Source organism: Oncorhynchus nerka, linkage group LG6 (assembly GCF_034236695.1).
Source record: "Oncorhynchus nerka isolate Pitt River linkage group LG6, Oner_Uvic_2.0, whole genome shotgun sequence".
Taxonomy (NCBI): domain Eukaryota; kingdom Metazoa; phylum Chordata; class Actinopteri; order Salmoniformes; family Salmonidae; genus Oncorhynchus; species Oncorhynchus nerka.
This window is the reverse complement of record NC_088401.1, coordinates 44,210,112-44,282,200: the sequence shown is the minus strand read 5'-3', so window position 1 is coordinate 44,282,200 and position 72,089 is coordinate 44,210,112. Positions and strand designations below refer to the sequence as shown.

General features: G+C 42.3%; 1 protein-coding gene and 2 pseudogenes across 1 annotated transcript; all 3 read left to right on the top strand.

Moving 5' to 3' along the window:
* Nucleotides 1-49,978: 49,978 nt before the first annotated feature.
* On the top strand, nucleotides 49,979-52,883 carry LOC135572063 (mucin-2-like; annotated as a pseudogene).
* A 2,026-nt stretch (nucleotides 52,884-54,909) lies between these two features.
* LOC135572062 (immunoglobulin superfamily member 10-like) lies at nucleotides 54,910-60,753 on the top strand (annotated as a pseudogene).
* A 1,127-nt stretch (nucleotides 60,754-61,880) lies between these two features.
* Nucleotides 61,881-65,512, top strand: LOC115131127 (ras-related protein Rab-33A-like). Its single transcript, XM_029662729.2, has 2 exons — nucleotides 61,881-62,331; nucleotides 63,167-65,512. The coding sequence occupies exons 1-2, from the start codon at nucleotides 62,062-62,064 to the stop codon at nucleotides 63,614-63,616; spliced, it is 720 nt and encodes a 239-aa protein (XP_029518589.2). The 5' UTR covers nucleotides 61,881-62,061; the 3' UTR covers nucleotides 63,617-65,512.
* Nucleotides 65,513-72,089: the final 6,577 nt, after the last annotated feature.

Genomic DNA, 72,089 nt, shown 5'->3' with positions numbered 1-72,089 from the left:
AATATTTAGGGCCTTCCTCTGACACCGCCTGTTATAGAGGTCCTGGATGGCGAGCCATGTCCCCTTGGGTAAAGAAACCTTTACTATTCAACAGAGAAGTTCACCTTGCTTCTAGTCCTTGGGAAACTATGCATTATTTAGCTGATGGCCCAGAAAATCTGAAGTGTCATTACATACTGCTGGGAATAACTATTGGATATCAGAGCGACAGCAATTGGAATTGTTAGATTACTTGTTAGATATTAGTGCACTGATTTGATTTGACCATGATTACTCAAAGTATTTTTCCATTATATACTGGTGTTGGAACCAGAACCACAATGATGATTCCAATGCAGTATCATGATAAAGATAACGCATCAAACTTACTGAGGCAACGTACATGTTCTTGAAGGATTTCTTGTATTCATTGATATTTTGTTCACAGATGAAGATCCTAACTATGTGTGTTAAAAACGGTCTTGCTATTTTTCATTTTCCAGTGAAACTGAAGTCTTCTATTTGTGATGAAACCAACCAATGTGACTGATACAACTGGCACAGTAGTAGTCGAGGATGTATTTGCCAATCTTCTGTTCATTAACCTTTCTGGGGCAGGCGGAACCCCTCGACAACTGAAAAGGCAGCGTGCGAAATTCAAAAATATTTTTTAGAAATATGTAACTTTCACACATTAACAAGTCCAATACAGCAAATGTAAACATCTTGTTAATCTACCCATCGTGTCCGGTTTAAAAAATGCTTTACAGCGAAAGAACCACATATGATTATGTTAGGTCAGAGCCAAGTCGAAAATACACAGCCATTTTTCCAGCCAAAGATAGGAGTCACAAAAAGCAGAAATATAGATCAAATTAATCACTAACCTTTGATGATCTGCATCAGATGACACTCATAGGACTTTATGTTACACAATACATGTATGTTTTGTTCGATAATGGGCATATTTGTATCCAAAAATCTCAGTTTACATTGGCGCCTTACGTGCAGTAATGTTTTGATTCCAAAACATTTGGTGATTTTGCAGAACTACTCATAATAAACATTGATAAAGGATACTAGTGTTATTCACAGAATTAAAGATAGACTTCTCCTTCATGCAACCGCTGTGTCCAATTTCAAAAAAACTTTACGGAAAAAGATCTGAGAACGGCGCTCAGAACACAAAACAGCCAGAGGAATATCCGGCATTTTGGAGTCAACAAAGTTAGAAACAACACAATAAATAATCACATACCTTTGATGATCTTCATCAGAAGGCACGCACAGGAATCCGAGGTCGTCAATAAATGACTGATTTGTTCCATAAAGTTTGTAATTTATGTCCAAATAGCCACTTGTTGTTAGCCTGTTCAGCCCAGTAATCCATCTTCATGAGGAGCAGGCACTTCATCCAGATGAAAACTCGAAAAGTTCCGTTACAGTCCTTTAGAAACATGTCAAACAATGTATGGAATCAATCTTTAGGATGTTTTTAACATAAAACATCAATAATGTTCCAACCGGAGAATAGCACTGGAGTTAACTCTGTCGGGAGCGCATGTCATGAGACGCTGTTAAACGTATGAGTTGCTGTTAAAGTAGCCTATCTTTATACTATCTTTATACAGATATACAGTATTTATTTACTGTTGTGTTGTTTGAGAGGTGCCCTTTGCCTAGTTCTCACCCATCTTGACGGATACAATTTCACTGTCTAGTCGCGAGAATAACAGTGACAGTTCAGCCAACACTCTGAAAAGAAGAGTAAATGTTGATGAGAGTCTTTTGGCTAAATACATTTGTTCACTCAGTGTTGCCAACTATTTTCATGGAAAGTAGCTATCAGCTGCTTGATTTGTTGCTGGAAATCTAATTAGAATTTCTATTCAGATGATAAAAGACATTCTTGATGCAAAACTGGGGGGTCCAGAAGCGATAAAGGAATATGAAGACACTGGAACAATTTCATCGGCCAGTAAATGATAGAAGTTGAGGGGTATGTTTTAATTTTTTTATTATTACAAGATGTTATTGTGCTTGGTATGTACCAAATACAATTCAACATGATTTTTCAATTTGCCTTGACTGTATATATAAACTCTCTTGGTAAGTTGAATACAGACAAGGTAACTTATAAAATCATGTTAGATTGTATTTTGAGTATAATATTCCTTTAAACCTGCCATAGATATGTTTTTCAAGAGTCTCTCTCGTCGTCAGACAAAAGAGAGGTACGTAATTGAGAATCATATCAATGTTCCAGTCATTGAGAGATCCTGGATACAAGAAAGGCTATGTAAGTTACTGAACTACTCTAACAAACACACAGAAAGTAATCAAATGCAAATGTTTTTACTTCAAAGCATTACTTGGCATTAATTTATTCATAAAGCAACAGGATTATTATTCAACAAACAGAAGCTCCAACCTACTGAATACAACAAATGCATTGTGCAGAAAATGTCTAAATTGCAGTTTGTAGATGAAACCACAACCTTTACTGTTGTTTCAAAGTACAGGGATGAGTACTTGTCTAATGCTATGGAACCATTACATTGCCGCTACTGGTAGGGTGGCTGAACACTAATATTCCTGGCCTACAAGCAAAGAAAATTTACACCCCCAACAAAGCCACATGAGACAAGTTCAGAGACCCAGACAAGTCATCATCAGGGAAGTTCAACCATTAGAAGGGATGTGACTCAACCTTTACAACCATCTTGTCAGAAGGTGAGTGTAGCTGGTGCATGAAGTCAGGCACAGGAGAGCAAAATGAGTGAGCAACATACTTTACTCAAAAATAAAGGCACAAGGTAACAAATACACTTGACCAAATACAAACGGTAAATATTACGCATGGGTGAAAACCGCACCCGTCGAAAAACCGGCCATCATGAACCGAAATTAACAATGGAACGATCACGCACAAAAACATGGGCGAAACAGAGGGTTAAATACAGGAACATGTAATTGGGGAATGAAAACCAGGTGTGTAGAAAAGAAAGACAAAAACAATGGAAAATGAAAGGTGTATCAGCGATGGCTAGAAGACCGGTGACGTTGACCGCTGAACGCCACCTGAACAAGGAGAGGGACCGAATTCGGAGGAAGTCGTTACATCTAGAAGAGGACAGTTGCCAAGAAGTCGTATCACTTATGAACCATACCAGTGACAGATCGACTATACTGCTGAAGATGCAAAAAATCATTTCAGTACAGGCAGTGCCTCCTCTGCAATCTGGACACATCAAATCAAAATCAAATTTTATTTGTCACATACACATGGTTAGCAGATGTTAATGCGAGTGTAGCGAAATGTATTCCCTCTGCTTTTGGAAGCAAAAGGACTGCTGATATCTTATTGAATTATAAACACCAATTGCTTGTAACATGGTAATGGTCTACTTAAAATATTAATTGCACAGAAATGATAAGGATGCACAATGTTTTTCAGATACTTCAAGATGCTCTTTGGCCCAGAAACGGTAGATAAACTGCTTAACCAGGTGGAATAAAGAAAAAACAATGCATTAACAATCCATAAATGTTTCATTCTTGTGCAATTCATATCTATAGGCTACATTGAGGTTTTCTTATAATTATTTTATATATATATATATATTTTTTAACCTTTGTTTAACAAAGCAAGTCAAGAACAAATGTGTATTTAAAATGACGGCCTACCGAAAGGCAAAAGGCCTCCTGGGTGATGGGGGCTGGGATTAAAAACAAAATGTAAAATATGTAACATAAATATAGGACACAAAACACATCACAACAGACAACACAACACTACATAAAGAGAGACCTTAGACAACAACATAGCAAGGCAGCAACACATGACAACACAGCATGGTAGCAACACAACATGACAACAAAATGGTAGCAACACAACATGATAGCAGCACAAAACATGTTATAAACATTATTGGGCACAGACAAAAGCACAGGGCAAGACGGTAGAGACAATAATATATCATGCAAAGCAGCCACAACTGTCAGTAAGAGTGTCCATGATTTAGGCTTTGAATGAAGAGATTGATATAAAACATGACCAGTTTGAATGTTTTCTGCAGCTCGTTCCAGTCACTAGCTGCAGCGAACTGAAAAGAGCAGCGATGTGTGTGCTTTGGGGACCTTTAACAGAATGTGACTGGCAGAACGGGTGTTGTATGTGGAGGATGAGGGCTGCAGTAGATATCTCAGATAGGGGGGAGTGAGGCCTAAGAGGGTTTTATAAATAACCATCAACCAGTGGGTCTTGCGATGGGTATACAGAGATTACCAGTTTACAGAGGAGTATAGTGTGCAGTGATGTGACCTATATAAAGAGCATTGGTGGCAAATCTGATGGCCGAATGGTAAAGAACATCTAGCCGCTCGAGAGCCCCCTTACCTGCCGATCTATAAATGATGTTTCCGTAATCTGGCATGGGTAGGATGGTCATCTGAATCAGGGTTAGTTTGGGAGCTGGGGTGAAAGAGGAGTGATTACAATAGAGGAAACCAAGTCTAGATGTAACATTAGCCTGCAGCTTTGATATGTGCTGAGAGAAGGACAGTGTACCATCTAGCCGTACACCTCAAGCTCTAAACCCTCAGAGGTAGTAATCACACCTGTGGGGAGAGGGGCATTCTTCTTATCAAACCACATGATCTTTGTTTTGGAAGTGTTCAGTACAAGGTTAAGGGTATAGAAAGCTTGTTGAACACTAAGAAAGCTTTGTTATAGAGCCTTTAACCAGTTGCTCCTACCCTCTACTTTTTTGAACATTTTGTTAAAAATCGTGCAACATTTCATCGCCCTGCTACTCATGCCAGGAATATAGTACGTTCATATGGTTAGAATGTGTGGATAGGAAACCCTCGGACGTTTTTAAAACTGGTTAAATCACGACTGTGGCTATAACATAACGTGCGTTACATCGGAAAGCGCAGGAAAACCTGATCACAGAAAATGGAAATAAATATCCTTCCGCCACTTCCAGCAATTGTTCACAGTGAGCCGAATTAGATAAGACCGAGCATTCAACTCCCACAGCATCCCCATGTTGTCTAGAGTCTTGTGAATTGAATCATCTTTGATTCTTGGTTGAACCGAAACAGGGGCACCACTTACCTCCAGTCTCCGCCCAGATCATTCTGGAAGAGCTCTCTCGTGAAATTTTTTCCAAGACGACAGCTAATGATTTTTACATCGCCTACGGATGATTTTTATCGCTTATTAACGTTTACTAATACCTAAAGTAGCATTACAAACGTATTTCAAGTGTTTTGTGAAAGTTTATCGTCTACTTTTTGAATTTTAAAAATGACGTTACGTTGTGAAATCGCTGTTTTTTTCGTTTATCACACAGTCTACATATAACGATATCTTGGCTTTATATGGCCCGATTTAATCGAAATAAAGACCCAATAGTGTTTATGGGACATCTAGGAGTGCCAACAAAGAAGATGGTGAAAGGTAATGACTGTTTTCTATTTTATTGTGCGGTTTGTGTAACGCCGAAATGCTAATTATTTTGTTTACGTCCCCTGCTGTGCTTTTGTGTTGTAGTGTATTGGTGCATGCTATCAGATAATAGCTTCTCATGCTGTCGCCGAAAAGCATTTTAAAAATCTGACTTGTTGCCTGGATTCACAACGAGTGTAGCTTTAATTCGATACCCTGCATGTGTATTTTAATGAACTTTTGAGTTTTAACTAATACTATTAGCATTTAGCGTAGCACATTTGCATTTCCAGAGCTCTAGTTGGGACGCAAGCGTCCCGAGTAGAGGGAAGAGGTTAACACAAAATCTGTGGAGGGGCCAGCTGAGTATAAGAATGTATCATCTGCATATAAATGGATGAGAGAGCTTCCTACTGCCTGAGCTATGTTGTTGATGTAAATTGAGAAGAGCATGGGGCCTAGGATCGAGCCTTGGGGTACTCCCTTGGTGACAGGCAGTGGCTGAGACAGCAGATTTTCTCACTTTATACACTGCAGTCTATGAGAGAGGAAGTTAGCAAACCAGGCCAAAGACCCCTCAGAGACACCCATACTTGTTAGCCGGCCCAAAAGAATGGAATAGTCTACCACATCAAAATCTTTGACCAAGTCAATAAAAATAGCAGCATAACATTGCTTAGCATCAAGGGCAATGGTGACATCATTGAGGATCTTTAAGGTTTTAGTGACACATCCATAACCTGAGCGGAAATCAGATTCCATACCAGAGAGAATACTGTAGACATCAAGAAAGCCAGTCAGTTGATTACTGACATGTTTTTACAACACTTCTGATAAACAGAGCGAAGTAGAAATAGGCCTATAACAGTTAGGATCATCTTGATCTCCCCCTTTAAATAAAGGACGAACCGTGGTTGCCTTCCGAGCAATCGGAACCTCCCCAGAAAGGAGAGACAGGTTAAAAAGGTTGGAGATAGGCTTGACGATGATATTGGCAGAAACCTTAAAGAAGAAAGGGTCTAAACCATCTAACCCAGATGTTTTTTGGGGGTCAAGTTTCAGGAGCTCCTTTAGCACCTCGGACTCAGTGACTGCCTGCAGGAAAAAACTTTGTAGTGGGACAGGGGAAATAGAGGGAGAAGCATCGGGGATAGTCACATTAGAAGGGGTGGGAGATTAGGAAATGTTGGACGGGCAAGGAGGCATGGCTGAGTCAAATAGGAATCCTGACTTAATGAAGTGGTGATTAAAGAGCTCAGCCATGTGCTTCTTGTCAGTAACAACCACATCGTCAACATTAAGGGGCAGCTGTGAGGAGGAGTGTTTATTCTCAAAGTCTTTAACCATTTTCCATAACTTCTTAGGGTTAGACCCACAGAGAGAGAACTGCTCCTTAAAGTAACTAACTTTGGCCTTCCGGATAGCCTGAGTGCACTTATTTCTCATTTGCCTGAACGAGAGCCAGTCAGCCTGAGTATGCGTGTGCAGAACCTTTCGCCAAATGCAATTCTTGAGGTGGCGTAACTCTACAAGATCACGGTCAAACCAGTTTGAACCTGTTTTACATTTTTTATTTAATTCCATTGCTTTAGGACTTGGTCAGATGGTTTAAGGCAGGTAGGACACAGGCCGGTGCTGATGGAGGACGATAGTCAACAAAGAGCTATTTGAAAGTTTAATGCTTAAAACCAGCAAATCATATTGTTTGGGGAAAGACTTGGTGGAGACAACCGAGCACTGAAGGTGATCCTTGGTAAAGATTGCAACTCCCCTACCTTTGGAAGATCTGTCTTGCCGAAAAAGGTTATAACCAGAAAGGTTAACATCAGTATTCGAAACACTCTTCCTTAACCACGTCTCAGGAATGACCAACACATCTGGATTGGAGCTGTGAACCCTCACTTTCAATTGATCAATTTTAGGTAATAAGCTTCTAGTGTTAACGTGCAGAAAATCCAGACTTTTTACAAAAGCAGATATCAGAGCACAAGTCAGAATTGGGGTTAGCAACAGTAGATGGGCCAGGGTGTACATGCACATTTCCAGATATCATCAGCAGTAATGCAATCAAGGCATGTAAAAAAACATGTTGAAAAATGTGAGCTCACATGCAGCTGTGTCTCTCTCTCTCTCTCTCTGTCAGTATCAGTGTTAAAAGGGAAACACTTTCTGATGGTTATCATATATAAACTTCAAAGTGTTAAATTGAACACCCAAAGTGTTACATTTACCAATCGGATTGTGCTATGTCGGATTCAAGAGCCTCCTCATCCAAAAGCTGATATTTACGTGTGTGGGGGGGGCATGGCTATGCCGATCTACAAGTATGATTTTCAGATTCATTCTCAGATGGAATTAATTTAAAATGTGTTGGCTGCTCGAAATTACAATTTGTTATCAGTTAAATAGGGACCGACTGTCTGATATGGAGGAAGAAATTGATACCATGTTAAGAAAACAAGAATTTGTAAACTAACGGGTATGGATGAGCCTGAGATAGAAAACAGGCTGCAGGGGCAGAGAGATGATGAGGGGGAGGGAGGGCATCAGGACACACTGACTGCTGTGTAATTAAGGCTGTGGTAATTGACACGGATCTTGCTGTAGCGACAGAGGACAGGATCATTACTCTGGGCACTGAAGGGGCCCATATGGAGTTCTCTGGTGGCTCGTTCTGGAGCCGCAGACGGTGGACTTGACATTTCATTAGAGACCAGTAAAAAAACTCAAAGGGCTCAGGCTAATTATTAAAATAAAACAATGTCCAGGTAGATAAAGAAGGAATTACAGCTTATCATTTTCTAGAACTAGAATGATAGCTCGCAAAACTTAGTGGATTGCGGTCCTTACCATCCAACCATGGCTAGCCTAAATATGCTTATATGAATGCTTGCGTCTGTTGATGAAGTGGGGAGCCCATATAGATGTGCATAGATGAGGTAATAAGGGCATCAGGGACCATCTCTAAGCCCAACACAGCCACTTCAACACTGGGGCTAGGTGGCCTGGGTCTGCTGCTTGCAGCCTTGACCATGGAGCCTGCCTCATGCCCATGGCTGGTCCCCCATCCCCGTACATGTAGACTAAACACACAGAGGGACCGGGCTTTGCCAGAGGACGCAGCTCATTTGTCAGCCATTCATTTTCCCCGGTGCAGAGCTAAAGGAGACAAAGTTCTGTTACCTAAGTGACAGACAGGCCAATGCATTACTCATCTGCTAGGGGATTCGTTATGGGGCCCAGGGCCAGGAGGGGCCTAATTGTGTGGCTCCTTATTTAAACTGGCACAGCCATGGCAGAGCACAGCAGAGCCTAATCAGACTGCATTGCATCCCTCATCCTGGGTAAGATGGCAGAACAGTGGGAGAGAGGAGAGGCGACTGCAGCAAAAAATACAACCACTGCAACAAACCAAGACAGCACAGAAGTGTTTTGGCTGTTGAATGTGAGTGCATGCACACTTCTGTGTGAGCAGTTAGTGAATTAGAGCCTGTGCCTTTGTTGGCAAATGCAACAGGCATTCCTCAGCATAGCGTGATTTATTTCGGCCTAAAAAGTGCAAAGAAAAAGTCTGTAATTTACAGAAACAATCCGTCAGACTTGGAAGGGGCCAAGCTGAAATGTCCTTCTCAACATACTGGCCTTGTACTGTAAATAGTTGTTGTATCTTTTTGCCCATGTGTGTGTCGTGTTTGTGTGCATGTGTAACAGGGTTGGTTATGTTTCCACTCAAAACTGCAGAAATATGTATTTGATGATTATGTATTCCTATTGGTTGGTTGAATTTACATATCAATAAGATGTTATGCCATTGCTCATGCTTGCAGATAGCGGGATATTGCGAACGTCAACTATTCTCAGTCTGATATTGACATGCAAGTGGTAGGTCACATTCTGAAATAGTGCATTCTATTTACAATGTGTACGAGGTCACGATATACATTTCTTGATATACACAGTGCCTTCAGAAAGTATTCATACCCCATGACCCAAATTTTGTTGTTGCATTCTGAATTCAATTTTCTCTCAATCTACACACAATACCCCATAATGACAAAGTCAAAACATGTTTTTACATATTTTTGCAAATGTATAGGAAAATAAATACATAAATATCTGATTTACATAAGTATTCACACCCCTGAATCAATACATGTTAGAATCACGTTTGGCAGCATTTACAGCTGTGAGTCTTTCTGGGTAAGTCTCTAAGATCTTTGCACACCTGGATTGTACACTATTTGCGCATTATTATTTGTTTAAATGTAGGTTATTGTCCTGATGAAAGGTGAATTTGTCTTCTAACCAGGTTTTGCTCTAGGATTTTGACTGTGCTTAGCTCTAATCCATTTATTTGTATCATTTAAAAAAACTTGCAGATGACAAACATACCAATAACATGATGCAGTCACCACCATGCTTGAAAATATGAAGAGTGGTACTCGGTGATGTGTTGTGTTGGATTTGCCCCAAACATAATGCTTTGTATTCAGGACATTAAGTTAATTTCTTTGCCACATTTTTATCAGTTTTACTTTAGTTCCTTATTGCAAACCGGATGCCTGTGTTTTAAAATAATTGTTATTCTGTACAGGCTTCCTTCTTTTCACTCTATTTAGGTAAGTATTGTGGAGTAATGTTTTTGATCCATCCTCAGTTTTAACTCCTATCACAGCCATTAAACAATAACTGTTTTAAAGTCACCATTGGCCTTATGGTGAAATCCCTGAGTGGTTTCTATCCTCTGCGCAACTGTATCTTTGTAGTGACATGGTGTATTGATACACCATCCAAAGTGTAATTGATAACTTCCACATGCGCAAAGGGATAATAAATGTCTGCTATTTACCCATCTACCAATAGGTGGCCTCCTTTGTGAGACATTAGAAAACCTCCCTCGTCTTTGTGGTTGAATCTGTGTTTGAAATTCACTGCTCAATTGAGGGACCTTATGTGTGGGGTACAGAGATGAGGTAGTCATTCAAAAATCATTTTTATCACAATTATTTCACACAGAGTCCATGTGTCACGCCCTGACCTGAGAATTTTATTGTCTCTATTTTGGTTTGGTCAGGGCGTGAGTTGGGGTGGGCATTCTATGTTTTGTGTTCTGTTTTCTATTTCTGTGTGTTTGGCCAGGTGTGGAGAGGTGGTCGGTTGACCCAGGGAGAATGCCGGAGCCCGACTGGGATTCTCTAGAACAGTGCGAGGAGGGATACCAGAGAATGGCGTTGGCGACACGAAAACGGCTGACAAGGAAGCCCGAGAAGCAGCCGCCCCAAAAAATTGTGGGGGGTGGCACACTGGGAGTGTGGCAGAGTCAGGTAGTAGACCTGAGCCAACTCCCCGTGCTTACCGTGGCGAGCATGGGACAGGTCAGGCCCCGTGCTATGGGTGTCGAGTAGGAGCATTCACAGGCCGGTGTGCTCTGTGTCAGCGTCCCGCATTTGCCGGGTGGAAGCTGGCATCCAGCCAGAACGGGTGGGGCCAGCTGGCGAGCACAGGCTCGAGACCGCCAGTGCGCCTCCACGGCCCAGTGTATCCGGTGCCTTGGCCAAGGAAGAGGCCTCCTGGATGTCTCCCCAGCCTGGTGAGTCCTGTGCCTGCTCCCAGAGCCAGGTCTCCTGTGTGTCTCCCCAGCCCGGTGAGTCCTGTGCCTCCCTCGTGTCCGGAACTGCCAGAGTCTACCTCCTGTCCGGAGCTGCCAGAGTCTACCTCCTGTCCGGAGCTGCCAGAGTCTCCCCCCTGTCCAGAGCTGCCATAGTCTCCCCCCTGTCCGGAGCTGCCAGAGTCTCCCCCCTGTCCGGAGCTGCCAGAGTCTCCCCCCTGTCCGGAGCTGCCAGAGTCTCCCCCCTGTCCGGAGCTGTCAGAGTCTCCCTCCTGTCCGGAGAGCCCGCTGCGAGGGTCACCTCCCCAGAGGCGCCACCTAAGTGGTCCAAGCCTAAGGTGGAGCGGGGTCCACGTCCCGCACCAGAGCCGCCACCGCTGATAGATGCCTGCCCAGACCCTCCCCTATAGGTTTAGGTTTTGTGGCCGGATTCCGCACCTTTGGGGGGGGGGGGGGTACTGTAACGCCCTGACCTTAGAAATCCTTTTTATGTCTCTATTTTGGTTTGGTCAGGTGGTGAGTTGGGGTGGGCATTTTGTTTTGTTCTATGTTTTCTATTTCTGTGTGTTTGGCCGGGTGTGGTTCTCAATCAGAGGCAGCTGTCTATCGTTGCCTATGATTGAGAACCATACTTAGGTAGCCTTTTCCTACCTGTGTTTTGTGGGTAGTTATTTTCTGTTTTGTGTGTCTGCACCAGACAGAACTGTTTTGTCTGTTCCGCATTGTTATTTTTTGTTCTAGTGTTCAGTTTTATTAAATATCATGAACACGTACCACGCTGCACCTTGGTCCTCTTCTTCAAACACCGGTAACACCATGCAACAAATTATGTGACTTGTTAAGAAAATTTGTACTCCTTAACATAACAAAGGGGTTGAATACTTATTGAAGACATTTCAGCTTTTCATTTTTAATTCATTTGTAAAAGTTTCTATGAACATAATTCCATTTATTATGGTGCATTGTGTGTAGGCCAATTTAATCTCAATTTAATCCATTTTAAATTCTGACTAACACAACTAAATGTGGAAAAAGTCAAGGGGTGTGAACACTTTCTGAAAGCACTGTGTATGTACCTGTTAGATATTGGGAGTTTCCTGGGATGTGCTTTTGTATGTTATTGCTGTAAGAGCGAGTTAGCTAGCATGCTCTAATTGTAATGGTTGCATTAGCTCCCTGCTAATTCACAGTTATTTCCATGCTAACAGACCAATCACAAATCTACAGCCATCAAGATACTTTTGTCCTACACACCTAATGTGCTTCCTTTTGTCTCATCAGGTACTTAGATATTTTGTAATATTTTTGTCATTGATATGTTTCATCTGATATTGACATGGAAGCAATGTATCACGAATCTAAGGTCATTAAATTACTGTTGTCCTGCATATCTAATGTGCTTCCTTTTGTCTGTAGTCAGAATAAACACCCATCAATTGGGATCGCTGGCTGGACAGTCTTCAAGACCAGTCTTCGTGTCAGTCATTGTGTCTTCGTGGGACATCTTTTACACGTGTGTGTCCGTCCGCGCGTGTGTGTGTACAGTAAGCCCTAGAGTATAGCAAGGGAACACTGCAGCAGTTCCAGTGGGTTGAGGAAGGCGAGGAGACAACCTGCTGTGTAGTGCTCCAGGAAGGGGTGCAGGCATCTCATGTGGGCTTGGGCACAACACTACAGCCTGTTTCCAATGGATACCTATCCAATTACTTCCCACCTCTGCTGCAGGAATGAGGGACAGGAGAGGGGGAAGAGGAGGGGGGAGGTGGAGAAGGAAGTGAGGGAGTGAGGCGCTGCTGTTTCTGTTTACAGAGGCCAATTACCATTGTGCAAGGGGGACCTCTGTTTAGGAACCCAGCCTGGTGGACAGTCGGAGCAGGGACAGTAAGCATCAACGTGAGGCTCTATGTGCGATGGAGTCAGAGTGAACAGCACGCCTTATGATATGAGGCAGCAGCTCAGCCATGTCCTGCTGTCCTGTCATTAGCCTGTCACCCTGCCAGGTGTGCTCTGTCTGAGAGGCTATTTGGGCTCTGGGCACCACTCCGATCTCCCCTCTCCCCGGTTCAGTGGATCCTCCCTGGAACTGGCTCTAATCCCCCTCTCCTGGGTGAATGAACGAGGCTGTGTCCCAAATGGCACCCTATTTCCTGTATAGTGATCTACTTTTGTGTAGGGCTCAAATGTAATGGACAATATAGGATATGGGATGCCATTTGGGATGCACACATAGAGAGAGAAGCCCTGTCTGACTGGCTGGCTGGCTGTAGAGGGCCTGAATGCACTGTGTGGTGTATTTGGGAGGAGAGTGACATTACTGCAAGTTTCTCTTTCAAGGACTGAAAGAAATGTGTGGTAGGTATCCTATTCTCGAAGTCTGAAGTCAATGTTAATGATATGGACAATTTGTGGGGAAAGCGGTGCTTTCCTTGCGGTGCAATCTCCCTCATACATGTCTGAATGCCTCAATTGAAACTTCAAAAGATGCCCCAGGACCATTGTTGGTGGACATGTCCATTTTTTTGCGAATACAATGAGAGAATCAAACCACTCTGAAATGCAGGCAGTGGTTGTGTGGCTTTGATGTCCCCTCCTGTATAATAGGAATAAAACTTGTATCTTTGTCTGTATCTCTCTCTCCCAGTAGACATTAAGCAACACGCCTGCTCCCAGAGGAAAAGAGTAGCCATCACTTATTTTCATAAATTTCACTAATTATAATCTGTTAAGGGATTTTTTTATCAATAATGACTAATTATGTATACATTTCAATCAGGACTGACTAATCAGAATACTATTATGTTACTGTATAGATGTATGAATTTTCTTTTAACCCTAGTACTGAATATAATGTGTGTAAATATAATCAAGAAGTATAACAATGACTGTCTGTTCCTTGGTAGAAATGAATGAATTTATAGCCAGACTGGCTAGAATGCTTATCTACACAGGCAGACCTTGGCTTGCATCGTAAATTATTTTAGTAGGGAGAGGCGATGTGGGAAGGCTTGAGAACTATACAGCCATTGTACTGCTGGTTGATGAGACGGGGTGTTACGAAAACTAATGACGTCATTTTCAGTTTATAATCTGTGGTAAACTGTATCATGTTCAGTACTCTCGAGAATAAACGCAACTGGTTGATTTTGGAGACTGGTCTCTGTCCATTTTATGCAAATAAGAGTCTTACAAATTCTTAGGAATTGACAGAGTGTTTCATTTTAATTGGGTATTAAAACATAGAGGAATATAATTCCTGTAACATAATCCAAATCAATAAATCATAGCACGTTTTTTTGGCTAGTTTTTACCTGATAAAGTAGAATCCTGTTGGAAAATAATGTAAAAAGTACAATTTACATAATTAAAACACACATTGAAAATTATATTGTTGCTGCTTCCTGTTTTCATGGCTTTTTGATTTATGGCCAAGTCTCAAAACATCGGTTTTAGATGTCCACATTCATAATATATATGCTGAAATAAGTTGTGATATCTTGAAGACCAATACATAATAGTTACTTCCTACACACGCGTGTCACACTTGTATTTTGCTAAAATAGTACCTTGTAAACTGCACATGCACCAATATTTACCAGGCGGTCACTCTAGACTGGAATTCTTTAGCTACTTCTATTAGAATCAATAGCGCACACAAATTAATCACTCACATAGATATTTTATTGAAATCAATGGAACTGGGATAATAACCATATCGACATGTACCGTTTGTGCTCTTCTAACATACAAACCTCAATGAACTTGGGTATATTATGTTTGGGGCGGCAGGTAGCTTATTGGTTAGAGTGTTGGGCTATTACCTGAAAGGTTTCTGGATCGAATCCCAGAGCTAGCAAGGTTCAAATCTGTCGTTCTGCTCCTGAACAAAGCAGTTAACCCACTATTCCCCGGTAGGCCATCAACATAAATAAGAATTTGTCCTTAACTGACTTGCCTAGTTAAATAAATGTTTAAAACATTAAGTAATACTGAGCATAAATGGAAAGTGTTGGTTTCATTAGCTGGAATAAAAGATCCCAGAAATTTTCCATCTCTAAAATGTTGTGCACAATTATTTTTACATCCCTGTTAGTGAGAATATATCCTTTGCCAAATAATCCATCCACCTGATAGGTGTGGCATATCAATCATGATGATTACACAGGTGCACCTGGTGCTGGGGACAATAAAAGGCCACTCTAAAATCTGCAGTTTTTCACACAACACAATGAGTGTGCAGTTGGCATGCTGACTGCAGGAATGTCGACCAGAACTGTTGCCAGAGAATCGAATGTTCATTTCTCTACCATAAGCCCCTCTTACGTCATTTTGGAGTACTTGGCAGTACTATCCAACCTGCCTCAAAACCACAGACCACTTGTAACCACACCAGCCCAGGACCTCCACATTCGGCTTCTTCAACTGAGGGACGGCATGAGACGAGCGACCCGGACAGCTGTTTAAACTGTGGGTTTGCACAACCAAAGAACTTCTGTACAAACTGTCAGAAACCGTCTCAGGGAAGCTCATCTGCGTACTTGTCATCCTCACCAGGGTCTTGACCTGACTGCAGTTTGGCGTCATAACCGACTTCAGTGGGCAAATGCTCACCTTCATTGCTGAAGAAGTGTGCGCTTCACGGATGACTCCCAATTTCAATAGTACCAGGCAGATGGTAGACATTGTGTATGGCCTTGTGTTGGTGAGCAGTTTGCTAATGTCAAGATTTTTATTTTATTTTTTATTTCACCTTTATTTAACCAGGTAGGCTAGTTGAGAACAAGTTCTCATTTGCAACTGCGACCTGGCCAGGATAAAGCATAGCAATTCGACACATACAACAACACAGAGTTACACATGGAATAAACAAAACATAGTCAATAATACAGTAGAACAAAAGAAAACAAAAATTACAATATAGCAATTAATTAAAGACCGGAATGGTAGATGTGCAGAAGATGAATGTGCAAGTAGAGATACTGGGGTGCAAAGGAGCAAGATATTCTATGGACAGACATAAGCTACGGCCAACGAACACAGTTGCATTTTATCAATGGCGATTTGAATGCACAGAGATACCGTGACGAGATCCTGAGGCCCACTGTCATGCCATTTATCCCCCACCATCATGTTTCAGCATTATAATGCATGGCCCCATGTTGCAAGGATCCGTACAGAAATCCTGGAAACTGAAAATGTCCCAGTTGTTCCATGGCCTGCATATTCAACAGATGACAACGTGTTCCAGTTCCCACCAATATCCAGAAACTTTGCACAGCCGTTGAAGAGGACTGGGACAACATTCCACAGGCCACAATAAACAGAATGATCAACTCTATGCGAAGGAGATGTGTCCCAATGCATGAGGCAAATGGTGGTCACACCAGATACTGACTGGTTTTCTGATCCACACCCCTACCTTTTTTTAAGGTGTCTGCGACCAACAGATTCCCAGTATTCCCAGTCGGGAAATCCATATATTAGGGTATAATGAATTTACTTCAATTGACTGATTTCCTGATAAAAACCTATTAATAATTGTAGCATGTTGCATTTACAGTATATTTCTGTTCAGTTATATGGAGTATGTCGATAGACGACAAGCTGTCATAGCCATTTATCAACTTATATCTGTGATATTATTAAGTAGATGCCCAATATGGAAAAGGAAACAACACTTTTTTGAATGGATCATTTCAACAAATCCGTTTCTAAATAGCAATAGGGGATGGCTTTTATTTGAATGATGGCTTAAACTTCAAATCCACGAATACGTATGAGGTCAGAGACGTTTATGGGAGGAGCGCCCAATTTTTTTTATCCAAAACACAATTTACGCGTGTGCTCTAGACTAGAGCTTTAATGTCCACTCCTGTGTAATAAGAATAAACATTTTATCTTTGTCTGTATCTTTCTCTCCCAGTAGTCTCACCACTGCTACCAGGGGGATAGCGTAGCCAGGACAAACATATTTTCACAATTTCACTAAAATCATCAATAAATCATAGCATGTGTTTACCTGATAAAGTAAAATTTTGTGGAACAATAAGGTTAAAAACATTCCTAAAAACATTCCTAAAACAATGTTATAATTGTGCCAGCCCTAACAGTACAATCACACACTGTACGCACACACACACACATATATATTGTACACACACACTACCACACTCACAAAAGCCCACACACAAGCTCAGGTCCCGCAGGCTCTGATTTGTGACAGTAAAAGGGAGTGCTTTCCAGTTCCCTTGATTGACCTTCCGCTGTGTTAATCTTCGACAGTGAGCTTTGTGCTACCTTGATAAAAGGGAGAGCAGAGTGTGTTCCCTGATATGTAATCCCAAAGGATGCCTTAAGAATGAAATCAAGATAACCACATTCCTCCGAAAGCTATCCATGTCCGTTTCCGGCTTCTAGCCACCTATATCTCAGAGCATGATCATTTCAACTCTGTTCGCCAGATGGATTTTTTATTCTGACGTCATCATCCACAAATAAATAAATCGCCTCACATGAATTACATGCAAGAAGGGATTACTTGTCTTGTCTGCCTAAATATGTAAACTCTGATAGATACACTCATTGTCACGCCCTGACCTGAGAGATCCTTTTTATGTCTCTATTTTGGTTTGGTCAGGGCGTGAGTTAGGGTGGGCATTCTATGTTTTGTTCCATTTTTTTCTATTTCTGTGTATTTGGCCAGGTGTGATTCTCAATCAGAGGCAGCTGTCTATCGTTGTCTCTGATTGAGAACCATACTTAGGTAACCTTTTCCAACCTGTGTTTTGTGGGTAGTTGGTTTCTGTTTTGTGTCTTTCTGCACCTGACAGGACTGTTTAGGTTTTTGTTCATTCTCTTTGTTATTTCAGTGTTCAGTTCTAATAGAAGTATGAATACGTACCACCCTGTACCTCGGTCATCTCCTTCCAACAGCCGTTACACTCATGCGTGTGCCTTTCAGCGTTTTGCACAATGCAATGTTTCTTGGTGTGGAAATGCATTTACAGATCTAGGACTACTGAACACAAATTGTATGAAAAAATGGGTGAGTCAATTGGCACAAAGAGCATGTTTAATCAAATGCTAAGAATAGCTCAGCTAGGGGTGGATGAGAATGGGCTGACATGCCAGGTATTTCTGGAGCATCATACAGCATGAGTTGAAACAAGTCCCTGCCAAGCTAATAAATAAACAACACCATTATGACTCATGCTCTCAAGGATGTGGGTTTTAAGAGCAAATCTCTACTTCGTGTATCGATGTCGAAGAAGAGTTTAATTAAAAGGAATTTAAACAAACCAATAGACTACAGTGTCCTGCTGCTTCTCTTCATTGCTTCCACTGCAATGGATTCCAAAGACATGCTTTGTCTCCAATTCTGTCCTGTCCCTCCATCTGTACATTGACAGATCATTAAGTAGTAAATCTATCACCCTCGGCCATGTGTCTCTCGGGCTAACGCTCCAAATACCATGGGGCTGTAGAAAGGGGAGTGCCTGCCCGAAACAGGGAGTGAAAAGTTGCTGAGCTGGGCACAATATCCTCCCTAACCCCCACCCTCCACTCAATAAACTGCGTGGCTGCTCTTTCATTCTTGCAGAAGTGCCGATCAATCCCTCTGCTAGAGTCTGGGCCAAAACCCACCATGCCCCGGGGTTCGATACCTGGCACGGGCCTTCCCCTCCATCGTCACTGCAGCCTGGGAACTGCCCCTCCAAAACAAGAGAGAAAAATCTTCCCCCAATCACTGGCACACAGTTGCTCAAAATATGCAGTTTATCTATTTTTCCGCCATCTGTTGATATTTGAATTAAGTCTAACTAATTGTGTTACTGTACGTGTATCAGCTGTCCATCTCAATTGTATTTAGCTATACTTGCATCCTGTAATGGCCTTGATTATTGGAAATTAAAAATAGTATTGACTGTGATTGGCATCCAGGATGTTAACAGGGGTTATGAATGATATTGTAAAACTGCCAGATTTGGATTAATCTCTTTCCCTTGTCTAAGTTTTGCAACATTCACTTGAATTTTTACATCAAAAACAGAGAGAATCTTTGCTCTTCAGCAAGCCGACTGTACTGAATATATTCCCCCTTATTGGATATCACATCCTCCCGTTACCAAGGTAACTGATATTAATTCAGCTCACCATTGACTCAAAGTTATATTTATTTATTTCCCCTCAAGTGTGTATAGCTTCAGAAGCCAACATTACTGAGCAAAAGGAAAAACCCAGCAAATCGATCACTTCGTGATGAAAATCTGTCATGTAAAAGCTTTTTTTCCCCCCTTTACCAGCCGATCCAATGTCAGACAATCTGTGTGCCTCATGCTGTTGTTATGTACCCAGAGAGTAGAATGAAAGTATCCCTGAGATTTCATCCTTCTCCACGCGTACAATGTGACTCATAATTCTGCTATCCAGGGACATGATGTGCATTCACCTACACAAAGTATGTTCATAACATCAACAGAAGGAAAACCTTTCCACCCCCACCACCACTCCACCAACCCACCTCGGTCTGATTTAATTATCTGCTGTGCTCCCCGAGACCAGACTGAAAGCAGTCAGGTGCCATGGTAACCAACCAGTAGGCAAGTAGAATGGAGTCCTATAACCCAGCTAGGCAGCAAGAAGTCTCACTGCATGCATTGCTATACATGTGAGTGTAGCTAGGTAGAGTACCTGACCAAATCAACAGCCACTTCTCTGTGACTCGAGTGACTACTTCCTTTGCTGCTTCTCTGTGACTCCCCTAGCTGCTTCTCTGTTACTCTAGTGACTGATTGCCTAGCTGCTTCTGTGTGCCTCCCCCAACCCATATTTTTTGCTGCTGCTACTCTCTGATTATCATATATGATTAGTCACTTTAACTATACAGTCATGTACATACTACCTCAATTAGCCCGACCAACCAGTGGTTGGCTAACCGGGCTATCTGCATTGTGTCCCACCACCCATCACCCGCCAACCCTTCTTTTACGCTACTGCTACTCTCTGTTCATCATATATGCATAGTCACTTTAACCTGTTTGGGATATGGGGCACGTTAATATATGCTAATATATGCATAGTATTAGTAGTATTGAATAGAAAAAGTTTCTAAAACTGTTTGAATGATGTCTGTGAGTATAACAGAACTCATATGGCAGGCGAAAACCTGAGAGAATAAAATCCAACCAGGAAGTGGGAAATCTGAGGTTTGTCCTTTTTCAACTAATTGCCTATTGAATATACAGTGTCTATGGGGTCATATTGCACTACCGAAGGCTTCCACTAGATGTCAACAGTCTTTAGAACATTGTTTGGAGCTTCTACTGTGAAATGGGGGCGAATGAGAGCTGTTTCAACCAGAAGTCTGGAAGAAGGCCATGAGCTGATCACGCGTGTAACTGTGAGAGAGACCTGCGGTTGGAACATTATTGAAGATTTATGTTAAAACATCCTAAAGATTGATTCTATACATCGTTTGACATGTTTCTACGAACTGTAATATAACTTTTCGTCTGAACTTTCGCCTGGATTTGTTTACTAAACGTGCTAACAAAAGGAGGTATTTGGACATAAATGATGGACTTTATCGAACAAAACAAACATCTGGGATTGCATTCTGATGAAGATCATTAAAGGTAAGTGAATATTTATAATGCTATTTCTGACTTTAACTGACTCCACAACATGGCAGGTATCTGCATTGCTTGATTTTGTGTCTGAGCGCTGTACTCAGAATAGCTTTTTTGAAATATGACACAGCGGATGCATTAAGGAGAAGTATATCTATAATTCTGTGCATAATACTTGTATCTTTTATCAATGAGTATGATGAGTATTTCTGTAAATTGATGTGGCTCTCTGAAAGTTCGCCGGATGTTTTCGAGGCACAACATTACTGACCATAAAGCGTCAATGTAAACTGAGATTTTTGGAAATAATATTAACTTTATCGAACAAAACATACATGCATTGTGTAACATGAAGTCCTATGAATGCCATCTGATGAAGATCAACAAAGGTTAGTGATTAATTTTATCTCTATTTCTGCTTTTTGTGACTCCTCTCTTTGGCTGGAAAATGGCTGTATGTGTTTTTGTGACTAGGCTCTGACCTATCATAATCATATGGTGTGCTTTCGCTGTAGAGCCTTTTTGAAATCGGACACGATGGGTAGCGGAACCCCTAGCCCTAACAAATTAACCATATCTATATGTACATACTACCTCAATCAGCCCAACTAACCAGTGCCTGTATGTATCCTAGCTACTGTTATAGCCTCGCTACTGTTATTTTTCACTGTCTTTTTATTTCTTTACTTGCCAATTGTTCACCAAATAAATAGGGTGCCATTTGGGACACATCCCTGCCTCATTTCAGACCTAGCCTTGACAAAGCCCACGTCTGATGACTAAACAATGTTTGGGTGAGTCCCAGCAGAGCAGAGGGACAAGGGACATGATACCCAGTGTTAGTTATGCTATTGTCTATTATGTATCCTGTTGCCTAGTCACTTTACCCCTACCGACTGTTGAAGGCGGAAGATAACATACACCTTAGCCAAATACATTTAAACTCAGTTTTCACAATTCCTGACATTTAATCCTAGTAAACATTCCCTGTCTTATGTCAGTTAGGATCACCACTTTATTTTATGAATTTGAAATGTCAGATTGATAGTAGAGAGAATTATTTAATCAGCTTTTATTTCTTTCATCAAATCAAAGTTAATTTCACATTCCTAGTGGGTCCGAAGTTTACATACACTCAATTAGTATTTGGTAGTATTGCCTTTAATTGTTTAACCTGGGTCAAACATTTCGGGTAGCCTTCCACAAGCTTCCCACAATAAGTTGGATGAATTTTGGCCCATTCCTCCTGACAGAGCAGGTGTAACTGAGTCAGGCTTGTAGGCCTCCTTGCTCGCACGCACTTCTGCCATCAACTTTAACATATGATTGAGGTCAGGGCTTTGTGATGGTCACTCCAATACCTTGACTTTGTTGTCCTTCAGCCATTTTGCCACAACTTTGGAAGTATGCTTGGGGTCATTGTCCATTTGGAAGACACATTTGCGACCAAGCTTTAACTGATGTATTGAGATGTTGCTTCAATATATCCACATAATTTTACCCCCTCATGATGCTATCTATTCTGTGAAGTGCACCAGTCCCTCCTGAAGCAAAGCACCCCCACAACATGATGCTGCCACCCCCGTGCTTCACGGTTGGAATGGTGTTCTTCGGCTTGCAAGCCTCCCCCTTTTCCCTCCAAACATAATGATGGTCATTATGGCCAAACAGTTCTATTTTTGTTTCATCAGATCAGAGGACATTTCTCCAAAAAGTACCATCTTTGTCCCCATGGGCAGTTGCAAACCGTAGTCTGGCTTTTTGTGGTGGTTTTGGAGCAGAGGCTTCTTCCTTGCTGAGCAGCCTTTCAGGTTTTGTCGATATAGGAGTTGTTTACTGTGGATATAGATACTTTTGTACCTGTTTCCTCCAGCATCTTCACAAGGTCCTTTGCTGTTGTTTGGGGATTGGTTTGCACTTTTCGCACAAAAGTATGTTCATCTCTACGAGACAGAACGCATCTTCTTCCTGAGTGGTATGACGGCTGCGTGGTCCCATGGTGTTTATACTTGCGTACTATTGTTTGTACAGATGAACGTGGCAGTTCAGGTGTTTGGAAATTGCTCCCAAGGATGAACCAGACTTCTTGAGGTCTACATTTTTTTTCTGGAGTATTGGCTGATATCTTTTGATTTTCCCATGATGTCAAGCAGAGATGCACTGTTTAAAGGTAGGTCTTGAATAAATCCACAGGTACACCTCCAATTGACTCAAGTTATGTCAATTAGCCTATCAGAAGCTTCTAAAGCCATCATTTAATTGAATTTTCCAATATGTTTAAAGACACAGTCAATTTAGTATATGTAAACTTCTGACCCACTGGAATTGTGATACAGTGAATTATAAGTGAAGTAATATGTCTGTAAACAATTGTTGGAAAAATTACTTGTGTCATGTAGTAGATGTCCTAACCGACTTGCCAAAACTATAGTTTGTTAAAACCTCTTAGAGCTCCCCCCTACTTTGTGCAATTTCCGCATGAAGACATACCCAAATCTAACAGCCTGTAGCTCAGGCACAGAACCAAGGATGTGCATATTCTTGGTACCATTTGAAAGAAAACACTCTGAAGTTTGTGTAAATGTGAATTGAATGTAGGAGAATATAACACAATAAAAACACCATACATTTTTTTTGTATCATCATCTTTAAAATGAACAAGATAAAACAAACATTCAGATAGGATGATGGGGACCATTCCAGTGAAAAATAGAAGAGGGCAACAGTACTTGTGCAAAGTTTCAGAATGATAACTTCCAAAATGAGTGTGCTACATGACATTTACCATGAAGTCACCCAGGTGTCCCACACAAGTAGCCCAAATGTACACAAGTGGCCAAATTGGTGAAGGTATACATTTTGAAACAAATAACTATATACAAAATACCAAAATGGTATTCTAACACACCCCCTGGAAAAATTGTTTTTTAAAGAAATGGAAAAAACATAGGGGAAAAAAAATATTGATTAAAAAAATATGAAAAAATATATATATATATATTCACATTTACAAAATAACATGGGTAACTATTTACACACTTTCAATATTTGGAAAACCCTCAGTCCTATAAAATCAAATCAATTTATTTAGCCCCAGCCTAAAACCCCAAACAGCAAGCAATGCAGGTGTAGAAGCACTGTGGCTAGGAAAAACTCCCCAGAAAGGAAAAAACCTAGGAAGAAACCTAGAGAGGAACCAGGCTATGAGGGGTGGACAGTCCTCTTCTGGCTGTGCCGGGTGGAGATCACAGTGGTTGTAGAGGGTGCAACAGGACAGCACCACAAGAGTAAAAATGAACAGTTTAGGGTTCCATAGCCGCAGGCAGAACAGTTGAAACTGGAACAGCAGCAAGGCCGGGTGGACTGTGGACAGCAAGGAGTCATCATGGCAGGTAGTCCTGAAACATGGTCCAAGGGCTCAGGTCCTCCGAGAGAAAGGAGAGAAAGAGAGAGCAGACTTAAATTCACACATGACACCGGATAAGAAAAGTACTCCAGATATAACATACTGACCCTAGCCCCCGCCCACTTTGCCATATAACCCCGCCAACTTTGCCAAAACTCTAGACAATATTCTGCTGCGGATGCCAGATGCCATAGCAGTCTCTTTCTGATGTAAAGCAGAGGGTCACTGAACATGTGGTGCATGTGATGGGAGACTTCATCTTCCAAACAACACAGCAACGCCTCCATGCTGTGCCCTTTTTTTTTTTTTTTTTACCTTTATTTAACCAGGCATGTCAGTTAAGAACAAATTCTTATTTTCAATGACGGCCTAGGAACAGTGGGTTAACTGCCTGTTCAAGAGCAGAACGACAGATTTGTACCTTGTCAGCTCGGGGGTTTGAACTTGCAACCTTCCGGGTACTAGTCCAACACTCTAACCACTAGGCTACCCTGCCGCCCCAATTTTGGCCCTTAGGCACATCCATGCCTGCACAAATATATTTGGGCAGATAAACACTTGTGGCAGGAGCAGAAGGGACAGGGCGTGGTGCTGTAGTCAGCAAGCTCCCTGATGCTCCCTCTAATGTATACTGATTGGAGGAAGCATGCTGGCTGTGTTGAGATGTATGGGTTTGCATTCTACATTCTATATAAAATGGTATTGTGTAGAATGCAAACCCATTTTATATCAAATGGTATTGTGTAGAATGCAAACCCATTTTATATAAAATGGTATTATGTAGAATGCAAACCCATTTTATATAAAATGGTATTATGTAGAATGCAAACCCATTTTATATAAAATGGTATTATGTAGAATGCAAACCCATACATCTCAACACAGCCAGCATGCTTCCTCCAATCAGTCTACATTAAGAGAGAGCATCAGGGAGCTTGCTGACTACAGCACCACTGCACCACGCCCTGTCCCTTCTGCTCCTGCCACAAGTGTTCATCTGCCCAAATATATTTGTGCAGGCATGGATGTGCCTAAGGCCCCAAAAAAAAATATATATATATATATGTTCACACACAGACATAGGCTACAAACAAACAGACCCTCACTCACAATGACTAGCTAATGTGTACTTTACCCATTTCATTACATCTTTATATATTGCAAATAAAATGTTAAAACAATCACAAATAATATTTTATATTAATTTCAAACAACGGCATTAGCATGAGAGCAACTTACCAGTCCAAAACAATGTCCTCTCCGTTCAAAAAAGATGCCTCAGTTTCACTCTTCAAAATGGAGTCTTCAAAAAGCAGATCTGTCTCACTTTCACAATGAATTTCCTCTAAAATTGTTTCTACATTCGTATATCTAGTCTTAGAATTAGCTTTCCCTGACTTATTCGCCATGATGTTGGATAAATAAACAGCTGAAGATGCAAGTCACCGAAATACTGCTGTGCGTAATAAGCTTTGCTCCTTGGCGGTTGAATTGGCAATAGCGAAAGAATGGTCATTACGCCAGCGTTCAATGGAAAGGTTTGTCTTGCAACAAAGAATCATGGGATATTGCCGTTTACCTCTGCTCATTGGCTATCTATCCAGCTAGATTTCAAGACGATCAGTGGTCATTGGGTTAAAAGACAGTCAATCAACGAGACAGTGGTCATATAATTGGTGCACAATGGGCTCGTCACTTGTTGTCTTCCAATCGTTTTTCGGGGTCAATACGTCCCGCAAAATGACAGGTTTGGTTGTGTTACAAACAAACAGTTGATTGCAAGGAAACCAAACATGACTGGATAAAGTCAGGGAAAGTCTGTCTATTTTACGTTGGATGTTACGTCGAAAATTGAATGACACGAAATTCATCGAGATAAGAGTTCACAAAATGTTTTGTGTTAGGCTATAAAAAATGTATTTAACTGAACAAAAGACCATTCATTGTGTAACAATGAGCCTTGGGATTGCAACCAGAGCAAGATCTTCAAAGGTAAACTATTTATTTCAATGAAATCTGTGATTTTGTTACGCAAGTGCTGGCTGAATAAGTAGTTTGATATGGAGGTCTGTGCTCAGATAATCACAGCGTATTCTTTCGCAATAAATCATTTTTTAAATCTGACAACGCAGTTGGATTAGCAAGATTCTAGGCTTTCGATCCATGTGAGACACTTGTATTTTCATGAATGTTTAATATGACTATTTATGTAGGGATCACCTATATTGTCGAATTTAATTCCGTTAACGGGTTCGGTGCGCAGAGAGGTTAATGAATTTATTTGCAAATTATGGTGGAAAATAAGTATTTGGTCACCTACAAACAATCAATATTTATGGCTCACACAGACCTGTAACTTCTTCTTTAAGAGGCTCCTCTGTCCTCCACTCGTTACCTGTATTAAAGGCACCTGATATCAGTATAACAGACACCTGTTCACAATCTCAAACAATCACACTCCAAACTCCACTATGGCCAAGACCAAAGAGCTGTCAAAGGACACCAGAAACAAAATTGTAGACCTGCACCAGGCTGGGAAGACTGAATCTGCAATAGGTAAGCAGCTTGGTTTGAATTATTAGGAAATGGAAGACAGACAAGACCACTGATAATCTCCCTCGATCTGGGGCTCCACGCAAGATCTCACCCCGTGGGGTCAAAATGATCACAAGAGCGGTGAGCAAAAATCACAGAACCACACGGGGGGACCTAGTGAATGACCTGCAGAGAACTGGGACCAAAGTAACAAAGCCTACCATCAGTAACACACTACGCCACCAGGGACTCAAATCCTGCAGTGCCAGACGTGTCCCCCCTGCTTAAGCCAGTGCATGTCCAGGCCCGTCTGAAGTTTGCTAGAGCATTTGGATGATCCAGAAGAAGATTGGGAGAATGTCATATGGTCAGATGAAACCAAAATATAACTTTTTGGTAAAAACTCAACTCGTCGTGTTTGGAGGACAAAGAATGCTGAGTTGCATCCAAAGAACACCATACCTACTGTGAAGCATGGGGGTGGAAACATCATGCTTTGGGGCTGTTTTTCTCCAAAGGGACCAGGACGACTGATCCTTGTAAAGGAAAGAATGAATGGGATTTTAGGTGAAAACCTCCTTCCATCAGCAAGGGCATTGAAGATGAAACGTGGCTGGGTCTTTCAGCATGACAATGATCCCAAACACACCGCCCGGGCAACGAAGGAGTGGCTTCGTAAGAAGCATTTCAAGGTCCTGGAGTGGCCTAGCCAGTCTCCAGATCTCAACCCCATAGAAAATCTTTGGAGGGAGTTGAAAGTCCATGTTGCATGGAGGAATGGGCCAAAATACCAGTAACAGTGTGTGAAAACCTTGTGAAGACTTACAGAAAATGTTTGACCTCTGTCATTGCCAACAAAGGGTATATAACAAAGTATTGAGATACACTTGTTATTGACCAAATACTTATTTTCCACCATAATTTGCAAATAAATTCATAAAAAATCCTACAATGTGATTTTCTGGATTTTTTTTTTTCATTTTGTCAGTCATAGTTGAAGTGTACCTATGATGAAAATTACAGGCCTCTCTCATCTTTTTAAGTGGGGAACTTGCACAATTAGTGGCTGACTAAATACTTTTTGCCTCACTGTATGTCCATAGCCACCTCAATGACCTTGTATCCCTGTATATTGTATTGTTATTCGTCATGTCAATATTTATTTTTTACTTCATATTTTTTATTTATCTTTAACTCTGCATTGTTGGAAATTTACCCATAAGTAAACATTTCACTGTTAGTTTACACCTGTTGTTTACGAAGCACGTGATAAATAAAATGAGCAGCCAAAAAATGTGGAGCCTGCTCCCTCCCCTTCTTCGCAGTGTGCATTGTGTTCATAATGAGAGTTAATAGCACAGTATAAGGAAGGCGCAGAAGCGTGTAATGAATTTGCTTGGTAGCGGTTATTGGAATCTCCCTCTGGTTTTTAATGATAGCACATCTTACACAATGGAGTGAGTGTAGAACTATGATGTCAGGAAGCGTCCGTCCTTACCTAGTAACTACCTTTGCACCACTAACCAGCACCCAGCCTGATGTACCTGGTTCAGACCTATAAGAGCCCTAGGGGCATAGCAGGGTTCAATAACAACCGCTGGTCCAACAACAGAGGAGAGGTCTCCACTCAGCAGAAAGGGATCAGTCAGATTAAGGGGAGTTTCAAGCCCCACCTATTGTTACTGCCCTTTGTTCGATTTTCTGGAGAGGTCAGAAACCTTGTACACAGCAGTGCCGCCTGGGCAACATGAGTTAAACAGAGAGACACAGCGACACCTACTGAATGAGACAAGAATGCCAACAAACCATGAAATGAAAATGAGTCTGTTTTCATTTGGACGCAAAATGATTAACACGTTGTAAGTAAATGTGAAGGACGAGGGAGCAGTCAAGTGAAAATAATGTGGCTGGCTGGAAAATTCACATGATAGAAAATTGAAATGTGGGTTGTCGTTTATTTCTGCAGAGGTTGTGCAACTGAAAATTACTATTTTTATAATATGTGCAAGGAACTGCAACTGAGTTCGACCTCTGCATGACAAAGGAATTTAGTATAATTTCACCATACAGGGCTCTTGAGTAACTTTTTCTACTGGTGGCACTAGTAGTGCTACAAACTTTTTCAGTTGATGGCACCAGTACATCATTTGGTCGCACCAATTTTTATCAGCCGTGCAACGATAATGACTTGACCTGTGTCCGATAATGTACCAGTATTCCATAATGACTTGCCATCTTTTAAATCAGCATGCCCTTGCAGGGCTTGACATTCAGGTAAAAATTTGACAGTCGCACTGTGCCAACTGAAAGCTGGTGATCCCGAATTTAAAGAATACTAAACGTGGATGATGTGTGCATAAAATGTTATCTTTAATTTATGGGCAGAGCAAGTAGCCTATAATGACTTACCCTCCATTCACAAATAATTACATTTTACATTGACAATAGTATATATATAGGGAAAAAATGGGGAAATAATATATAGGGAAAAAATGTAACCTTTGAGCAATCTCAAAGGGTGTTGTTGTTAGCAATTTGGAACGGTCACTCTATAGTTGTAGGGCCCTATAAAATCTGTGGTAATTTCCGTTTTCCCAGTTGTATTTGTCCAGGTTTCCAAGTTTTCCTAGTTTTTCAGGTTTTCACTTTCAAAAACTTTTTTTTTTACAAAACAAATTGGATGTTTTGAAAAATTCTTAATCACTTCAGGAGACCGCTTTTGAGGTCTGGGAACAATAAATAAAAAGTGGAGGGTCAGGTGTAGTTGCCTTTTAAATCAAGCAGCTAGCAAGAGACCATTGTGCTTGGCTATCAGTGTTTTTCTGTGGCCTACATGTAATGGCAGATTTTGCAAAAACAAATGCCCCGCGACTGATATAAATCATCATGATATCATTGTGCCAGGTAGGCCTACTTTGCAGTCAACGTTGATTTTCTTTTGGGGGCGGGGTTGCGCATAGCAAAGATTCAACCAAGACTTCATATCAAACTTGTTGAATACCTGGTCTGAAGATCCATTGTTGCCTATACCCATTGCTGCTTGAATAAATCTTGATAATAAAAAAAGCAAGCAAATTGTGAACCACAAATGTACATGACCATCTACATTTTCTTTACTGGCACCCTAGCGACCAATAAATAATTGGTGTCACACTGCCAGTCAAAGAGTCGCAAATGCAAGTGTTTTGGTAACAGTTTTGAGCCCTGCCATAAGAGGCTTGACGAGCACAAGCACTGCAATAATGTATTCATGCCGCAAGGCATGAGAAAAACTGTGAGAAACACGTCCTAGAGGATAATTGTGTTGCCCCAGCTTTGAGGACTGAGGATCACAGATGTATTAGCCTGAATGGAAATCTGCTGCTCTTTCATGTTTGAGTGTGTTTTTGCTTACCAAAAAAAGATGGCAGTGTTTTGTAAACATACAGTAGGTGTTCCCTATGATGTTGTGGCAGGGGGGACAGACAGTTATCCCCTTCAGGCACACACCAGGCTGTGTTAACCTCCCCTGCTTTTCTGCCTTCTAACACAAGAGGACCCTGGCCCCAGACTGAGCAGCCACACCACGCATAACAGCCACACCACCACTGAAGTGCTGACTTTCTTCTTAGCAGGGATAAGCAGAACAAGATGAGGAAAACAAACCAAATCATGAGGGAGGAAATATCTGATATATACCCAAACCCACTAAGAGAAGTCACCTCTAGCAGAGGATAGCAGTGAGCTGTGGGGGAAGTTTATGGAGGCAACGCGTGCCAACGGGGCTTAAGTTTGTGATGTGGGAGGTTCAGAGTGGGACACTCGCCAGGGGAGACAGACTGCAGCATTGGCAGCTGTCAGTTGAGAAGGTGAGAGTCATGTGCTGATACTCCCAGGCAGATCCAACACCCCAATCCACCCAGGGAGAGCCCAGTGCAGGCATGCACAGCACACAGAAGCCAGCTGGGCTTGACTGGCAGATCTGAGGCGGAGCAGTACGCACAGACATGGATCTCAAATAGAGAACTGATCCAAGTACAAACACAACAGTGGACCTTATGAATCTGCCCATGGAGCAATACACTCATTTGATATGACATCACCTGGGCTCATCCCTAAGATGAGGGAGGCTAAACCAAACACAATCATACCTTCAATCATCTCAACCATACGTTCCCCCGTTGCTGGGATTTACAGCAGATGGGGAGAGTATGATATTGACAAAACTGGAAAAGATGAGTGTGAGTGTGACCATGCGTGAGTGTGAGAGAGAGAGGGAGGAGGGGTTCCGGGCTTGTCTGAAAGACAGGGCCTCTGATTTTATCTTCCAATTTCTGTGATGGGGATGATATAATGTCCCAAAGTTGACAGAGCAAAAACCAAGCCCTAAGGTCGAAGGAATTGTTCATAGAGCTCGAAGACAGGATTGTGTCGAGGCACAGATCTGGGAAACGGTACCAAAAAATGTCTGTAGCATTGAAGGTCCCCAAGAACACAGTGGCCTCCATCAATCTTAAATGGAAGAAGTTTGGAACTACCAAGACTCTTCGTAGAGGACGGTGCCCAGCCAAACTGAGCAATCGGGGGAGAAGGGCCTTGGTCAGGGAGGTGACTAAGAACCTGATGGTCACTCTGACAGAGCTCCAGAGTTCCTCTGTGGAGATGGAAGAACCTTCCAGAAGGACAACCATAGCTGCAGCACTCCACCAATCAGGCCATTATGGTAGAGTGGCCAGATGGAGGGCACTCCTCAATAAAAGGTACCTGACAGCCAACTTGGAGTTTGCCAAAAGGCACCTAAAGGAGTCTCAGACCTTGAGAAACAAGAATCTCTAGTCTGATGAAACCAATATTGAACTCTGTGGCCTGAATGCCAAGTGTCATGTCTGGAGGAAACCTGGCACCATCCCTACGGTGAAGCATGGTGGTGGCAGCATCATGCTGTGGGGATGTTTTTCAGGGGCAGGGACTGGGAGACTAGAAAGGATCGAGGGAAAGATGAACGGAGCAAAGCACAGAGCGCTCAGAGCACTCAGGACCTCAGACTGGGATGAAGTTTCACCTTCCAACAGGACAACGAACCTAAGCACACAGCCAAGACAATGCAGGGATGGCTTTGGGACAAGTCTCCAAATGTCCTTGATTGGCCCAGCCAGAGCCTAGACTTGAACCCGATCAAACATCTCTGGAGTGACCTGAAAATAGGTGTGCAGCAATGCTTCCCATCCAACCTGACAAAGCTTGAGAGGATCTGCAGAAAAGAATGGGAGAGACTCCCCAAATATAGGTCTGCCAAGCTTGTAGCATCATACCCAAGAGGACTCGAGGCTGTAATTGCTGCCAAAGTTGCTTCAACAAAGTACAAAGTAAAGGGTCGGAAAACTTATGGAAATGTGATATTTCTATATTTTTATTTTTAATACATTTGCAAAGATTTCAAAAACCTGTTTTTGCTTTGTCATTATGAGTTATTGTGTGTGGATTGATGAGGGAAAAAACTATTTAATCAATTTTAGAATAAGGCTGTAACGTAACAAAATGTGGAAAAAGTAATGGGATCCGAATACTTTCTGAACACACTGTATATGAATATAACAGAGTTTCTGGTCATTTATTTTTATTCCATAAACTGATAAGAATTTCATCATGTTTTCGGATCGAGGGCTTTTATGAAATATCCTGATGTAGCCTTGTGCAGTCTACTAAGAGGACATCAAATATTTTGAGTGGAGTGGAGAGCCATCTACTGGAGGATAGGTGAATGAACTGAGGAAACCAATGCCATGTGTTACCATTCTTTATCAAGGAATTTCCTGGTTTGACTGCAGCAGAAGCTGAGCTGTAACAGTATATAATCCTGCACATGAGGCTGCCAGCTTTCCAGTCCATACTCTTGGGCACAGAAAACCTTATTGTTTACTGAAATGCTCCATGGGCCTTGACCCATACTATCCAGTACCTAAGGTATAAAAAAAATGCCACATTCTAAAACAGGGAACTGATGTCTTTTAAAGGACACTTGGCTGGGTCTGAATGTGGAAACAGCGTTGCCTGGACAAATGTAGATCATTCTGGGGTAGGAGTAGAGGGGGGAATAGGAAGTGGTATTTGGAGGCCCATAAATCATGAGGGGGCTCCAGGATGGAGATATCTGTGTGTGGACAGACCTGACCTGTGTCGTGGAAGATTCAGAATTTGTTGGTAACAGATGTAAGATGTTTTATATTCATCAAATATGTGTAAGTTACTTCTCATCAGAATGGTATTTTTGTATAATCCTGTGGCGAGGTTGCAGTTATCTGTTCTATGTCAAGACTAAGTTGCATGGGCCGCGGAAAGGGGAGAGGTCAAAGTGTCATCATGTGTAAACATATATTTGACTCCCTACCTTTATCTAGTGGGGAAAGGAGGGTGGCAGTGTCTGGAATCATTCTCTTGCTCCCTTTTATCTTAACCTATAGCCTCACTCTCCTCTCCGTGAGCTTGTCCAGGATTGGTTGTATTTAGAGTTGGTTGTATCTAAATGACAATTTGATATATGCCTGTTGATATGGAGGATTGGTTTATGGTTCTGGGGTTTGAGAAAGGAGACAAAGCTGAACGATGAATTATGTCTATGCTGTCTGACTATGTGTGTCTTTGCTATTAAAGGAACTCAGTTGCATTGTAAGGGGGCTCTCAGAAAATTCATTGAGAGACACTGAATTTATCTGAGAGTCACAGGATTGTGATAGAGCTCATATAATTAAAGATGGACTTTTATAACTAACTCTGACTTGTGTGTGTGGTTTGCTCCCATGACTTGGTAAATAGAGGAAATTTCCACGACACCTGCCTGGTCCCTTCTGACAGCAGCCTGCAGCTCAGCAGACAGATTTGGGCCTGGAGTAGTAGAGGGTATGGTGGTGGCTCAGTGGACAGGCCAGGGAGCCTCTGTCTCTGTATAGGGCCATTCCCCAGGTACCATCCACCAGGCCCCCCTGGCCCCTCCACTGAGCCACCCCCGTACCCTCTACTACTCCTTCTAATACTATGAGCTAGTACTACTGAGCTAAAATATTAGCCGGTCCTGTTATTGTGTCCCTGCTCTAAGCTCAGGTTGCCCAGCCCGGCGGTGATACAATCTTCGGCAAAATCATTCGCAAGGAGATTACTGCAAAAATATTATTTGAAGATGATGAGCTACTCATTTACTGTGGTGTTTTCTTTGGTGGTCTACATTTAAAACAGTGCACTTTGAAGCTTGAGTGCTGAGCTCTTGCTTTCTTTCTCTGGCAGGCACAATGGCTTTTCCATTTCATTTAACAAGTTAGCATTAGCTGCCAAGCGCCAACACAATGCACCATCCACCAGCCACACAATATGGCTGATGGAAGTCAGCCATACTGGATTTGTTGGTGAATGGGCTTGAATTGAAGAATCACTCAATCAGTCTTGCGAAAAAGCCTGCCGGATTTCTACTCCTCATTCATTTTTCATCTCAGACATGAAATGGGTGTAAAATTCCATACGTTTTCCAGCTGCACAACTTCTTTAAAAGCTCTTAAGGGGCTCGGGTTTCAACATGGCTACGTAAAGACGTGTTCCTAGGCCTCTCCACTACGGGCTGATACTTTTGTGTTTTCACCTTTTATCTATCAAAACGAGAACATATTTTGCACACCTACTGACTCTAGCAACATTCGAGTGACATTATTGGATATGTCTGGAACCGGGAAGGCGAGACGAAGCGGTAAACAAGAAGACACGAAGACTAGCAACAAGATGGCGGATGCTAACATTATGGAGATGCTAGTCACCATCCGTGCAGAAATGGCTACACTACGCTCTGATTTCATGACTGAACTTTGCTCCTCTGTGTCAAGTCTACGAGCTGGAATTATGACAGAAGTCCAGTCAACTATGCCGACACTACAAACAACTTTTGCGACACAAACCCCAAAAAATGAAGGATATGGAAACGTCGTTGACCAACATAGATAAACGGCTTACCAAATTGGAAACAAAAAACGACAAGCTTACCTCCGAGAACGTGAAGTTGAAGGTAGGTCTAGATGAACAGGAAAACCGTTCCCAGAGACAGAAAATACGTGTGGTCGGAATCACAGAAGGGACAGAATGACGCAATCCTACCGAGTTCATGGCCACTTTCCTGCTTGACGTCCGCAGAGACGTTTGACTGGCCCCCAGTAATTGACAGGACGTACGGCACTCTAGCAGTAAAACCACAGCCCGGTCAACCTCCCAGAGCAATGCTGGTCCGCCTACATTACTTCCAGACCAAAGAGAAAAAAATGTGGGTCTCCCGTGAAAGAGGACAACTGAACTACAATGGCAATCGGATCCATATCTTCCCACATTACTCGGCAGATCTGGCAAGACGCAGAGCTGCATACAAAGATGTGAAAGCCTACCTTCATAAGGCTGGAGTGAGATTTGGCCTAATACACCCGGCTAAACTGAGGATTACTTTCCAGGGGGCTAACCACACCATTTGAAGATCCCCAGTCTGCAATCACCTTCGTCCGGGACAACATCCACTCTACAGCGGCACAGAACCCAGATCCGTGAAGGTTGCTAATTGTGTTATTAGGGTGCACACATGGTCAGTGTAAAGACATGAATGTGAGTAACTTTTATTTGCCCTAGCAAGATAATGCACCACATATAGATGGCTGAATACCTTGGGACAGAACCATCTACCATATGCCATGGTATTCAAAGTAATCGTTCATAAGCATTATTGTGTAGTGTAACTAAGCTTTTCATTTATGGTGTAATTTAACTAAGCTATTCATTTATAGTGAGGTTCTATTTTTTTTATGAATGAACAAGCCAAATCCCAATGATGTTCTTGTTAATTTGCTCATTAAGTCGGGCCTCAAGGAGGACAAAGGGGCATATTTACTAGGCTATATTAATTGACTAAAGGCCCGCAATTTTGTATTGTTTTTATTATATAGGCTACATGTGATTGTATGGTGTGTCTGTTCGGGTAATTGCATATGAGTGCAATAGCGATAATTCTTATTCTAATTCTTAGGCAACCACAAGGGGTCATATCATTTCCCAAGCCTCTCTGATCAAGAAGCTTAGAATTGAAAATAGGGAAAAATTGGAGGCTGAAGTAAAGCATTTAGAACTTTTTCATAAATAATAACCGAACTGGAATTCACTAGCTTGTGCTAAAGCCAAACTCAGTTTAGAGCATGCAAAACATGTCAAAAATAGTTTAAAAAACTTGTTTTTTTACCAAGCAAAAATATTATGAGTTTGGAAACAGAGCTGTCTAATTTCACACCAACTTAAAAAATAACAAAATTAAAGATGTATTAAGTCTATAAGAATGGCAGATGGCTCCACTTCTTATGATCCATTGCTTATCAATAATATGTTTTGCGATTGCTATAAATCTCTTTATACTTCACAATGTACAAGATCGAACAACGAAATGACAAAATATCTGAATAAGACAACATTGCCCACTATATCAGATGAACACAGAAATAGACTAAATGCTCCCTTTACTCCTGAAGAGGTTTGGGAAACTATTAAGGCAATGCCTTCTGGCATGGCACCTGGCCTAGACGGCTTCCCGGCAGAGTTCTACAAGAAGTTATGGCCTGAGATATGGTCTATCTTCAGGCCTGCTCTAAATGATATGTTCAAATGAGACATCATACCAGAGTCTTGGATAACTGCATCCATTAGCCTGACACTAAAGAAATTGACAAAAACCCATTAAACTGCTATTCGTTGAGACCTATCAGTTTGCTAGGAGTTGATGTTAAAATAGTCACCAAGACGCTTGCCTGCAGGTTGGAGGTCCTCCTTCCAGACCTCATTAAACCTGATCAGACTGGCTTTGTCAAAGTCATATTTGGAACGGACAATGTGAGACGTGCTCTGAATATCATAAACCACCTTGGCAAAATTAAAGACGCTCCACTCATTGTCTCTCTCGATGCTGAAAAGGCCTTCGATAGAGTTGAGTGGAAATTATTGTATGCTGAATTAGAAAAAGTTAATCTGGGTGGCCATTTTACTAATTTAGTAAAATGACTTTATTCTGACCCATCAGCTGTAGTTAACACAAATGGAGGGGCTGTCGTTAAGGCTGCCCTTTATCTCCTGCTCTGTTCTCGTAATTCATAGAATCACTGGATGAGGCAATAAGGTCTAGTAATAACATCAGGGGCATCTCTAAGGGTGATGAAGAGCATAGAATTTCATTATTTGCTGATGTTGTGCTTTTATACATGTCTAAAACAGAGACCTCTGTCACAGCAGTAATGGACATCATATCTGAATATTGTAACTTGTCAGGGTACAAAATGAACATGGATAAATCCATGGCATTACGTTCGAATATCCCCTCTACAATCAATTTAGAAACAATATCTCCATTCCAATTGACTGAAACAGGCTTAAAATACTTGGGCATATACGTTACTCCAAATCTTAAAGACCTGTTCACTTCAAATGATATACCTTTGCTCACAAGGAATAAACAGGATCTGATTAACTGGTCTACCCTACCAAACTCTCTTTTTGGCAGGATTAATGTCGTTAGGATGAATATCCTTCCCCGGCTAAATTATTTGTTCCAAAATATGCCCTGCCATCTATCTCAGTTCTTTTTTCAGAATATAAATGTCAATATATCTAAATATATCTTGAACAATAAGAAAGCTAGAATCAAATTTACCAAACTAATTAAGCCTAAGAATTCAAGAGGGGTCTCAAATCTGCAACTATATTACTGGTCTGCTCAGATCAAGCACATGATTAGTTGGTGCCTAAGACAGACGCCACTCACTTTGGGTTGGGATGGAATCAATAGCATGTCATCCAAGAGCATTAGCTTCCTTACCATTTATTAATAGCTTTGAAAAGATTCAGCCCTTATCTGACAATTTTACAATACGTAATACACTCTTAGCTTGGAAAGATGCAAGGAGGTACCTGCAGATTCCAGACCATATATCACTCTGGTCACCGATTGCCCTTAATCCAGATGTCCCCCCCAAATAAGGAGTATTGGACCTCTGGACTGGTAGTCGAAGGGTATTGCTGACCTCATGCCTTTATTTACTCAGGACACACTTAAATCGTTCCCACAGATAAAAACTGAGTTTGACTAACCCAACAATTTTTTTTAAATACCTACAACTTAAACACTTTCATAGAGGGTCAGAAGATAGTTGATAAACAACATTTTCAAATTATTGAAGTTGAAGAACAATTTACGAATCCTACTGTTCGGAGAGATTTAATCTCTGACATATATTCCATTTTATCAAACAGAAGTACCTCACCCTATGATGCGTTGAGACATGTTTGGGAGAGAGACATTGGACATGCATTTGGTGAGGAAGAATGGGCTTCTATCTGCAAAAGGGTCTACCCCAAATGCACCTCCATAAGTATTCAAGCTAAATTTCCCAAAATTTCATAGAACCTACTTTACACCCGTCCGCCTTCACAGAGTGTTTTCCAATGCATGACATTTATGTTTCAAATGTAAACAGGACACTGGCACCTTCATGCACGTTCTTTGGTACTGTAGCAGAATCCAGTCTTATTGGAATGATATTCACTTACACATCCAGAAGATCTTGGGTAGACAATTTGCTTTTTCACCTAAGTTATATTTGTTGTGGTCCTATGTAGAAAACATCACATAAATGCCCATGTTAATATTGTGATGTTTGTATATATTTTCATGACTGCCTTTTTGGATAAGATTTGGCTCTATCCATATTAATTTTATTGTACTTAGTCTGTGTGGTGCACTCTTTTGTCTGTATAACCCCTGTTAAAAGAAAATAACATTATAATAAAAAGATAATGACAATTGTACTCGGTCTTGATTCGATCTCGGACAGTGAGGACTTGTGTAATTTCTTCTTGAGACCAGCAGAGTAAAAATCTCACAATTATCAGCTTCTATTCAGTCAGCGCATAAAACCACTTCGCCATGCCAAATATATACACTCCTTTCCTGAAATGAATATCTTAACAGCCTTTATATCTATTATAGACATGTTTTGCATAGTGGAGAACCTATAGACCTTCAGTGTGTGGCAGGTTAGTGGTTCTGAAAGGACAGCAACATTAATATCACCGCACTCATGTAGGAGAGTGCACTTTTTGTAAAATACAAAGGCCCAGTGTTGTAATGGAGGGTACACGCAGGTATAAACCTTACACACACTTTTTTTTCATTGGGCATTGCTTATACTCACTTCTTAATCCATGCGTAGTGTAGTGGAGGTATACGATTGATCAATTATGTAATCCAAGATGGCGTAGCAGTCAGACGTCTTGTCGTGTCGTGTCCCTTGTATATATCGTTTTTTTTTACATATCTTTTAAAACATTTTGCTAAACCTCAACTTCTAAATACTCTCCTGCAACCCGCCTCACCCAATGTAGCTATTTTTTCTAAAGTATTTATATTTACTTTGGATCCGGAACCCCTCAACTGAAGCTAGCCAGCTAACTACCAGCTATCAGTCAGCAAACCATTGCTAGCGGTCTTCAGCTAACCGGTCATCAGCTAACCTTTAGCTCGGAAAGCTCACGCCAGTTCGAACAACGCGACTCTAACCAGAGCATAACGGACCTATTCTTTTTTTATCCCCGGATTCCCACCTGATTCCCACCGCAAATGGAACATTTTCAGCTGGATCTTCACAACTAGCTATCTAGCTAACCGCAACCCCGGATGATTACTCCTGGCTAGCGTTTCCACCCACTTAGCTTGAAGCTAGCCCGGCCAGAGCTCCTGTGCTACCACCGAAGCATACTCCTGGGCTACAATATCCGGACCCACGACCGGTCTATCGATGTCACCGCATGAAGAGGAATAAACAGACTCACCCCATCGCGACGTCCCCCAAAGGCTAACTTTCTAGCCCTTGCTATCTCCTTGCTTGCTAATTCGGCCTGCTAACTGCTAGCTTGTTTAGCCCCGGTCCGCTAACTGCTACCTTGTTTAGCCCCGGTCCGCTAACTGCTACCTTGTTTTGCCCCGGCCTACTAACTGTTAGCTTGTTAGCACAGGCCTGCTAACCGTCTGAATCGCCGCGTCCCAAACACTCACTGCACCCATATTTACTTTCTATCTCTTTTACATTTTTTATTTGTTTATACCTTCCGGTAACCTGCCTCACCCAATGTGATACGGAATCGCTATTATTTTTTATTTTTAGAACACACTCAAGAACCCCCAGAAGCTAACCAGCTAACTAGCTACAAGCTATTTAGTCATTGTTAGCCACTGCTAGCGGCTTTTACCTTCTGCACAGCCAGACAGTTTTTTTAACCTGGATAACACTCGCCAGTCCAGCTTCCCTGCCCCATCCACCGCTGCCCCCTGGACACTAATCACTTGGCTACATAGCTGATGCATGCTGGACTGTTCATTAATCACGGTACTCCATTCTGCTTGTTTATCTGTCGGTCCCAGCCGCACTCAGGCTCTGTGTGTAGTTAATCCGACCCTCCCTGCCTAGTCAACGCCATTTTACCTGCTGTTGTTGTGCTAGCTGATTAGCTGTTGTTGTCTCACCTACTGTTTTAGCTACTGTTTTAGCTAGCTCTCCCAATTCAACACCTGTGATTACTGTATGCCTCGCTGTATGTCTCTCTCAAATGTCAATATGCCTTGTACACTGTTGTTCAGGTTAGTTATAATTGTTTTAGTTTACAATGGAGCCCCTAGTTCCACTCTTCATACCCCTGATACCTCCTTTGTCCCACCTCCCACACATGCGGTGACCTCACCCATTACAACCAGCATGTCCAGAGATACAACCTCTCTCATCATCACCCAGTGCCTGGGCTTACCTCCGCTGTACCCGCACCCCACCATACCCCTGTCTGCGCATTATGCCCTGAATATATTCTACCATGCCCAGAAATCTGCTCCTTTTATTCTCTGTCCCCAACGCTCTAGGCGACCAGTTTTGATAGCCTTTAGCCGCACCCTCATACTACTCCTCCTCTGTTCCGCGGGTGATGTGGAGGTAAACCCAGGCCCTGCATGTCCCCAGGCACCCTCATTTGTTGACTTCTGTGATCGAAAAAGCCTTGGTTTCATGCATGTCAACATCAGAAGCCTCCTCCCTAAGTTTGTTTTACTCACTGCTTTAGCACACTCTGCTAACCCTGATGTCCATGCCGTGTCTGAATCCTGGCTCAGGAAAGCCACCAAAAATTCTGAGATTTCCATACCCAACTATAACATCTTCCGTCAAGATAGAACTGCCAAAGGGGGAGGAGTTGCAGTCTACGGCAGAGATAGCCTGCAAAGTAATGTCATACTTTCCAGGTCCATACCCAAACAGTTCGAACTACTAATTTTGAAAATTACTCTCTCCAGAAATAAGTCTCTCACTGTTGCCGCCTGCTACCGACCCCCCTCAGCTCCCAGCTGTGCCCTGGACACTATTTGTGAATTGATCGCCCCCCATCTAGCTTCAGAGTTTGTTCTGTTAGGTGACCTAAACTGGGATATGCTTAACACCCCGGCAGTCCTACAATCTAACACAAATCATCAAGGAACCCACCAGGTACAACCCTAAATCTCTAAACAAGGGCACCCTCATAGACGTCATCCTGACCAACTGGCCCTCCAAATACACCTCCGCTGTCTTCAACCAGGATCTCAGCGATCACTGCCTCATTGCCTGTATCCACTACGGAGCCGCAGTCAAACGACCACCCCTCATCACTGTCAAACGCTCCCTAAAACACTTCTGTGAGCAGGCCTTTCTAATCGACCTGGCCCGGGTATCCTGGAAGGACATTGACCTCATCCCGTCAGTTGAGGATGCCTGATCATTCTTTAAAAGTAACTTCCTCACCATTTTAGATAAGCATGCTCCGTCACAAAAACATCCTGTGGCGGACTGCAATAGCATCGAATAGTCCCCGCGATATGCAACTGTTCAGGGAAGTCAGGAACCAATACACGCAGTCAGTCAGGAAAGCTAAGGCCAGCTTCTTCAGGCAGAAATTTGCATCCTGTAGCTCCAACTCCAAAAAGTTCTGGGACACTGTGAAGTCCATGGAGAACAAGAGCACCTCCTCCCAGCTGCCCACTGTACTGAGGCTAGGTAACACGGTCACCACCGATAAATCCATGATTATCGAAAACTTCAACAAGCATTTCTCAACGGCTGGCCATGCCTTCCGCCTGGCTACTCCAACCTCGGCCAACAGCTCCGCCCCCCCCCCGCAGCTACTCGCCCAAGCCTCTCCAGATTCTCCTTTACCCAAATCCAGATAGCAGATGTACTGAAAGAGCTGCAAAACCTGGACCCGTACAAATCAGCTGGGCTTGACAATCTGGACCCTCTATTTCTGAAACTATCCGCCGCCATTGTCGCAACCCCTATTACCAGCCTGTTCAACCTCTCTTTCATATCGTCTGAGATCCCCAAGGATTGGAAAGCTGCCGCAGTCATCCCCCTCTTCAAAGGGGAGACACCCTGGACCCAAACTGTTACAGACCTATATCCATCCTGCCCTGCCTATCTAAGGTCTTGAAAGCCAAGTTAACAAACAGGTCACTGACCATCTCGAATCCCACCGTACCTTCTCCGCTGTGCAATCTGGTTTCCGAGCCGGTCACGGGTGCACCTCAGCCACGCTCAAGGTACTAAAACGATATCATAACCGCCATCGATAAAAGACAGTACTGTGCAGCCGTCTTCATCGACCTTGCCAAGGCTTTCGACTCTGTCAATCACCATATTCTTATCGGCAGACTCAGTAGCCTCGGTTTTTCGGATGACTGCCTTGCCTGGTTCACCAACTACTTTGCAGACAGAGTTCAGTGTGTCAAATCGGAGGGCATGCTGTCCGGTCCTCTGGCAGTCTCTATGGGGGTGCCACAGGGTTCAATTCTCGGGCCGACTCTTTTCTCTGTATATATCAATGATGTTGCTCTTGCTGCGGGCGATTCCCTGATCCACCTCTACGCAGACGACACCATTCTATATACTTCCGGCCAGTCCTTGGACACTGTGCTATCTAACCTCCAAACGAGCTTCAATGCCATACAACACTCCTTCCGCGGCCTCCAACTGCTCTTAAACGCTAGTAAAACCAAATGCATGCTTTTCAACCGTTCGCTGCCTGCACCCGCACGCCTGACTAGCATCACCACCCTGGATGGTTCCGACCTTGAATATGTGGACATCTATAAGTACCTAGGTGTCTGGCTAGACTGTAAACTCTCCTTCCAGACTCATATCAAATATCTCCAATCGAAAATCAAATCTAGAGTCGGCTTTCTGTTCCGCAACAAAGCCTCCTTCACTCACGCCGCCAAACTTACCCTAGTAAAACTGACTATCCTACCGATCCTCGACCTCGGCGATGTCATCTACAAAATTGCTTCCAACACTCTACTCAGCAAACTGGATGCAGTTTATCACAGTGGCATCCGTTTTGTCACTAAAGCACCTTATACCACCCACCACTGCGACCTGTATGCTCTAGTCAGCTGGCCCTCGCTACATATTCGTCGCCAGACCCACTGGCTCCAGGTCATCTACAAGTCCATGCTAGGTAAAACTCCACCTTATCTCAGTTCACTGGTCACAATGGCAACACCCACCCGTAGCACGTGCTCCAGCAGGTGTATCTCACTGATCATCCCTAAAGCCAACACCTCATTTGGCCGCCTTTCGTTCCAGTTCTCTGCTGCCTGTGACTGGAACGAATTACAAAAATCGCTGAAGTTGGAGACTTTTATCTCCCTCACCAACTTCAAACATCTAATATCTGAGCAGCTAACCGATCGCTGCAGCTGTACATAATCTATGACCGGCTCGGAAACCAGATTGCATAGCGGAGAAGGTACGGTGGGATTTGAGATGGTCAGTGACCTGTTTGTTGACTTGGCTTTCGAAGACCTTAGATAGGCAGGGCAGGATGGATATAGGTCTGTAACAGTTTGGGTCCAGGGTGTCTCCCCCTTTGAAGAGGGGGATGACTGCGGCAGCTTTCCAATCCTTGGGGATCTCAGACGATATGAAAGAGAGGTTGAACAGGCTGGTAATAGGGGTTGCGACAATGGCGGCGGATAGTTTCAGAAATAGAGGGTCCAGATTGTCAAGCCCAGCTGATTTGTACGGGTCCAGGTTTTGCAGCTCTTTCAGTACATCTGCTATCTGGATTTGGGTAAAGGAGAACCTGGAGAGGCTTGGGCGAGGAGCTGCGGGGGGGCCGGAGCTGTTGGCCGAGGTAGGAGTAGCCAGGCGGAAGGCATGGCCAGCCGTTGAGAAATGCTTGTTGAAGTTTTCGATAATCATGGATTTGTCGGTGGTGACCGTGTTCCCTAGCCTCAGTGAAGTGGGCAGCTGGGAGGAGGTGCTCTTGTTCTCCATGGACTTCACAGTGTCCCAGAACTTTTTGGAGTTGGAGCTACAGGATGCAAACTTCTGCCTGAAGAAGCTGGCCTTAGCTTTCCTGACTGACTGCGTGTATTGGTTCCTGACTTCCCTGAACAGTTGCATATCGCGGGGACTGTTCGATGCTATTGCAGTCCGCCACAGGATGTTTTTGTGCTGGTCGAGGGCAGTCAGGTCTGGAGTGAACCAAGGGCTGTTCTTAGTTCTGCATTTTTTGAACGGTGCATGCTTATCTAATATGGTGAGGAAGTTACTCTTAAAGAATGACCAGGCATCCTCAACTGACGGGATGAGGTCAATGTCCTTCCAGGATACCTGGGCCAGGTCAATTAGAAAGGCCTGCTCACAGAAGTGTTTTAGGGAGCGTTTGACAGTGATGAGGGGTGGTCGTTTGACTGCGGCACCGTAGCGGATACAGGCAATGAGGCAGTGGTCGCTGAGATCCTGGTTGAAGACAGCGGAGGTGTATTTGGAGGGCCAGTTGGTCAGGATGACGTCTATGAGGGTGCCCTTGCTTACAGAGTTAGGGTTGTACCTGGTGGGTTCCTTGATGATTTGTGTGAGATTGAGGGCATCTAGCTTAGATTGTAGGACTGCCGGGGTGTTAAGCATATCCCAGTTTAGGTCACCTAACAGAATAAACTCAGAAGCTAGATGGGGGGCAATCAATTCACAAATGGTGTCCAAGGCACAGCTGGGAGCTGAGGGGGGTCGGTAGCAGGCGGCAACAGTGAGAGACTTATTTCTGGAGAGAGTAATTTTCAGAATTAGTAGTTCGAACTGTTTGGGTATGGACCTGGAAAGTATGACATTACTTTGCAGGCTATCTCTGCAGTAGACTGCGACTCCTCCCCCTTTGGCAGTTCTATCTTACATTTACATTTAAGTAATTTAGCAGACGCTCTTATCCAGAGCGACTTACAAATTGGATCTTGACGGAAGATGTTATAGTTGGGTATGGAAATCTCTGAATTTTTGGTGGCCTTCCTGAGCCAGGATTCAGACACGGCAAGGACATCAGGGTTAGCAGAGTGTGCTAAAGCAGTGAGTAAAACAAACTTAGGGAGGAGGCTTCTAATGTTGACATGCATGAAACCAAGGCTTTTTCGATCACAGAAGTCAACAAATGAGGGTGCCTGGGGACATGCAGGGCCTGGGTTTACCTCCACATCACCCGCGGAACAGAGAAGTAGTATGAGGGTGCGGCTAAGGGCTATCAAAACTGGTCGCCTAGAGCGTTGGGGACAGAGAATAAGAGGAGCAGGTTTCTGGGCATGGTAGAATATATTCAGGGCATAATGCACAGACAGGGGTATGGTGGGGTGCGGGTACGGCGGAGGTAAGCCCAGGCACTGGGTGATGATGACAGAGGTTTTATCTCTGGACATGCTGGTTGTAATGGGTGAGGTCACCGCATATGTGGGAGGTGGGACAAAGGAGGTATCAGGGGTCTGAGGAATGGGACTAGGGGCTCCATTGTGAACTAAAACAATGATAACTAACCTGAGCAACAGTATACAAGGCATATTGACATTTGAGAGAGACATACAGCGAGGCATACAGTAAACACAGGTGTTGAATTGGGAAAGCTAGCTAAAACAGTGGGTGAGACAACAGCTAATCAGCTAGCATAACAACAGCAGGTGAAGATGGCATTGACTAGGCAACTCGGCCGACAGATAAAACAAACAAGCAGAATGGAGTACCGTGATTAATGGACAGTCCAGCGTGCATCAGCTATGTAGCCAAGTGATCAGAGTCCAGGGGGCAGCGGTGGATGGGGCAGGGGGCTGGGCTGGCGAGTGTTATCCAGGTTAAGAAAACTAACAATGACTAAATAGCTTGTAGCTAGCTAGCTGGTTAGCTTCTGGAGGTTCTTGAGTGTGTTCTAAAAATAAAGATAATAGTGATTCCGTATCACATTGGGTGAGGCAGGTTTCCGGAAGGTATAAACAAAAAAAAAATTAAATCGGGAAGAGATAGAGTACATATGGGCCACTGCGTTTTTGGGAGGCGCAGATGCAGACGGTTAGCAGGCCTGTGCTAACAAGCTAGCAGATTAGCAGGCCGGGGTAAACAAGGTAGTAGTTAGCGGACCTGGGCTAAACAAGCTAGCAGTTAGCATGCCGAACTAGCAAGCCAGGAGATAGCGAGGGCTAGAGAGTTAGCCTTTGGAGGACGTTGCGATGGGGTGAGTCTGTTTATTCCTCTTCATGCAGTGATATCGATAGACCGGTCGTAGTCAAGGTATTGTAGCCCAGGAGTATGCTAGGAGCTCTGGCCGGGCTAGCTTCAAGCTACGTGGGTGGAAACGCTAGCCAGGAGTAATCAACCAGGGTTGCTGTTTAGCTCGATAGCTAGTTGCGAAGATCCAGCTGAAGAATGTTCCGTTTGTGGTGGGAATCCGGGGGTAGAAAAAAATTAAATAGGTCCGTTATGCTCTGGTTAGCGTCGCGTTGTTCGAACTGGCGAGAGCTTTCCGAGCTAAAGGTTAGTTGATGACCGGTCAGTTGAGGGGGTCCGGTTCCGAAGTAAATATAACTACTTTAGGAAAAGTAGCTACATTGGCGGGTTGCAAAAGAGTATTTGGAAGCTTAGGTTTAGCAAAATGTTTTTAAAGATATGCGAAGAAAAAAATATCAAAAAATATCTAAAACGAAAAAGAGACGATATTTACAGGAATACCTAGGATAGGATAAAGTAATCCTTCTCACCCCCCCCCCCCCCTTAAAAGATTTAGATGCACTATTGTAAAGTGGCTGTTCCACTGGATGTCATAAGGTGAACGCACCAATTTGTAAGTCGCTCTGGATAAGAGCGTCTGCTAAATGACTTAAATGTAAAATGTAAATGTACAGAGAGACGATACGACAGGACATTTACTGCTACGCCATCTTGGATTGGACATAGTCTATCGGTAAATAGCCCACCCATTTTTACCTACCTCATCCCCATACTGTTTTTATTTATTTACTTTTCTGCTCTTTTGCACACCAATATTTCTACCTGTACATGACCATCTGATCATTTATCACTCATCATTTATCACAAAATTGTAATTATTCGCCTACCTCCTCATGCCTTTTGCACACAATGTATATAGACTCCCTTTTTTTCTACTGTGTTATTGACTTGTTAATCGTTTACTCCATGTGTAACTCTGTGTTGTCTGTTCACACGGCTATGCTTTATCTTGGCCAGGTCGCAGTTGCAAATGAGAACTTGTTCTCAACTAGCCTACCTGGTTAAATTAAGGTGAAATAAAACATTTAAAAAATTTAATTAAAGAGCACCAATTGGTGTAAATGTTGTAAGGTCTTAGTGGAGGTCAGGTTTGGATCAGTAATTTTCAATTCAGTCAATTTGGTAAGTAGACTGAAATTCTAATATTTTCCTCATTGCCTCCTTTGAGGAAAGTATTTAAATTTCAGATTACTTCCTGAATTGATTGAATTTAAAATGGAATTGACCCGACCCTGACCTCCACTGAGACATTGCCTGATATGTAAGCCGCAAAATCAACTTGTCAGTGCTGGGCCTATTCAAGTGCCGTGTTACAAACAGTGGACAACATGTTTGAAAAAGAGTAACCCCAGTGCATTTGAGCAATAAATAGCAAGTCAAGGAAAATGGAAGATCTAAGAAACACCAGACCAACAATTATTAGCCTACATACTGCAAAGGTTCACTGTTAAAGAGAACACTTTATAGTAGCACTTCCACCATGGTTGGGGTCAATTCCTTTTTAATTCAGGAAGTAAACTCAAATTTCAATATCAATTCCAATTTTCCTAAACAATAACACATTTTCAACAATGTCAACAAATAATACTTTTGAGGTCAGTTTGGGATTATAAAACACCTTAATATTTAAAGTAAACTGAAAAACTATAACTTACTTAAATTAAAAGGTAGTTGTACATCTAAATCAAAAACTTTGTTGCAACTGATTGTAGCACCAACTCAAACAAAAATAATTGCGATGTAACAGTGTCTTGGACAGTTGATAAACAGTGTCTGGACAGGGAAAACAAAATGACATTAATGCTGACACGGGATCAAACTCAGGAATAGACAGATATAGGGGAGGCATTCAATAAAGTGAGGGAGTCCAGGTAAGTCCAATGAAGCCCTGATCTGCATAACGATGGTGACAGGTGGGCAGCCTAGCGCCCTCGAGTGTCAGAGAGGGGGAGCAGGAGTGACAAAAACATATTGTACTGGCATTACCATTGGGATAGTCCCTCAAAGAATGTCAGCTTTAGCTGAAAAAAACAGCTTATAAAGAAACAAAATGCATATTAACCATAAAAGCAAATGCTATGGAAACAAAAACATAAAATAAATATACAGTAAGTGTACAGGTGATATCAGGATAAGACCCAGACAGTTTGAATCACAGATATTGATTTACAAAACAGGGAGCAGGCAAACGACAGGTCAAGGGCAGTCAGAGGTCAGTAATCCAGGGCAGTGTCAGAAAGGTACAGAATGGAAGGCAGGGTCAGGGCAGGCAGAATGGTCAAAACCGGGAGGACTAGAAAACAGCAGCCATAGAAACTCATAAATGGGAAAATACACTGGTAGAACTTGATGGGACAAGATGACAGAAAACGCAGGTATAAATACATAGGAGATAACGGGGACAAATGGGAGACACCTGGTGGGGGGTGGAGACAAGCACAAGACAGGTGAAACAGATCAGGGTGTGACAGGTGAAGACACAGGAGTGTATGTTTTCATATAAAAAGTAAAGTCTCAAATTCCACCTGCATGGTTCAGGAAAAAAAAAGGGTGGGTATAATTTGTGGAGCGTTCTAAGAGGAAACTGTTATAAAAATATTGTAAATAACAAGGTTGCCAACAAACAACGCATACAAAGTTGTAGGGTGGCAGAATAAGATACCGGGAAGGGAGTGGGCTATGTAATTTAGTTTTTCACTGACCACGTTTATTTCAAAAAATGTCTGTCTTCTTTCTGGTATCTTCCATCATTTCTTGTTCGTTGTTTTAGTTATTACTTTCAGTGTGTGTCGGCATTCGCCGGTGAACTTTACTGCGCCTCAATTAAGCTATCGCTATGGTTAACATGTAACTTAAAAAATGACTGCTAGCTCCAATATTTTATTATCTAGGTGGTTTGTACACAATTGTTACCAATGATACTGTATATACCAGCCTACTTGTATTACAGAAACATAGCAAAATACAATCTTAAGTGTTAATCCTGTTGCCCAAATATAGCAGGTAACTTGTGTCTGTCTGTGTCGAAGATGTTGAGTTCAATTTAATATATGCTTTGACCTATTTCAGGTAACCCCAAGATGCTTGACTCACTACAGCTGCTATTAAAGAACTGTCCAGTCGTTTGTGCTTTACATTCCGACTTTTGAATGTCTCTTTATTGGACATATATAGTAGTGTCTAATAAGAAAGAGCAATATATGTAAAGCATCCATCTGTTTAAAGGTTATTGTGTGTGTTGTAGTTCCTCTTAATGTCCACTAGGTGTAAGCACAGTTTCAATGTGTAATGAATCAAATCCAATCGTATGTCATATGTGCCAAATACAACCTTACAGTGAAAAGCTTACTTACAAGCCCTTAACCAACAATGCAGTTTTAAGAAAAATATGTGCTCAGTGAAAAAAAACAAAAGTAAAAACAAAAAAAACAATAGCAAATAGAAAAATAACAATAGCAAATAGAAAAATAGCAATAGCGAGGCTATATATACGGGTACCTGTACAGAGTCAATGTGCAGGGGCACCGGTTCGTCGAGTCAACTGAGGTGTTCCTTTCAAGTCCAGTCGTGTAAATTACGTAACACTTTTTTATGTACTCCACTACATTCCATATATATATACATATATGGAATGTAGTGTATATATACAAAGCTAACGCTAAGCCTCTGACAGTACCACCTACAAGACAACCACCAACTACAAAAACGGCAATGACAATGACAGCCAAAACCCCTGTGACCACTCCCAAACCCACTACTACTACCACCACTAAAAAAACTACAACTACTACAATTTCGACCACTGCCACAACAACTACTACTCCTCCTCCTCCAGCCACAACCTTAACTAAAAATCCCTTCAAGAGCCATTCTTAAACCAAAACTGTGAGCCCGAGTGGTGCAGCGATCTAAGACACTGCATCTCAGTGCTAAAGGCATCACTACAGCCCCTGGTTTGATTCTAGGCTGTATCATAACCGGCCGTGACTGGGAGTCTCATAGGGCGGCGCACAATTGGCCCAGCGTACCCAGGTTAGGGCTTGGCCGGGGTAGGCCGTCATTGTAAATAATAGTTTGTTCTTAACCGACTTGCCTGGTTAAAAATTCAAAAGAAACAGAAGGAGAATTTGACTTTTCCGAAAAGCAACCTGAACCTTTACGACCTCCACCTTGAAAACAGGCCACAAGATGGAAAGCACCACCTGTGAACTGTGGTAGAGGAGATCCAAATAGAGACTCAGACTCGGTCATAAACCTGTCTGTTACTGATACTCCTCAATCCATCTCACAACCAGGGCAGCTAGAGGACAAGCATGTCGAGAGAGAGAAGAAGAAAGTGAATCCCAATCCTGTTTGGACTAACAGACAGAGACCCCCTTATAGACGGGGCAGACCCCAACAGAGACGGTTTCGACCTCAGAACTCACCCAGAACCCAACAACAGATGACCCTCCCTCAAAACACAACAGTTAAAAAACATGAATCTACTGCACCACGCAATGACAATTTTAAAATGGAGGACAATAATTACAGAAGAAATACCCACTATTTTAACGCATGATGACAATGAGCTTGTTGATCAAATCCTTGATCCAGCACCGCTATAGCAAAATCAGATATCATTCACATAAAATCATTAACACCAGAGGTGAAAGACCCTAGTGTATTTAACACTTCAAACAGAGAGCATGTACCTGCACCAGAGACAATCACCACACCAGAGCCTGGAAATATGCCTCCCCAACTGAGATGAGGACACGGGAGAACTCAAACAAACAGGACGCTTATCAGACAGACTACCCAAAACAGGCAAACATCCGCAAAGATAACTACAAAGCCCACTCGTATTATGTTATGAATATGAAACATGTCACGTGACATGGTTACTATGGAAACACAGGTCATGTCTAAAGTCAAGGTAGCTGCACAGCCAGAAACACCTATAACAAAAATCCATATTCAAAATCAACCTCCTAAATATCACAAGTTGATAAAACACAAACACATTTGAGAACACCCGCTGCAAAAGGCATTACTCCTCGGGAGGACATTGTAAGAAATAGATACACAAACACAGACAAAAATAAAGAGGATCACTTTAAAACTAAACCTGACAGTCACTATCTCTCCATCCACCCCTGGATCCACCAACAGCACGTCCAAAGGAGGGTTCAAACCACCTCTTCACCCCGCGCTCCCATCCCCTATTGCCCTTACAGCCGCTTTCCAGCGTGGCCCTCAGTTCATGGTTCAGGGCCATATCTTGCCTTTACAGAGAGGCCCTGGCTTTCCCCCCAGGGGTCGGGGTCACCAATCGACCAGAAATCACAGCCAAGACTGTCAGGCCCACATCTTTCATTTCTGCTTCACTGGGCAGTGGCCCGGTAGCTCTGCTGATCATACCCACCCCACAGGGGCCCAGGCCCAGACAGCAGGAACAGACAGCAGGACCTCTTAACGCTCTCCATGCTCAACAACATATTGAAATGCGGTCGAGCTGAGCCTGTCTCAACTAGAGAAGAGAGTAACACCTAAGCCCAAGATCAGTCACCCTACACACAGACCTCACTACCAGCCTCGCACTCCATCATTTAACTACCAGCCTGTGCCCTCCACCACCTCCCACCCCGTGCCCATCATAAGACCCTACTCCACAGCCAGTGTCCTGCAAGGCAGCCGCAGGCACTATAGCCACTGGGGCCCGAGGTGCCGTTCCCCAACCTGATGGGTAGTGGGGTGAAGTCTATGATCTCACCTATGTGAACAGTCAGTGTGTCTGCCATGGCTGAGGGTGATGTGCTGCTGCCTTGTGAAGCATCAGGAGACCCACAGCCAGCACTCTCCTGGCCCAAAGTCTCCACAGGTATTTAAATACTCCTATTGTAATGCTTGGCATGAACATTATGACTTCAGCCTCTCGTCTGCTTACCATCATAAAGAAAAATATACAACTGAAATACTATAATTTATAAGCTTGTTAACATTCTAGGAGAGGAAGAAATACTATATGCATAGGCTAATTGAGGCTCCAAAGGATTAAACACTTGTAAAATGGATTAACAAAATGGCACCACCTGAGAGTGCTCAACTCACAAGTGACTAATATTTCATGATGTTATATTTGACAGAGAGACCCTTGACAAAAGCTCCACAATGATTCGCAGCATTAACATTATAATTCAGGACTGATCCAGAGTACCAATTATGTGCTTCTCTCTACTTTCAACAACCGGTGCTACCATCCAAGCCAACACAGAACACGGACAGAGATTTGAAGTTCTAAAGAACGGCACCTTTGTGATTAAAAACGTTACACTGCAGGACTGAGGCCAGTACCTCTGCACAGCACTGAACAAATGTTACCCTGGCTGTGCTGACCTAGCCTCCCAAAATCATATGACCCCACTCCAAAGAGGTCCCAGTGTATCTGGGCAAGCCTATAAGCTTAGACTGTGTAGCCTCAGGCAAGCCTCAGATCTCCTGGATTCTTCCAGACAGGACCTTTGTGCATGATGTGGGAGTTCTTGACAGGGCAGCCTCTTTGCTGCCTAATGGCAACCTGGGGGTCCAATAAGCCAACTTCTCCAGTAAAGGAGACTATAAGTGTCAAATCAAATCATAAAATCAAATTTTACTGGTCACAAACACATGGTTAGCAGATGTTATTTCGAGTGTAGTGAAATGCTTATGCTTCTAGATCCGACAGTGCAGCAGTATCTAACAATTCCACAACAAAACCTAATACACACAATCTAGTAAAGGAACGGGGTAAGAATATATAAGTATAAATTATATGGATGAGCAGTGACAGAGCGGCTAAGATGCAAAATAGCAAATAATAGATAGTGAAGGATAATACAGTATATACATGAGAAGAGTAATGCGAGATATGTAAACATTCTTAAAGTGGCATTATTAAAGTGACTAGCTTTCCATTTATTAAAGTGGCCAATGATATCAAGTCTGTAGGTAGGCAGCCGCCTCTCTGTGCTTGTGGTGGCTGTTAAACAATCTGATGACATTGATATAGATTGAAAAACAGCTTCTATCTGTCCCAGGTTTGATGCACCTGTACTGACCTCGCCTTCTGGATGGAAGCGGGGTGAACAGATAGTGGCTCGGGTGGTTATTGTCCTTGATTATCTTTTTTGCCTTCCTGTGACATCGGGTGTTGTAGGTGTCCTGGAGGGCAGGTAGTTTGCCCCCAGTAAATGTGTTGGGCAGACCGCACCACCCTCTGGAGAACCTTGCGGTTGCGGGTGGTACAGTTGTCGTACCAGCAGCCGATAGGATGCTTTCAATTGTGCATCTGTAAAAGTTTGAGAGTTTTCAGTGACAAGCCACATTTAGGCTCTGATGTGCCTTCTTTACCACACTCTCTGTGTGGGTGGGCTATTTCTGTTTGTCAGTGATCTGTACGCCAAGGAACTTGAAGCTTTCCACCTTCTCCACTGCGGTCCCGTCAATGTAGATAGGGGGTGTACCCTCTGCTGTTTCCTGAATTCCACGATCATCTCCTTTGTTTTGTTGACGTTGAGGGAGAGGTTGTTTTCCAGGCACCACACTCCCAGAGCCTTCACCTGCTCCCTGTAGGCTGTCTCTTCATCGTTGGTAATCAAGCCTACTACTGTTGTGTCATCTGCAAACTTGATGATTGCTCTGTGACTTACGCTGTTGGTACAGCCAGGAGAGCTCTGCACCTGGACGGCAGGCAGGAAATCCCCAGCCCGCGACTGTCACAACACCCCACCCAACAGAATCAAAGCCATGTAATGGCTCCACTTTGTACCTGTACTGTCCAGCTACAGGCAACTCCCCCATGCTAGTAATCAAACCTACAGTGGGGCAAAAAAGTATTTAGTCAGCCACCAATTGTGCAAGTTCTCCCACTTAAAAAGATGAGAGAGGCCTGTAATTTTCATCATAGGTACACTTCAACTATGACAGTCAAAATTAGATTTTTTTTCCAGAAAATCACATTGTAGGATTTTTAATGAATTTATTTGCAAATTATGGTGGAAAATAAGTATTTGGTCAATAACAAAAGTTTATCTCAATACTTTGTTATATACCCTTTGTTGGCAATGACAGAGGTCAAACGTTTTCTGTAAGTTTTCACACACTGTTGCTGGTATTTTAGCCCATTCCTCCATGCAGATCTCTAGAGCAGTGATGTTTTGGGGCTGTTGCTGGGCAACATGGACTTTCAACTCCCTCCAAAGATTTTCTATGGGGTTGAGATCTGGAGACTGGCTAGGCCACTCCAGGACCTTGAAATGCTTCTTACGAAGCCACTCCTTCGTTGCCCGGGCGGTGTGTTTGGGATCATTGTCATGCTGAAAGATCCAGCCACGTTTCATCTTCAATGCCCTTGCTGATGGAAGGAGGTTTTCACCTAAAATCTCACGATACATGGCCCCATTCATTCTTTCCTTTACACGGATCAGTCGTCATGGTCCCTTTGCAGAAAAACAGCCCCAAAGCATGATGTTTCCACCCCCATGCTTCACAGTAGGTATGGTGTTCTTTGGATGCAACTCAGCATTCTTTGTCCTCCAAACACGACGAGTTGAGTTTTTACCAAAAAGTTGTATTTTGGTTTCATCTGACCATATGACATTCTCCCAATCTTCTTCTGGATCATCCAAATGCTCTCTAGCAAACTTCAGATGGGCATGGACATGTACTGGCTTAAGCAGGGGGACACGTCTGGCACTACAGGAAAAAGTTGCCCTGGCGGCGTAGTGTGTTACTGATAGTAGGCTTTGTTACTTTGGTCCCAGCTCTCTGCAGGTCATTCACTAGGTCCCCCCGCGTGGTTCTGGGATTTTTGCTCACCGTTCTTGTGATCATTTTGACCCCACGGGGTGACATTTTAGGTCCAATCTCAATCTTAATTACAAATCCCCTTGATCATAACTGTACCTTAAAATCAACTTCCAGCCTAAGTTACTAGTTAGATCATGGCTAGCCCTACTCTACAGTAAGTAACTTAGAAAGCTGTAATTTCTTACACCTTTACGATAGCAAACAAGCTATCTGCAAAGTGTGGTAGTCTTTTGAGTAACGTTAACAGATTGATAATAAAACAATTGTTAGTTTTGAGTTCAAGTACGAAAATCGAACTGAGTTAATGGATTTGAAATTGCTGAATGTTAACTTGCTGAACACTGACAGCTGTAGCCTACTAGTTACCCCACATTAGCTAAACATTTGTATACTGTAACTTATGACACTGCACTGTATATGTGTGTATTACTAGCACAGATGTAAACATAATGGTAAGCTAAATTGGGAACCAACCTCTCTTATCTGATTAACTGTCTGGTTAATGGAACCAAAGGTCTAATGTTAACTTACACAGTGACTCAACTTTTGTAAAAGTTGTTAAGAAAACCTAAACCTGATATGCTAAACCTTTAAGCTTACTTCAAAAGCTTTAAAGAGCTTGTGAAGCTGTGGAAATATTCTCTCTTCTTCTTCTGTATGTTCTTCTTATTCTTCTGTATCTCGCAACCAACGTTAATATTCTCTCTTCCTCATCCTCGATTTAAAAAATGCGCCACCGAACGTCAAAATAAATGCTTCTTTCAACAAGAGGTGAAATGAGATGTCAATCGGCATCAAACTGACAGTAGCAAATTAAATTCTGCGGTGGCACTCGGGGTGGCCAGGCTTCCCTGACCCAGAGATGTCCTGGAGCCTCCCTGATGGAACCATGATCAACAACAACCTCCAGATGGACAACAATCGTTCTGGCCACGATGTCATCTTTGGGAATGGATGAGATGGCGCCGAAGAGGATGACTAACCAATTGTGCTATTTTGTTAGTTTGTTTGCGTTGTTTGTAACATATTGTTGCTGCTACCGTCTCTTAGGACTGAAAATAACGTCTGGACATCAGAACAGTGATTACTCACCACAAACTGGAAGAATATACCACGATGAGAAGGATATACTGCTCTACCGGAAACAGGCCCAAATCTCTGTCATTTGCGTGAAGAAAGTACAAAGGGAAAAAAGGACGCAGATCAGGCTGCCTTCTGAGAATCCGTAGGCGAGCGAGTAAACTACCACTGTTTCCGTTCTACTTGCTAACATGCAACTATTGGAAAATAAAACTGATGACCTACGAATCTGATTATCCTATCAACTGGACATTAAGAACTCTAATATCTTATGTTTCACCGAGTCGTGGCTGAACGACGACAAGGATAATACAGAGCTGGCAGGATTTTCCATGCACTGGCAGAACAGAGATGCTACGAGGGGTGGGGGGTGTCTTTTTGTCAATAACAGCTGGTGCGCAATGTCTAATATTAAAGAAGTCTCGAGGTAATGCTCGCCTGAGGTAGAGTACCTTATGATAGGCTGTAGACCACACTATCTAACAAGAGAGTTCTCTTTCTCACTTCTCTATATTATTTGTCTATTTACCACCAGAGACCGATGCTGGCACTAATACCGCACTCAACCAGCTGTATAAGGCCATAGTCAAACAAGAAAATACTCATCCAGAAGCAGCACGCCTAGTGAACGGGGGCTTTAATGCAGGCAAACTTAAATCAGTTTTACAAACATTTTACCAGCATGTCACAAAAAACCTGCATACAAAGCTCTGCCTCGCCCTTCATTTGGCAAATCTGACAATAATTCTATCCTCCTGATTCCTGCTTACAAGCAAAGACTAAAACAGGAAGTACCAGTGACTCGCTTAATACGGAAGTGGTGAGGTGACACTACAGGACTGCTTTGCTAGCACAGACTGGAATATGTTCCGGGATTCATCCAATGGCATTGAGGAGTATACCACCTCAGTCAGCGGCTTCATCAATAAATGAACCGACAACGTTGTCCTCACAGTGACCATGCGTATACACCCCAACCAGAAGCCATGGATTACAGGCAACATTCGCATCTAGCTAAAGGCTAGAGCTGCCGCTTTCAAGGAGCGGGACACTAATCTGGAAGTTTATAAGAAATCCCACTATGCCCTCAGACTAACCATCAAACAAGCAAAGCTTCAATACAGGATTAAGATATAGTCCTACTACACCGACTCTGACGCTCGTCGGATGTGGCAGGGCTCGAAAACTATTAAAGACTACAAAGGGAAACCCAGATGCGAGCTGCCCAGTGACGCAAGCCTACCAGACGAGTGAAATGCCTTTTATGCTCGCTTGGAGGCAAGCAACAATGAAGCAGGCACGAGAGCACCAGCTGTTCTGGAGGACTGTGTGATAAAGCTCTCCGTAGCCGATGTGAGCAAGACCTTTAAGCAGGTCAACATTCACAAAGCCGTGGGGCCAGATGGATTGCCAGGACGTGTACCCAAAGCATGCGCGGACCCACTGGCAAGTGTCTTCACTGACATTTTCAACCTCTCCCTAACTGAGTCTACCTATATGTTTCAAGCAGACTACCATAGTCCCTGTTCCCAAGGAAGCGAAGGTAACCTGCCTAAATGAATACCACCCCGTAGCACTCACATCGGTAGCCATGAAGTGCTTTGAAAGGCTGGTCATGGCTCACATCAACAGCACCCTCCCGGATACCCTAGACCCACTCCAATTCACATGCCACCCAACAGATGCACAGGCGACGTCATCTCAATCGCACTGCACCCTGCCCTTTTCCACCTGGACAAATATAACACCTTTGTGAGAATGCTGTTCATTGACTACAGCTCAGCGTTCAACACCATAGTGCCCACGAAGCTCATTACTAAGCTAAGGACCCTGGGACTAAACACCTCCTTCTGCAACTGGATCCTGGACATCCTGACGGGCCACCCCCAGATGGTAAGGGTAGGCAACAACACGTCTGCCACACTGATCCTCAACACTGGGACCCCTTCTGGAGTGTGTCCTTAGTCCCCTCCTGTATTCCCTGTTCACCCATGACTGTGTGGCCAAACACAACTCTAACACTATCATTAAGTTTGCTGACTACACAACAGTGGTAGGCCTGATCAACGGTAACGATGAGACAGCCTATAGGGAGGTCAGAGAACTGGCAGTGTGGTGCAAGGACAACAACCTCCCCCTCAATGTGAGCAAGACAAAGGAGCTGATTGTGGACTACAGGAAAAGGCGGGAAGAACAGGCTCCCATTAACATTGACTGGGCTGTAGTGGAGCAGGTTGAGAGCTTCAAGTTCCTTGGTGTCCACATCACCATCAAACTATCATGGTCCAAACACACTAAGACAGTCATGAAAAGCACACGACAAAACCTTTTTCCCCTCAGGAGACTGAAAAGATGTGGAATGGGTCCCCAGATCCTCAAAAGGTTCTACAGCTGCACCATCGAGAGTATCCTGACTGGTTGCATCACCGCCTGGTATGGCAACTGCTCGGCATCTGACCGTAAGGCGCTACGGAGGGTAGTGCGTACGGCCCAGTACATTACTGGAGCCAAGCATCCTGCCATCCAGGAACGATATAATAGGCAGTGTCAGAGGAAAGCCCATAAAATTGACTCCAGTAACCCCAGTCAAAATGTTTTCTCTGCTACCGCATGGCAAGCGATACCGGAGCGCCAAGTCTAGGACCAAAAGGCTCCTTAACAGCTTCTACCCCGAGACATAAGACTGCTGAACAATTAATCAAATGGCCCCCAACTATTACATTGACCTCCCCCCTCCATTTGTTATGTACACTGCTGCTACGCGCTGATTATTATCTATGCATAGTCACTTTACGCCTACCTACATGTTCCAAGTACCTCAAATAACCTGTTCCCCCGCACACTGACTCAGTACCGGTACCCCCTGTATATAGCCTTATTATTGTTATGTTATTGTGTTACTTTTTATTTTATACTTTAGTTATTTGGTAAATATTTTATTAACTCTTCTTGAACTGCACTGTTGGTTAAGGGCTTGTAAGTAAGCATTTCACTGTAAGGTCTACACTTGTTGCATTAAGCACGTGACAAATAAAGTTTGATTTGATCACTATTGCTGCAACAAATGGAACAGAAGGATGAGGGGGACAATACTACATGCCATGCTAAGAATGAGCTGGGGGAGGATGAGATGAAGGTAAGCGTAAAAGTAGGTCCTGACTCCCCCGATCGCATCCAAGGCTCAGCTGTTGCTCACGGCCCAACTAGGAGACTCTGCCTATATGACTTGACAAGCGACTGGGGATCCTCCACCGACCATTGTGTGACTCTCACCAAGCAATGACGTCCCCATATTGTCTTCAACCAAATAACAAATCTTAGGTGATGGGACTTTAGTAGGCCGACCAAGGGAAGTATGCTTGTGTGGTAAGGAATTCTGCTGGGGATTACATCAAGAACATGAACTAGAAGCAAGACAGCCACACATTAATGACCAATGTGGAAGAAGCAGTATGAAAGTGTTGGCCGTATCTTATCAGACAACACTGCTTGACTGCAGAGTGGAGGGAAAGCCTGAGCCACACAATGCCTAGGCCACACCATACTGCTTCTCTCTGCCAACACCTGGGAGGACGCTTCCAAGTCCACAAGAGCGGGAGCCTGGAGCTGCGTGGAGTGAGGAAGTTACATGAGGGTCAGTATGTATATCTGGCCAAAAATCACTTGGGAGAAGCAAGCCTGGCAATTGAGCTTGGAGAGGCAACCATAGCAGAAAAGCCTAGCTTCGCCACGCCGAACAGAGATTTTACCAATAAAGCAAGATGGAAGTGATGGCCCTCTGGAATGTCCTGCCCGTGGTGTCAAACCCAGAGTTTGTTTGGATCCTGCCAAACGGCACAGTTCTGACGCCTGGCACTAGACTCCAACGCTTCACTCACTATCCAGGAAACGAGATGTTGCGCATCGCCCGGCCAGTGACAGCTGACAAAGGTGTTTATCGTTGTCTGGCAAAAACATGGCTGGGACAGCAGAGAAGTGATTTGCTCTGAACCCAAGAAGAAAGCCTGTGATTCAAGACACAACAAGGGGCATGAATGTCACGTTTGGCCAAATTCTGAACCTGCCGTGCTCTGTGGATGGCTGGCCACAGGCCTTGATTACATGGACCATACCAAACAGCCTGGTCCTGAACAAGCCCCAGGTTAGTGGGATAATTACTTTTTCATCAAACGGCAGGGGAACTTATAGCAGCGGAACCTTTCTCATTTGACAGCAGAACCTAGGTCTGCAAGGCCGCCAACACATTTGGATCATCTACATTTTCATGCCCAGTTGCAGTTATGGTGTATCATCCACATATCACAAACGCAACCCCTTCCATCACTGCAGTCCACAGGGGCTCGCCAGTAACATTTAACTGCATCTGCGCAGGCATACCAAATCCTGAAATGACATGGACTCTACCTGGAAGAACAACACTTGCTCCCAACAACCATTTGACACCACAGGAAAGAATTGACATGACAGTTGAGGGCAACATTGTCATACAAGATCCAGTGCTTATGAATTCAGGGATTTACAAATGCAACGCAAAAAATGCTCTAGGAAGTGACTTCAAAGCAACATATCTTCAGGGGATCTGAGCCATAACCAAATAGAAGTGCCTAAGTTAGTCATATTTGACCATTTCAATTGAATTCTAAACCTAATCGTCTAGAAAACCATATGTACAGTGCAATTATGTAACCGTGTAATTACTGTGCAGGGGTCAAATATTCTGAACAGTAATATCACTAAAATGATGCAAAGATAAAAAAGTATGCTTAAATTGTTGCCTGAAATATAAGCATATGGACCAACAAAAACTGACCTCTGATGTACCTTAGAGAATGCTTTTTTATTGATAAATATTCCCGTCTGTAAATATCTAAGTATATTGTTGACTGAACTCACATTGTTGTTTTAACTATACAACTTTTTTTTACTAAGATAGTTTACAGGTGACTAGTGTTCCTTCTGACCATACAAAAAACTAAATGGGAATTGCTTACATCGGAATCCGTCTGTATGCCCTCTGATTGTAAGGAGTGAGAATCCAATTCTGGAGCATGCTTTCAGATTTCATAGAAACCATTTGGAACAAATGAGCCTTTCATAAAGAGTAAAAAGAAGCTTTGTGTGATACAAATGTTAGAATTGTTTTCTACAGGGCTAATCAAAATGGAGATCCAGTATATAACTCTACGAGCTCTTTTGGAACCAATATTTCATTAGGTGAGTGACATGAATTTGGTAATTACATTGTTAATACATATCTGGTGCATTTTACTTAATGACTAGACCTACATATTTAATTATAATAGACCTATGATATCCAGTGCAAATGGGAAACATGCATCATTGGTGCACTACTTGAAACCTTTCAAGATGTATTATACATCAGACACTTGTCTTGCATGGACAACAGGTTTGAGGCAAATGCATTTGCGACATTTTAGATGATGGCATCTGATCAGCGGTCGTCACTAGTTACCCCAGCCACAAAGTCATTTTTTAAAAATCTGATTTTAAACCTAACCATACAGCTAACCTCATGCCTAACACTAAACCTTAAATTAAGACCAAAAAGCAACAGCAAAAAATAAATGTATTTTTACGATATTGCAAATATGGACTTTGTGGCTGTGGTAACTAGTGGAAACACCGCTCAACTGAAGGGGTCACATGATTTTTCTGCGTGAAATCAAACCTTATTGACAAGAAACGATTGTATATACACATAAAGAGCTATTTAGAAATAGGGGGACTTTGAAATAATTGTATTTTCCCTTCTTCCATGACGAAGCTGCTTTTGGGGGAGTGAATTGCTGTTGTTGCCCTGCCTGGCAAGCCTCACCTTCCTTCCCCCATCCGCGAGAACAGTGCATAACTGTGTACATCATCTTAGCATAATGGCAAATGAATCTCTTGAAAATGATGGAGGGACCGGTTCGAGAAATTCAAGAAATATAAATTTCACATCATCTGTGGATCTCAGCACGTCAGTGGAATCGAGTGTTCAGACTCGAATATTTAAAATAATTGTAATCGGGGATTCAAATGTAGGGAAGACCTGCTTAACCTTCCGCTTCACCGGTGGGAGCTTTCCAGAGAAGACCGAGGCGACAATCGGTGTGGATTTCAGGGAGAAAGCAGTGGAAATAGAGGGCGAAAAAATAAAGGTAAGAGCCTACTTAAGCATCTGTACGAGACAGTGCCGCTTTTCTTTATTTCCTTGTGTCAATTAACCATGTATGTGTTCATCGCTTCAACCGTTATACATCTATGCATGACATGTCAATAACCCGAGTAGAGAATTATTTCTTTCCATACGCAATTAAAATGTTCCATTTATATTTATATGGGTTGTTAGGTTGAATGTTTCTATTAAGTAATGTATCCATCAGCAATGTTTGCATATTTTTTGAGTTAAGCAATTGACAGTATAATTTTATGTTGCATCAGAGCACCATCACCATCATATCCTCAGATCACCTACTGTTTTCTTTGCACCTGCCTATAAACGAGTCGACAAACCTCTGAATGCCCCCTGCCTAACATGATGACCTAGTCCCAGTGTTTTTAGCAACAGGCAGTGACATAGCTAATGTGATGTTTTAACAATATTTATCTTCATCTGTCTTCTAATTGAGATTCACCATCAAAATAAAACCTGTGCTCAGTATGAAAGCATAAGCAAGAGCCTCTTTGTTCAATTATCTATTATTCATAAATGGAAGACATGCACTAATGCAGCATTCAAAACACTGGGCCTTTTATAAAAGCATATATGTGGAGTTAATCTGTCCTCCCTTTTCCCATGTCCACTGGCTTCATAATGCAATGATCCTCCAAACATAATCATTAAACTAAGCCGGTTACCTACATTTTCCTTTGTATATTGTTCAGTTTTTTATTTATTCTGATTATGTCTCAACCCATTTAATATACCATCTATCTCTGACCAATACCAATGATTACTCTCTGGCCACTGGATCTGTTATTACTCCTCAACAGGTGCAGGTGTGGGACACTGCAGGACAGGAACGCTTCAGGAAGAGCATGGTAGAACACTACTACCGCAATGTGCACGCTGTCGTTTTCGTTTACGATGTCACTAAGATGAACTCATTCCAGAACCTGAAGATGTGGATCCAGGAGTGCAACGGGCACCGTGTCTCACCCACTGTGCCTCGGGTACTGGTGGGCAACAAGTGTGACCTGGTTAGTCAGATACAAGTGCCCTCCAACACTGCCCTCAAGTTTGCAGACGCCCACAACATGCTGCTGTTTGAGACCTCGGCCAAGGACCCAAAGGAGAGCCAAAACGTGGACTCCATTTTCATGTGCCTTGCATGTCGGCTGAAGGCCCAGAAGTCCCTGCTGTACAGGGATGTGGAGAGGGAGGACGGAAGGGTTAGGCTTTCACAAGAGACAAATATTAATAAGAGCATCTGCCCTTGCTGAGGGAAATACTGTGACTCTCCTCCACTCTGCAATGATTCCTCCTCTCCTTTTAATACTGCTGTGGCTTGAATGGAAGAATTGAACATAAACAACATAAGAAGAAGGTAGTGTTCTAATGTTAACATTTCCTGGAGGAATGTGCGTGCAGTTATTTCCATTTTTTTATTGAACGGTCTAATACGGTATTGTGGTCTGTCTGTATACACCTCTTTTGCTTTACTCTCTTTCTTTGATATATTATCATTATCACATTCTGTGTTTCCTCCTAATAATGGCCTTAAGGCAAGAGATGTTATCCAATGGTGTGTTTGTAAAATATGTTTATGTATTTTGAGTTGTACATATCTGTATATTTTTGCTGTCAGTATTATTGTTTCATGCCATATACATCTGTGTAACATGATTGCCACATTCTCACAAAGGGACTTTCATGAAGACTATTCCATGTCAGACTATTTGGGTATACCAGTCAAAATTTGACACATCTATTCATTCCAGGGTTCTTTATTATTACCATGTTTTACATTGTAGAATAATAGGGAAGACATCAAAACTATGAAATAACACATATGGAATCATGTAGTAACTAAAAAAGTGTTAAACATATCAAAATATATTTTAGATTCTTCAAAGTAGCCACTCTTAGCCTTGATGACAGCTTTGCACTCTTGGCATTCTCTCAATGTATCTATACAATCAGAGGAAGAGGCGAAGCGAGAGAAAAAAATTGGTCTTCCCCATCAGGAGTTTTTGTATGGAGGTCAATGGGATTGTGTAATTCAGTCAACAAAAAAATGGAATGGCTTATTTGCTATGCGAGGCATATTTAATTGAATAGAAGTTTTGTAATGCTTAGGTTGTTATGAGTGTACTAATAAGTAGGACACGTGACTACTTTGAGAAAAACAACTTTATATCGGAGTTGTGCCTGTTGTTCACATGGTCAGTGCTATGCGGGATCCTTAGGACTTCCCTACCCTTTACCCATACCATTTTAAATGTTAACTTCAATGGGGCAGGGACGTCCCAAGGATCCCAGATATTATAGATTTGTTTTGGTGGGCATTACCTTTTTCTCATTTCTTAATCCCCACGATGCATATCAAAGTAGTGAAGGTATACGCTGTATCAATGAATAAGGCTGATGAAACAGATCAAAATGTTTAGCTTAAAATGTTGATAAAGTATTATTGCTTCACATTTTAAGCGCAGCAATGTAAACACGGTGGTAGGCCGAGCGGTTTCATAGACTTTGAGATGGAAATATCCATTCGAAATTTTGAAAGATGGGAGATGTAAAGATGCAACAAATATCATGGATTACTAATATGACTAGGATAATGCCTTTAGCTGCTAGATAATGAAAGAAAGTCGTTTTGAAAACCAATAGAACTGAAAACCAATAGAACAGGAGAGTGCATATGAGGAAGTCTTTATAAAATAATTGCCTCCACGTTTCTATGGTGGGATTTTGGCTATAAGCTGCTTTGAAGCAAGGTAAGACATGCCTCATAATAGGAAGTAAAATGTCCAGGTTTCAAACAATTAAGGAACAGCAGATGGAAAGGCTTTGCCAAGTACCTTCTCAATTAAATGTTAGCTAGCTACAAAGTAGCCTATGCCTACCCGGAAGAATGTTATCATGATTATTTGCATCAATCCAGTGGCCATTTGTTTTGCAAACGCCATGTGTGCTACAGAAACACTGCTAACCAAACAACAGTGCTAGGTGCCTGCTCAGTTGAATTAAAGTCTAACTACACTCAAAAATCTAAATGTCTTAGATTTTTACCAGACCTCAAACGTGGTCTGATGTGGTTTAAGCATTGTTGTTAACTTAGAACATCCAATTTTGTTGTTTTCTATTAAAAAACCTATAAAAAAATATGAGATTTCTCATTTTAGGTCATTGAGTCTGTCACTGTTTGTAATTTTTTTTTAAATCATACGGCATTGTGCCTTCACCGGGTGGGCCGGTAGGGACATTTTTGGCTATATACCCACTTCTCCAGGCACCACTACACCGCTGCCGACACTATATTTCCTGTTAGCATTCCTAAGATCTGGAGAAGCATGTTTTGCAAGCATGGAGAAGCCAGAGAAAAGGTGGGTATTAGAAAAAGGTAATCAGTGCATGTTCTGCAAACAGTACAGAAGATAAAGGCACGGCATGAGCATGATGAACGGATAGACGTTGTTATGGACAGTGAGAAGAAAGAGAAGAGTCGAATGCAGTGGAAAGAAGTGTCTTGAGAATGGCGCCGAGTAACCTGACGAGAGTGAGGATAAATTAGCTGTGGTGGCAGGTGTGGTGAAGACCTCTGAGTCCGAGTCTCGCCCCGATGGTCATGCAAAGGATGAGTTGGACCCAGTGGGGGTGAAAGTTTTGGAGAACGTGGATCTCTGTCTTTTGACTGATCCATATGTATGTAGTCTCAGGCTGGGTAGAAAAGAAGTTGGGTACTATTAAATTGGTGAAGGTAGCTCAAAGTGGATTCTTCTGTTCAGAGGGAGCTTTGTGTCACGCGCCTAGGGACAAGACCTTTGCAGAACATGCACCTTTGAAAGTAGTGATTAGTGAGGTCGCGTTAAGTGGAGCAACTGAAATGTAAGATTCCTTGTGTCTGTGATGCCCACCGTTTGGTACGATGCAACTTGTGGCAAGCGTGGTAAAAACTGAGAAGACACTGTCTGCCCTTTTAAGTTTTGAAGGAGAGGCTTTACCTGATAAAGTCATGTAAGGATATGTCAGTTATCCTGTGGGAGCCTTTGGGCCGAACCCACTAAGGCCAACCTTATGGTCATATTGCAGTCTGGTGTATTCAGGATGCTTTGAACATTAACACTCAAAATTGGACGACTTTGTTATTTTGTTACTTTTGGGGGATGAAATTTAAAGTAGGCACCATGTTTTTTTATGTGGTTTGACACTTTATTCAGCCAGTAATTAAATGAGATAGGAAAACAGGCAAATGCTAGAAACAGTGGGTTAGGAGCAGAGATTGATCCCTGTTCTCAGGTGGAAAGTTGTAACATTGCCTGGCACATGTTCGACTAAACCAAGGCTCTGCACAGGAAATATTTTTATTTATTTTAACTCTTTAATTAACTAGGCAAGTCAGTTAATTTTCAATGACAGCCTAGGAACAGTGGGTTAACTGCCTTGTTCAGAGGCAGAACGACAGATTTTTACCTTGTCCACTTGGGGATTTGATCTGGCAACCTTTCGGTTACTAATCCAACGCTCTAACCACTAGGTTACCCTGCCACCCCCAAGGAAATATTCATGTTTGATGGCAGTAGGTAACCAAATCATAGACTGCAATCTCCATGTCCATAGACTGCTTTCAAGGCAAGGACACAATCATTTAATAATTTGGGTGAACTTTCTCTTTAAGTAATCATATTAACGACAGTGACCAGAGTAAAGGTAGTATGCATGTGTGCTATGCCTACTGCTTCCAGAATTTATAAGAAATGTTTACAGTAAATGTCACTCTATCTGGACCATGGATGACATAGCTGACAGTTTTAATGACAGTTTTAGATTTTGTACTACTTGAAATGTTGATATGAGATGTCCAATGTCACCAGGGCGTATGGGGTTATCTGTAACACAAATGTATGTATTAGGACTCCTTATAACCAAGTGCATATTTAATGTATAGTTCTGAAATTGACTAAAATACTAACATGTACTGCCATGCTGTTAAATACTATCACACGCATAACACATAAACAAAACAATTCATTTTACTTACATTCATCTTTCTGTCTCACATAAACACCAGGTAGATTACTTATCCTCACGAGATGGAAGCATTTAATTTCAATATACTGGACACTTAATTTCAACATATTTTTGTGACTCAATTCCCACCATTAAAAACAAAGCAAACAACCACATTTTTACGACTCACATCTGACACCAGCATGTTATGGGCAAGAGTGTCAGTTATGGGTCCCACTGACCCAGCAACTGCAGGACCTGGAGGCCCAGGGGGTCCAGGCAAGACAGGGAGACCCTACCCCACAAAAAAATACAAGAGAAGACATGTTGATTTTTGAACACTTAAATTTGGCCCATTCTACCTGTCACCTTCCAATGCATGCAAATGGTCCCCAGTTTGTGCTTTAATATAGTTTGTGTTCTCAGTCAACTTGCTAGGTAAAAGAAGGGCCAATAAAGAAATATAAAATACTGAAAGATGTCGTGAAGGACTACATAGCTAAAAAGGAACATATAAATTCCTTGGTTAGACAAAATACATCTAGGAATATGTTCAGCTCGACATTAGCAAATTGGTTACACAACTTCAATGGCAAATTGCATTCCACTTGGAGATTCTGACGCTGTGGGATACTTCAGTCAAGGTTTGGTCTTGAAAACAAACAGCTGTAATGGGTTCAGGGTTGTTTATACTAGTGACAGGTGTAGTGGACTATTAGCTGAACCAGCAAGGATGATGAGGAAATATGGCCTTTAGGTAATCAGTGGAGTGAAGATACAGTACACAGCGTTGTACGAGATCTTCAGTTTCTTGGCAATTTCTCTCATGGAATAGCCTTCATTTCTCAGAACAAGAATAAACGTATGAGTTTCGGAAGAAATGTCTTTGTTTCTGGCCATTTTGAGCCTGTAATTGAACACACAAATGTTGATTCTCCAGATACTCAACTAGTCTAAAGACGGACAGTTTTATTGCTTCTTTAATTAGCACAACAGTTTTCAGCTGCGCTAACATAATTGCAAAATGGTTTTATAATGATCAATTAGCCTTTTAAAGTGGTAAACCTGGATTAGATAACACAACGTCCCATTCGAACACAGGAGTGGTGGTTGCTGATAATGGGCCTCTGTACGCCTATGTAGATATTCCATAAAAAATCTGCCGTTTCCAGCTACAATAGTCATTTACAACATTAACATATTTCTGATCAATTTGATGTTATTTTGATGGACAAAAAATGTGCTTTTCTTTCAAAAACAAGGACATTTCCAACTGACCCCAAACTTTTGAACAGTAGTGTATATATCAAGTAATAATTTCATCAGAAAATTTAACAATAAGATAGAATGAGACCCTACTAATTTCACATTTGAAGTCCCCTGCCTTTGCCAGTATGTCTTCCAGCTGCTTCTTTCCAAAAGAAGATGGTCGCTTGATGGTAAAACTCATGCCCCAGACATCTAATAACGATGGTCCCCTTCTCAAAAGAGAGGTAGGGGAACCAACCTTTTCCACCACATTCATCTAACAGTGGAGACACAGAGAGCTTGGCATGTATAACACACATACATACTGTATATATCAAACATTGAATCTTACATACTACATTAACTTCTTGGTGACAGGGGGGCAGTATTGAGTAGCTTGGATGAATAAGGTGCCCAGAGTAAACTGCCTGCTACTCTGTCCCAGATGCTAATATATGCATATTATTAGTAGTATTGGATAGAAAACACTCTGAAGTTTCTAAAACTGTTTGAATGGTGTCTGAGAGTATAACAGAACTCATATAGCAGGCGAAAACCTGAGAAAAATCCAATCAGGAAGTGGGAAATCTGAGGTTTGTAGTTTTTCAACTGTTTGCCATTCCAATATACAGTGTAAATGGGGTCATATTGCACTTCCTAATGCTTCCACTAGATGTCAACAGTCTTTAGAACGTTGTTTCAGGCTTCTACTGTGAAGGAGGGGGGAATGAGAGCTGATTGAGCCAGGTGTCTGGCAGAGTGCCACAGGCTCTGAGGCGCGGTCACGAGAGAGTTAGCTCTCGTTCCATTGCTTTTCTACAGGCATAGGAATTCTTCGGTTGGAACATTAATGATAAAAACATCCTAAAGATTGATTCTATACTTAGTTTGACAAGTTTCTATGGGCTGTAACATAACTTTTTTTACTTTACATTCGATGTTCGGCTGGACCTGAATGGGCGTTTGGATTTGTTTAAAAACTCGCTAACAAAAGAAGCTATTTGGACATAAATGATTAACTTTATCGAACAATTCAAACATTTATTGTGGAACTGGGATTCCTGGGGGTGCATTCTGATGAAGATCATCAAAGGTAAGTGAATATTTCTAATGCTATTTCTGAGTAACACAATATGGCGGATATCTTTTTGGCTAATTTGTTGGCTGAACGCTGTACTCAGATTATTGCATGGTTTGCTTTTTCCGTACATTTTTTTTTTCAAATCTGACACAGCGGTTGCATTAAAGAGAAGTATATCTCGAATTCCATGTATAACACGTATTTTCTACAACATTTATGATGAGTATTTCTGTGAATTGATGTGGCTCTCTGCACAATCACCGCATGTTTTAGAACTACTGAAATTAACGCGCCAATGTAAAATGAGTTTTTTTATATAAATATGCACTTTTCGAACAAGACATACATGTATTGTGTACCATGAAATCCTACAAGTGTCATCTGATGAAGATCATCAAAGGTTAGTGATTAATTTTATCGCTATTTGTGCTTTTGTGACTCCTCTCTTTGGCTGGAAAAATGGCTGTGTTTTTCTGTGAGTTGGTGGTGACCTAACATAATCGCTTGTGGTTCTTTCACTGTAAAGCATTTTTGAAATCAGACACTGTGGCTGGATTAACGAGAATTTTATCTTTAACCTCTTGCTTCTACTTGGGACGCTTTCGTCCCAACTAGAGCTCTGGAAATGCAAATGCGCTACGCTAAATGCTAATAGTATTAGTTAAAACTCAAAAGTTCATTAAAATACACATGCAGGGTATCAAATTAAAGCTACACTCGTTGTGAATCCAGGCAACAAGTCAGATTTTTAAAATGCTTTTCGGCGACAGCATGAGAAGCTATTATCTGATAGCATGCACCAATACACTACAACACAAAAGCACAGCAGGGGACGTAAACAAAATAATTAGCATTTCGGCGTTACACAAACCGCACAATAAAATAGAAAACAGTCATTACCTTTCACCATCTTCTTTGTTGGCACTCCTAGATGTCCCATAAACACTATTGGGTCTTTATTTCGATTAAATCGGGCCATATAAAGCCAAGATATCGTTATATGTAGACTGTGTGATAAACGAAAAAAACAGCGATTTCACAAGGTAACGTCATTTTTTAAAATTCAAAAAGTAGACGATAAACTTTCACAAAACACTTCGAAATACGTTTGTAATGCTACTTTAGGTATTAGTAAACGTTAATAAGCGATAAAAATCATCCGTAGGCGATGTAAAAATCATTATCTGTCGTCTTGGAAAAAATTTCACGAGAGAGCTCTTCCGGAATGATCTGGGCGGAGACTGGAGGTAAGTGGTGCCCCTGTTTCGGTTCAACCAAGAATCAAAGATGATTCAATTCACACGACTCTAGACAACATGGGGATGCTGTGGGAGTTGAATGCTCGGTCTTATCTAATTCGGCCCACTGTTAACAATTGCTGGAAGTGGCGCAAGGATATTTATTTCCATTTTCTGTGATCAGGTTTTCCTGCGCTTTCCGATGTAACGCACGTTATGTTATAGCCACAGTCGTGATTTAACCAGTTTTAAAAACGTCCGAGGGTTTCCTATCCACACATTCTAACCATATGAACGTACTATATTCCTGGCATGAGTAGCAGGGCGCTGAAATGTTGCGCGATTTTTAACAAAATGTTCAAAAAAGTAGAGGGTAGGAGCAACTAGTTAAAATGGTGTAAAATACTTGTATGCTTGAGGAATTTTAATTATGAGATTTTTGTTGTTTTGAATTTGGCGTCCTGCACTTTCACTGGCTGTTGGCGAGGTGGGATGCTAATGTCCCACAAATACCAGAGATTAATAGTAACAATAAACAATACAATTACATTTAAACTGAAATCAATTGATGTACCTAAATATATCTGCAATCTATTGCCGTGGCTAAATGTATCTGTAATCTATTGATGTGACTAAATGTATCTGCTGTTTGCTATTGTCAGAAAGGAAATCACTTTAAACATAAACATACTAAATTTAGAATTGAAGACATCTTAAACCGCCTGAACTAGATCTTCTTGGCTCCGCCCACCCTCCTTTGATCCAGTTGTGTTCACACCTATGAACAATTAAAATAGCATGGTGCAGAATGACACAATATAGGACAAGTATAAGCACCCACCTAATTATTATTATAGGTATTTATGGTAAATATGCTTAGGAAAACAAGAAACACAGGCACCACATTGTATGGCTTCTGCTTTTCAATAGTACTTTACCTGCAAAGGAAAGACCAAATTCTCAGACAACTTCAGTTCACATGACAAACTGTTGCGCTCCACTAGTGGCCAGGTGCTGCACCTCCTTTTGTTCTCCATTTTTCTTCAAGATGAGGACAACAGCTTCCACCACATTTTAAAGATAGAATTCTCGTTAATCCAGCCACAGTGTCTGATTTCAAAAATGCTTTACAGCGAAAGCACCACAAGCGATTATGTTAGGTCACCACCAATTCGT

Bases quoted from the DNA above. Each gene is read 5' to 3' on its own strand.
- LOC115131127 (XM_029662729.2), top strand. From the start codon at position 62,062: ATGGCAAATGAATCTCTTGAAAATGATGGAGGGACCGGTTCGAGAAAT. The intron at 62,332-63,166 runs GTAAGAGCCTAC...ACTCCTCAACAG, and splicing joins TAGAGGGCGAAAAAATAAAG to GTGCAGGTGTGGGACACTGC.